The sequence below is a fragment of the Gopherus evgoodei genome, chromosome 14 (genome assembly GCF_007399415.2).
Source record: "Gopherus evgoodei ecotype Sinaloan lineage chromosome 14, rGopEvg1_v1.p, whole genome shotgun sequence".
NCBI classification, from domain to species: domain Eukaryota; kingdom Metazoa; phylum Chordata; order Testudines; family Testudinidae; genus Gopherus; species Gopherus evgoodei.
Genome location: NC_044335.1, coordinates 3058170 through 3126599, shown reverse-complemented (window position 1 = coordinate 3126599; position 68430 = coordinate 3058170). Strand labels below are relative to the sequence as shown.

General features: G+C 54.8%; 4 protein-coding genes across 8 annotated transcripts in view; 2 read left to right on the top strand and 2 right to left on the bottom strand.

Moving 5' to 3' along the window:
* Nucleotides 1-626, bottom strand: part of NRSN2 (neurensin 2) — a 5977-nt gene extending 5351 nt beyond the window's left edge. The window contains exon 1 of the mRNA XM_030533377.1: nt 196-626. The gene's annotated coding sequence lies outside the window, so the exon portion shown is untranslated. The remainder of the gene's footprint in view (nt 1-195) is intronic.
* A 13025-nt stretch (nt 627-13651) lies between these two features.
* Nucleotides 13652-15296, bottom strand: SOX12 (SRY-box transcription factor 12). The gene has a single exon (XM_030533817.1). It carries the CDS (start codon nt 15193-15195, stop codon nt 14197-14199), a length of 999 nt encoding a protein of 332 aa, XP_030389677.1. The 5' UTR covers nt 15196-15296; the 3' UTR covers nt 13652-14196.
* A 26777-nt stretch (nt 15297-42073) lies between these two features.
* C14H20orf96 (chromosome 14 C20orf96 homolog) lies at nt 42074-54021 on the top strand. Of its 5 annotated transcripts, none has more exons than XM_030533665.1 (11): nt 42074-42143; nt 43066-43139; nt 43539-43665; nt 44652-44782; nt 45257-45415; nt 46059-46158; nt 47438-47595; nt 47723-47824; nt 48978-49064; nt 49394-49512; nt 53012-54021. In XM_030533665.1, exons 2-11 carry the CDS (start codon nt 43080-43082, stop codon nt 53070-53072), a joined length of 1104 nt encoding a protein of 367 aa, XP_030389525.1. In that variant the 5' UTR covers nt 42074-42143; nt 43066-43079; the 3' UTR covers nt 53073-54021. The 5 variants fall into 5 exon arrangements, with proteins under 5 accessions (XP_030389525.1, XP_030389522.1, XP_030389523.1 ...); XM_030533662.1 differs by having other exon boundaries at nt 42087-42153; XM_030533663.1 differs by having other exon boundaries at nt 42087-42153; nt 52245-54021.
* Nucleotides 54022-56718: 2697 nt separating this feature from the next.
* Nucleotides 56719-68065, top strand: REM1 (RRAD and GEM like GTPase 1). The gene is made up of 5 exons (XM_030533696.1): nt 56719-56805; nt 58013-58355; nt 59265-59347; nt 66889-67099; nt 67579-68065. The coding sequence occupies exons 2-5, from the start codon at nt 58016-58018 to the stop codon at nt 67854-67856; spliced, it is 912 nt and encodes a 303-aa protein (XP_030389556.1). The 5' UTR covers nt 56719-56805; nt 58013-58015; the 3' UTR covers nt 67857-68065.
* Nucleotides 68066-68430: the final 365 nt, after the last annotated feature.

Genomic DNA, 68430 nt, shown 5'->3' with positions numbered 1-68430 from the left:
ACACCCTCCTCCCCGCAGATCGCTCCCCCCCCCTTCCTTCCTGCAATTCCATACATGTCCAGGATTTTAGCACATCGATTTCCCCTTGTGCGCTGCTTGGCCCTGAGGCAGAGCCAGAGGCCCTGAGCCATGCCAAGTCGCCTCCCCCATGGTGTGACCTGCAGCAGTTCATGGAGCTGCACCCGCTGCCCTTACCGCTGGCTGAGCTCCTAGCGCATCCTTTCCCCTCTGGGTTCTGCCTCTGGGGATGGCCCCTTTGCTTGCGGGACGCCCTCCAGACCAAGACCCGTAGCAGGACGACAGATCTTGCTCCAACGGTATCCGAACTGGAACGGGCACCTCTTCTCTCTGGCTGGCTGGGACACAGAGGGTGCCGGCTCGTGCCGGGGTTTGGCTGCCGGCGGGAGCTGGAGTTACTTTTCTTCTCCAAAGGGCTTAGCAGCACCCGCTGAATTGGAGGGTGTGAAATGGGACGGAGCAGGGCTGCGGGGGGCAGGCAGGGCAGCGAGGAGGGGGCAATGGAGAGAGAGCTGTTTACCTGTTGCAATGGCCAGCTAGCCCAGCATCTGCCTGGCGTTTCCCAGCCAGCAGAAGCTTGTGAGAGGCTGGCTCTGCACAAGCGTGGAGCTGAGCAGTGTCTGAGTCAGAGGAAGAGAGAGGATGCGTGGCTGTGTGTGTCAGCGGGTCTGAGGAGATGGGAACATGTGGAGGAGCCGTCAGCCACAGCGCTGGGGAGTGTGGTGTGCTGGGGCTGCCAGGCAGAGCATGACCCCAGCCTGGCGGTTCAGTAAGGGCCCATCTTGGCTGGCAGAGCAGAGCGGAGAGCCGCTGTCTCCTGCGGTTCATGGGCAGGGCAGGCCTGCAGCATCAGACTCTGCCCCCTCGGAGACACTGGTGTAAACCCAGGCTTGGGCCCCTGAGAGGAGAATCCAGCTCCAGGCCTCTGGGCGTGATGGCTGGTCCAGCCTCCAGGCCATCCGGCAGCCCCCTTGCTGGGCTTCCCAGGGCCAGTTCTCTCCGGAGAGCCCAGCCAGGCTGGCAGGGATGAGAATCTCCCTTGGCCGTGGAGTTTCACTGACAGCTTGTAGCTTCACGGGCACATCCGCAGCTTCCTGTTGTGCCGTCAAATCAAAGGCAGCTCCCTCAAAATCCATCGCCTTCCCCTGGAGCTTGCCTGGTGACCCAGCAGTTACTGACCAAGCACAGCCTCTCCATAGGAACCACATTGCAAAGGGCAGAGCTGGGAATAGAACCCACAGTCCTCCTTCCCCTCCAACTGCTAGGCAACGCTCCCCTCCCTGAGCTCAGACTAGAACCAGGAGTCCTGCCTGCAGCCCCGTGCTCTAGCTCGCTAGCTCTCCAGGCCTCCCTTAGAAGCAATGTTCTAGCATAACCAGGGCAGGCCGCAGGGTTGCTGGCTGTACTGGGCTGCGTTTTGGCCTGATTTGGTGCTGGTAGCACCTTCCCCGGCTCCCTGCCCTTGAATGGCACATGATGCTCATTGCTCCTGAAGCCTGCACAGGGACAGATGGCCCCAGCATAGCGAGGTGACAGCAGGGCCTGGCCCCAAGTTTGGAGCCGCAGAGAGCCTTTTTGATCCCAATGGCTTTCTCTCTTGAAGGCCTCGTCTCTGCGTTTCTCCACCCCCTTCTCTCTCCTCAGTCCTTCTCTTCTGTTCTCCCTATGCTTCTGCGCTGCCTTTCCAGCCTGCCAGCCTTCTCTTTCAGCTGCCCTCCTGCACCTCCTTTCCTGCCAGCCCCCCTGCCCCCCATATTCCTGCCTGGTGACTGAGTGCCCTGCAAAGAGGAGTGATCTGCAGCTACTTTCCCTGTGCTCTGATCGTCTGGGGCAGGGCCAGTGCTGCACAGAGATGGTGCAGTGAAGGAGCACCAGTTGGGCGTGATGCAGCGGTCCATCGAAGGAGCTGTGAGCATGCAGCACATGACCTCTCAAAGACTCCATTGCTGGGGCAGAATTCTGATCCTGCATTCAGCTGATCACAGCGGTTGCTAAAGCAACATCCCTAAGGTGGGCTTGGAAACTTTCTGTTGCTAACAAACCTGGAGGAAACTGAGCAGCTGCTAGGATGCTCAGGTGAACCCAGGGGTGCGGACGGCACACACAGGAGTCTACCTCCCATTGCTCTGAGGCTGAGCAATCCTGGATACTGGGCTGTATGTGACCATGGCAGCTGGGACCGAGCACGAGGCTGGGCACCCCGGAGACACTGATGCCCACTGGGGAAGTGGGCACATCATAGGCACAGAGATGTGGCATAGCATTCATGGGGCAGTGAGCAGAGGAGGGATTTAGTCATGGTGGCTGCTACACTGAGAGTAACCCAGTGCCCTTTGGGGCTGAAAACCAGGCCCAAAGCCTGCTGCTCGGTCACCATGCAAAGCTGCCCGGCCACGCTGCTCCGGGAACCTGCTGTCATAGTACAATCGGCTCTGGCTGTAGGTCCTGCTGTGTCTGCCTGCGTGCCCCCTCCCTGCACACCTGGAGCTGGGGGGATGTCAGGAGGGGATCCAGGGAGCTGCTGCTCCTGTCACTGTCTCCCCACTTTACCAACTCCCTGCCCGTTTCCCTGCCTTGCTTACAGCATCCAGCCCACTTGCTTGTTTGTAGCACTTCCAGAAGCAGGGGGGGCCGTGCCCAGCCCTCTACACCTGAGGCTGGTGACTGATAGCTGGGCCATCTCTCTCCACTCAAAGGCAATCACAGAGTTTTAATGTGAGCTGTTACGCTGAGACTGGATGTCTCTAAAAGACATGTCCAGCTCAGCCAGCAATGAGGGGCTGGGTGCAGGAATCCCTAGGGGAGAGTCTCAGGCCTGTGCTTTTCAGGAGCTCAGGTGAGATGATCCTAATGGGCCCTTCTGGCTGGCAGATCTCTGCAGCTAATCATGGCACAAAAGCTTTTTCAAACTGACCGGACGGGATCACTTGGGCCTCAGTTTTCAGTCGTTGCCCAACATCCAGCACACTAGGAGTTCAGAGCAGAGACGTGCCTTATGCTTTGTCATGGTGCGGATCAGCTCTAAAATGTAGGTTGGACCTAACTAGCACCCTTCCACATTTATCAGAGGGGTAGCCATGTTAGTCTGGATCTGTAAAAGCAGCAAAGAGTCCTGTTAGTCTATAAGGTGCCACAGGACTCTTTGCTGCTTACAAATTTAGGGGCAAGTTCTGCTTTTGGTTGGAATGGTGTAATCTGGAGTCACTCTGGATTTAATCCAGTGTGAGATCAGAAATTGAGCCATCGAGAGGCTAACTCACAGGGCTCAACTGGGCTTTGTGGAGAGCATGGTGAGTGGAAGTTGGAGAGATGGTTGATTTAATTCCAAGTATCTAAAGACCCGTTTCTCTTCTTTCTCCCAGAAGGAATTGATGATGGGAAAGGATCTGTGTGAAGTCCAGGGGAGATGCAAGGCACATGAGGAGAAAGGAATAACTGAGGGGCTAGAAATATAAAAGGAAGAGGAAATAACTGAATTGGGGAGACTACAGAAAAAAACAGAACTTTGGGTTGGCTTATTATAACATGGAGCAGGATGCAACATTTGGAATCTACCCTTTTTCCCTCCAAAAAAATGAAGTTTTGGAGTATTCAGATGCTGGAGGCTTGATCTGGATCCAAGCTCCCTCAAAATATAGCGGGGATGTGGTTTGGACCTATCCCTAGCAAACGTTAGATCCAACCAAGCAGGGACCCTTATCCCCCTGGTTACATGTTTGGTCCTGCTGTCACCTTGGTAACAGCTGCTTGGAGAGCAGAGGAGAAGATGAAAACAAGAAAGTTGGGTGTTAATTCCTTCGGGCGCCTTGGAGACAAGGCTTCCGGGGCAGAGGGGTGTATTTGGATCTCGAGTCTCTCGTTGTTGTTGTTGTGCTCAGATTTATTTACTATGTAAATGCAGTGGGATTAGGGGACGTGGCTCAGAGGCGTGAGCTGCCCTGCAGTTCACCCAATCCTGTAATTCCCCAGCTGGTGTAATAACTTTCTAATACTGGATACAGACAAGAGACCAGCTGCCCGGCCTAATCCAGCCATGAATTTCGGAGCAGTTCTAAAGGGATTTGAATGGCTCTATTATTTCCACATGGGTTTTATCTGCAGCAGGGGCGAGTTTTTCAATTCTTCCTGGAGCCTCTCGGCAGTTGGCTCAGGGGACGGCTCGTTTACCATGAGTCATAGGCCGGCGCCACCACCCTGTTGCCATGGAGACAACTTTCACTGGATGCTGAAGTTGACATTCATAGGCCGTTGGTTCTGGAAGGTGGAGCTGGGAGGCCCTTGCCACCCCAACGATAATGGATTTAGGGGTGTCCTGAGCCCCTCTGGAAGGATGAACATGCAAGGAGCTGCTCAAGCCATCGGGTCTGGTCTGCCGATGCTTCGGAGGAGAGCAAATAACCCCATTAAACCTACGGCGCCTTCCCCTCATGGGTCTCAGAGCTCTTTGGGGACATTAAACATGAAGAGTTTACTGCTGGGGGTTAGCTGACTTGCCCCCACCCAGGTGTCATGAATCCCAGTCCCAGACCTGTACCACAGCCAGGTGTGCCGGGCTACCCCCATCCTGATCTGCTGATACCCTGACCAGTCGAGTCAGACGTCCCCATAGAAGGATCACAGCGGTTGAAGTTCTCAGTGAAGTGCTTAGCCCAGAAGGCACAACAACGCTGCCCTACTAGCTAGCCAAGAAAGGGGAGTGTGGTACTCAGTGGCTTGGGGTGAAGTCCTGGCCCCACTGCAGTCAATGGGAAGGAACTTTGCTATAGATTTCAGTTTAGCCAGGATCTCAGCCATGGCCTCCACGAGGTCGATGCTAGTCCAAGCTCCAGTGGTGTGATCGTGGGTAAGTCTCTTACCCTCCCCATCTGCTGCTTTTTGAGAGAGTGGCTGCATGCTGCAGGAGACACTGAGAACCGGGGAAGCAGGACAGCTGGGCCCTCCCCACAGCCCAGTCCATCCAGACCTCTCTGCCAGCGAGAACGAACCGCAGGGGTGGGTTTTGGGGGGTGGACTGAGAACACCGGCTGGTAGACGGGTGCCCGATGGCAACATAAGCGACCTCCAATCCATGCTGTCACGGGGCTGATTTCAGTCGGCACCCAGGGAAAGGCTCCAACCCCTCTGCCTCTGGGCTGCCTGTTTCCCTGGACTGCTCTCCCAGCTGCCTGGTATGTCCAACGTGTCTCCTGGGTCCCTCAAGCCCCTTTGTGATGCAGCCTGCCACCAGGAGGCTGAGGTTAACTCACTGCCCTTGGCACTACACAGCCTGCTCTAACCTGGTTGCCCTGGCAAACCCAGCTCCCAGCCTTGGCGTCTCTCCACGGCTCTAGGTGCTGGAACCTCTCTTGTGTACCAGGTGAGGGGGGCTGGGCTGGTGTCTAGTACTCAGGGGTCACTGACGACAGCTGGGCTGGGGTTTGACACGGACGTTTAAAGGGGGGTGAGTTTTAGGCCTCAAATTGTTACAACAGGGCAGGGGAAGTCCAGCAGAGTCTAAACGTTTGGGGTGTGTGTAAAATCTACCCTCGTCCCTTTCCATGATTAAGCTCTTTCTTTTTCTTTCCAAAAAGGTTTATATTTGTCGGACCCACAATAACTAAGGTATTGTGCCCTCTGCTGGCTCTCTGCCAGCTGCTAACTAACCAATGTTAGACCCAGACCCCAGTGACACTGAGGCCCAAAGGATGCTTTGGCAGGGCACCATGCTTTATTCAAGGGACTGATTTGATAAAATCATCTGTGTTCATTTCAGCTTCGAGCAAGACCTGGTGACTGAGGTCCTGTTTGCCACGCACACAGTCCTGCCAGCCGCCTGTGCATACCCGGCGCACAGAGGACACCGCGCAGACTGTACGCACCTTTAAAGGTAACTCACACTTTATTCTTCTCTCAGTTCCCCCGCAAAGCATGGGAGAAGCAAATCCCATACATTGTCTCAGGGGGAGAATGAGCTTTTTCACTATATTCAAAATGGGGCGTGTCCCGGAGTTCTGGCACAGTTAAGAGTGGAGGGACTTTGGGGCCAGGGGGTTGAGTTTTAAGTGATTCTTTTGGGTGGCAGCGCCGTCAGAGCCTCTGGGACATAAAGGGCCCTGTGACCTGCTTCAGGATCTAGTTTCCTCTTCACTCCCCCCTTTCCTTGGGTGGAGGGTTGTTACCGTCCCCCAAGATACCGGCCTGTCCTGTCAGTAGCTGCTGCCCTCGCTGGCCAGCAGATGTCTCCGTGAACCATACAGCAGCAGCCTCGTTTCCTGTCTGTTGATCTCCTAGAAGCCTGGGGGGACCCTGCCCTGGGCTGCTGTGATGCTCAGGCAGGTCTCGGGGATGGTGCCAGAGAAAGAGGAGAGGAGACTAGAGGCAGCTGGGTCCCTGTACAGTCTGGCTCCTTTGAGACACTTGTAACGCACCCTCTGCCCCATAGGAAGGAGGCTGGTGGTGGGTGCAATGCAAAGGCTCATCAGAGACTTTGAAAACCAAGGTCCCGTCTGCTCTGTGTGGGCATGAAAGAATTCCCAGCACTGTTCCAATGGTTTCCTTGAGCAAAACTCCCCCCCAACCCTGGCTGAATGCCAGTTCTCTGTCTGTCTGCTGCCCTATACCCCAGAGGTGGCTGCATTTCCATCATGCTGCACACAGTGGTATGAAATACTGTTGGATGAAATGCACTATATGCACGTGAAAGGGAAACTCACTTTCCCTGCCTGTAAAAGGGGAGGATACTAATTCCTACCTGCCTTTGGAAAGTGCTTTGAGATGCCGGGATGAAAACGCTGTGGAAGCACAAAGCATTATTGAACCTAGTTAGGGGACTGTGCTGCAAGCAGGGGCTGGGGCTGGGAATGTGGCTCTCTGCTCTCTTGCTCCGGCATGGAGATCTTGTGAGCAGGGGCATATTACAGCTGTAATGGGGACAGTCAGGGATAAGACAGGAACAGAACATTTAGCTCTACTGAACTACTGTGAACAGCTCCAGGGAGGGAATGAATGGGGACTGGAGACGGTCGGCATGGAGAACGGGGAGGAAATTTTCCACAAAAAGGGAATTTTGTCCCAGAATCCAGTGAAATTCATGAAAACATTTCTGCGAGATTTGTAATGTATTTTGGGGCAGGGCAGGAGGGATTTCTGTTCTCCCAGATTTCCAGGTGTGTCTGTGGAGGGTGCGGCTCCTGGTTCTAGGCACTGCTGCAGGACTCAGAGCCTGGTGTTTGCCCCTTCTACATTGGAAGTATCTGTGCAGCGGAACTACAGTGAGAGTCGCCCTTTTCGGCGGCAGCGGTAGTAGAGAGGGGTTCCTTGTGCTGAGCAGAGCTGGGCTTGGCTGGTGTTTGGATGGGGGATCGCCAAGGAAAATCTAGCCACTGCAGTTGGTGGCAGTTCCCTAGGTGGTGCTTTTCCCTCCAGTCAGTAGCAAATCAACGCAGGAGTCGCTGGGCCCTGCATTTAACCCTGGAGTCTCTTAGAATGGGTAGTGAGTCCCGTTCATACTGTTAGCCATGCTAGTAGCCGTGATGACGTCTCGGAGCATGCCTAGCATGAACGAGACGTTTCCCAGCACCTGGGCTTGCCGAGCGCTCTTGTGGTTAGTAAAAAGGGCTGGCCATCAGCCTTCTGAGTGTGTTACAACAGTGATTTCAACGAGAGGTCTTCCGGGGGTACATCAACTCATCTAGAGATTTGCCTAGTTTTACAACAGGCTACAGGGAAAGCGTTAGCGAAGTCAGAACAAACTCAAATTTGAGGCAATGACTTGTTTACACAGCTCTGTTATTCACTGAAATGTAAGTACAGTATGTATATTCCAATTGATTTATTTTATAACCCTATGGTAACAATGAGAACGTCGGCAATTTTCAGTAATAGTGTGCTGCTGTGACCCGTCTGTGTTTTTATGCCTGATTTTGTAAGCAAGTAACTTAATGAAACTTGGGTGTACATCACTGCGTTTCAGTATCCCAGCCAAAGTCCAAGTCAGGCCATTACATGCTGCTTCCTTACAATTCTCCATTGTGCTTTCAGATGGATAGTTTTCTTCTTCACTCCCTGCCCTACACTGTGCAAAGAGAGGGGGAACTGATTCTGCTCTCACAGCAGTGTAAATCAGGAGTAACTCGGTTGTAACCAGTGCTGTAACACTAGTGTCAGGCTGCCAGTGTAGGTGAGCTGAGTCAGAAACAGAGACACAAACCGAGTGAGAAGAGCACCTGAGGCAGACCAAGAATACACTTTATTCCATAGTTACAACAATCAGTATAACCATTAGCTGAGCTTTCACATAACCAGTCCGGGACATTTTACACACACTGTTTGGATGTACCAAGTGCTGTTATTCCCCTCATCTAAAAGCCTATTTCTTCAAGACAACAGATACAGGAACCTCGTCACTAACACAACAATACAAAAGAAAACCCAGAGCGCTTGTAGCACCGTTTGCAGGCTGGAGTTTTTCTCCATCGACACCTGCTGACAACTGTAAAGCGTTGGGAGGAGGTTTGGGAAAAGGGATGGGGGTCGCATCCCCAGAGCCCTGCTGGCCACAATCCGTGGAGTTTGTTCCTGAGACAAGTTTTTATTTATCTATATTGATGACTCGAATGTGTCACACACACACACACGCGCGCACACGGCAGCAAATTACAGGCAGCAGGGACGCGGGGAAAGGATAGTCACAGCAGAAACTAGCCAAGCAATAGAATGAGAGAGAAGTCAAAACGCGGGGGCGTCTCTAAAGCACTAAAACCACATGTCACAGCAGTTCACCATGGTTCACAACTCTTTCTCCTCTGACAAAGGAAAACAAGAAAAGCCGACAGGAAGGGGCAGCGGAGAGAAAGCAAATGCTCTCTGTGCTTAAAGTCAGGAGGAAGGAGGCTGAAGAGTAGCATTTCCCCCTCCCCACTGTCCCGCTTCCTCCTTCCGGGCCCTAGCTCTGCAGCTGTGATCAGGCCCCTCTAGAGAGGATCCTACCTAGGGCCTGCTCCTGAGGAGGGTTCAGCCTGATGGTTTGTAAAGTGACTGGAACTGGAGCCTGCTTTTTCCAGGGAGATCTCTCAGGCCAGGCCAGGCACAGCCCAGCATCCCCACCCCCCCTAGTCTCCTGTGTGCCCCAAGGGGCAGAGGGAACCTGCTCCATCAGATACATATGCAGGGGTGGACAGGGCACATTTTGGCCTACAGCTCTGGGGGCAGCCCCTGAGAGGAAGAGGACAGCCTGGCCCAGGACAGGCTGTGCTCTGTGTTTTGCAGTAATCCTTCTGGAGCGGAGTTCCCTCTACCTGAGCCCTTCCCCATCCCACCCCCCCCACTGAGTAGAGGGAGGACTCTGCAGTTCCCAAGAGGGCATGCGCAGGGACCCAGCAGGGTGGCTTCCTACCATGCCTTGGAGCTGTGGGGATAGGGGAGGGGAAAACAGCTGGCCAGTGAAACCCACCTCTTCCTACAAGCAAGAGGGGTGAGGATGCAGCCCCCACGCCCTGTCCATTCTCCTCTCCCCTTCCCGACAGGCCTTCTGAGCCATGGGGCTGACAGAAGATGCCCTTGGTGAGGCGGAACGTGTATCACGCACTCTCCCCAGCACCCACATGCCCAGCCAAGCCACCTCAGCCCATGCACCCTAGGGTGGCACTGGTTGAGTCTCTGTTACTGCCCCCTGCAGTGCTCGTCCCTAGTCGGGGCTGATCTGCTCCTAACCCTGGCTCCTGTTACTGGCTGAAATGTCTTCGACAGATGCAGCCCATCAGCCCCAGTTCACCTGGTTGTTCTGCCCTCCCTCCGCTCTGAGCCCACTGGCACAGACCTGGGGGCTATAAGAAAACATGAGATCCATGGGTTGGCTGCGAGGTGGATGCTGTGTGTTCGCTGGTTGCACCGCACCTGCTGTCTGTCCTACAAACTGCTGCCGCCAGCTGATGTCACCTGCTAGCATCTGCCCAATTCCTGCAAATACCCCTTACTGTGGAACGGGGGGCCCAGCACACCCCCAGAGCCCCTCTGTGTACAGCCCTTCTGGCCACACTTGTCTCCAAGCGTGTTGCCTGCCTTGTGACCTGTGACTCAAACCCCTGAGACCAGGTGGGGCCCCACGACTGCACCAGAACGGCGTGCTGGTGACAGTTACTGCATGCACCTGCCAGTGGGACATTCAGAACGCCAAGGCTCCAACCCTGCAAGCTGCTCTGCAAGAGAAAACCCCCATGCAGTGGGGCTCTGAACGGATATGGGGACCTGCCTGTATGGAAAGCCTGCAGGCTGGGGGTCTCAGAGGACAGCACTGGTCATGGGCAGTGGTGGTGCTGGCAGCAAGGACAGTTCACAGCAGAGCCTGGGGTTTGTGGGCGGATTCCTGAACAGTCAATGCTCATTTTAAAAGTTGCCCTCTGGGCCACTGCCATGGTTCTAGGGACTGGTGCATGGGAAGTGCCTGATCCCTACAAGCTAAGAGAGCCCGTGGGCCATGCTCTGGGGAGTGAAACACCCACAACCTGCATCCCACCTGCTCTAAAAAAAGTGGTGCACTTTCCTGGGTTGCAGGAAGGCCCTCCCCAGGAGCACTGTACTGGCAACCCTGCAGTCCCTGCCACGAGAATGCGTTGGGAGCTGAAAGCACCCAATCGCTGTGAATATCAGCCAACACTTCCTCCTTCCAAATAGCCAAGTTTGAACCTGTTCCCACTGAAGGTCGGGGCCTCCCTGGGACAGGGCCAGCCCCAGCACCGGCTGGGTTCAGGGGATATGCTACTTTCTCAAGTTGCTGAGTTTCTTTCCTCACCTTGGGAGGGCTGATGCCAGGGCAGCCAGGCTGCAGATTCTGGTGACATCTGGAAGCAGGATGGCAGAACCAGCACCATAAAGGTCCATTTACAGCACTGGGTAAACACCCGACTGCCTCTGACTCAGCCCAGCATAGGGCCCTGCAGACAGCAGGGCGCGCCCGGGGGCTGCCACTCCTGGGCAGAGGAGTCACCACCAAGGTTGTCTCGTGCCTTGCTTGGATGCAGTGCAAGAAAAGAGACAAATTCCAAAAAGGCACCTAGATCCTAAAGGGCTCTGGGTGTCCTGGAAAGCGCTGGAGGGGACACACCCTCCTGCAGCCAGCATGTGCGGAGGGCACTTCAGCAGCTGGATTCCTGAGGATCAGAAGTGATGGGACAGCCAGTCCCCCCAGGTCCTTTAAAGGCAGGCCCTCCTCTGCGTGGGTATAAAACCCTTTGGGATCATTGACCTGCCAGGTGCCCTGCTGGGAAGGGAAGGGGGTGGGGTTTTCATTACAATGGTCCTGTCTGGCCTCTGCGGGGGGGGGCAGGGAAGGAAGCTGCGAGGGAAGAGCTCTGCATTAGAGGCTGAGTGACGCAGATGGGCTGTAGTTCCCTGCCTCATGCCACTCCAGGTGAATGGGCTGCCTTGAGCAGGGGATCTCGGGCACCATCTGTAATTCATGTGGCTTTCCATGGGTTTATTTGGTTTGCTGAGGTCTGTTCACAGCATTGTATTTTAACGGCTTGCAGCCTTGGTGCGGGAGAAGGAAAAGTGAGGCTGATATGGGAAACATTTGTTCTGCCCAGTAAGGATCCCTTGCTTTTTGCATATTTGCAGTATGGTCTCAGTGCTCTTTAAACCTAGTTTATAAATTTGAATCCATATCTACACACACACATATCTATAATATTTCTCAAACGTATCCCGAGAGCTCAGCTGATCAGCTGGGGAATAGGGGGTTGGAATGTCCTTGGGAAAGGACTTCCTGAACACGCCCACTTGTCCCCGTTCAAAGTCTAACATCTGGGTCATTTAAACTAAAGCCACTTAGATGGCGGTTTGGGATTGCGGTTTGACTCAAAAGCCAACAGTGATCTACATGAGGCCCTGCACAGGACCTGATTTTCAGAGGCACCACTCACCCATAGCTCTCAGCGGAGGTGGTAGGTGCTTGGCATCTCTGAAGATCATGCCGGCGTTAAGAGCCTGGACTTTTTGAATCACGTTGTTTCATACGGCTAGACAGTTTCCTAGTGAAGGAGATCCCATTCATACCCGAGCAACTCCAGACTCTGAGCTTTGACCGAGTCTGAATGGAAATCTTTCCAGCTGTGGGAACTGGGGAATTCTCACTTAAGAGTCAAGCGGCCACCTGAGAAACAGCCCTAGGAGCCCAGGACAGGTGAGGCAGAGCCGCTGAAAAACAAGGGGACAAGCCCTGCCCCGATTTCTGCAGCAACACGGCACCCCAGCATGGCTGCGTTCAGGGTGCTTCCCTTCCTGAGAGATGTCCGAGGGGCTGCCTCACTAGGGGGTGGGATCCAGGGCAGAGGAGACCTCAGAATCTGCATAAAGCAAGAGTTCCCTGGTGAGCCGAAGGCAGATAGCAGTGGTGTGTCTTCAGGGCTAAGTCACATCCCAAGCCATCAACAGGACAGTGTGATCTGAGACCTGCCCCGCCCCCTCACCCTTTCCAGCCAACTGGGATTTCATCTTGCTCGGGGACCCGCTTCCTGCAGCCGCACCCCCCAATCTCAGGTTGTGGCCAGGAAGCACCTCGTGTCCTTTCTAGGGCCACCGAACAAAGCACATTCATACCTGGGCAGAAAGGTCCCTTCCTTCTGCAGCATTGTGCCGTGCCTTTAAATCCGAGCCTGCCATTGCGGCCATATGTTTCCAGGCAGCAGCAGGAGGAGGCGGTTTTACTGCAGGAAGGAGACATTAGCAAAGGCAAGGAAAAACCGAACCAAAGAGCCCTTCAGCCGGGGCATTCCCTGCCAGGAAGCCCCAGGTCACTAGTCTGCAGGGAAACCTGCCCTAAGGCCCAGCTCCACAAAAGGATGCAGGCACGATGAATTGTGAAGCGTCCCCATGCAGCATACAGGACTGTTTTATTCGACCTTCAGTTACAGACCCGGCTCAGCCAAGCATCGGGCTCTGCTGTTGTTGTTGGTCCCTTTTGGGTGGTCGCTTAAGGCAGATTTCCCTGTGGCTTCCCCTCCCCAGCAAGCTCTGGATCAGCACACTGCCCGCAAAGCCGCCTCACCCTGGGCAAGTCATCAGAATGGGGCATGGGCGAGACCAGCACCGCTGGCCAAGACCAGACAGGAGCTGGAGCCTGAGTCTTGAGCAGCGCCGGGCTGGTGTGAGCGAATTGCCAGCAATGCCAGGGCTAAGGGCTCAGCCAGTCGGTGCTAAAATCAGGGTGCGGTGCAGAAGGAAGCAACATGTGCCCACTTTCCCTGCCTTTGGCTCACCTCTTGTATTAACAGGGAGCAGGGTCCTTCCTCGGAACGGGCTCCCCACACGGCGTAGTTGCCTGCACGAGCGTCTGGAGAGAGGAACAGCCTCTCGGATCCACGTGCAAATCACGTGCGTGCAACTTCGCTCTTTCCCAAAGTGAGTTCCGGGGAGCATGGGTGCGCCGTTGCAACTAGGCAGGGACGGAGGCTTGTCCCGCCGGAGCCCCAATAAAACTGGGTATCAGAAGGGTAAGAGAGCATGAGCCGTACGTGCTCCCTGGCATCCCTATAAACCCGGGGATGGGCGGACCCGGCTGGGCTCTCTTCCCAAGGGCTGTTCGAAGGAAAAGGAGAAAAACGAAGGCAGGTTTGACAATGCACTGAAATAAAAGCAAAGGAAACTGCTGATTCCCAGACATGCAAAGGAGCAGGGAAGGAGGAAAGGGGCATGAAAATTCATTGGGAGGGGGCAGGTGGCCTCTGCTAGCAAGAGAGGGCAGGAGGGAAAAATCTGGGGTAGAAGCGAGATGGAGTGGGAGGAGTGTCTCTCAGCAGTGGAGGGATGGATGGCGGCAGAGCTGAGCAGCAGCTGGAAGCAGGGGTGGGGGAAGGGGAGACGGGAGAAGAGAGGTTCACAATGAAAACCTGATTAGAAAGTCACATTTCATGGCAAAATAAAGGCCGTGTCAAGCCCCGTCCTCCCCAAGGCTTCAGGAATGAAAGGTGATGGCCCAGCCCAGCCACCGAGCTGCAGCCCCCGTGGCTCTGGACCGGAGCAGGGCGACTGTGCTAGTGCTGGGAGAAGTGGGTGTGTGCAGTGGGGGATGGGGTGATCGGGAGTGTCTGCCTTTGAATGTGTTCAAGGCAAAATACCTGATTCCTGCATGTAAACAGCTGGTTTTTCTTCCTGTTTTTTGATACAACCTGATTGTGGAAAAGAGTTACCTGCCGAATGCGGGACTCAGTACGTAAAGACCAAGTCCGAGATGCTGGACATCAGCCAGTCCCCAGCAATCATCTCCGTCACCTCCGGAGTGCAATAGTCCGGGAACTCAAAGTGAGAGGTGACTCCCAAGGGGAAAAGGTCGAGGTCTTTGTCAAAGACTGACCAGTCCAGGGCTCCGCAGGCTGCGCTCGGCTGGGCTTTCCCAGGCAGGACACCCAAGAGCTCTTCCTCCAGCTCTTCGTCAGAGGAGAAGGAGGCGGGCGGGGATGCGGTTGACATCGAGGAGGGGGATCCGCTCTCTGGGGAGCTCACCTGCTCCGGGAAAGGCTGCGCAGTGGGTTCTGGGTCCTTCGGCTGGTGGGACTCAATGAGGTCATCCCTCTTGTTCCTTTTCTCCCCAGCCGCCCGCGCGGCAGGGACCATGTGCCAGAACTCCTTGCCGGGTGCCTTCGGGCAGTCCTCAGAGGGCGTCTCTGACAGCCGCACCTCTAGGAGGTCCTCTTCCATCTTGAGTGTGGACTCTCCCATCTGGCAGCTGGAGTTGTGCTTGGACAGCTGCCTTCTGCTGGAGGTGACCCGGCTGAGGACAGATGGTTTTATCTTCACAGGGAGCCTTGGGCGGGACTTGCTGGCCCCAATTTTGCCCTTTTTCCTAGGCCGGTACTTATAGTCTGGGTAGTCAGCCATGTGCTTAAGTCGCAGGCGCTCTGCCTCCTTGACGAAGGGGATTTTCTCCGAGTCCTGGAGGAGCTGCCACCTCCTGCCCAAGCGCTTGGAGATCTCGGCATTATGCATGTCCGGCCACTGGTCCATGATCTTCCGCCTCTCGTTCTGCGACCACACCATGAAGGCATTCATGGGCCGTTTGATGTGGCCACTCGGTGTCTTGCACCAGGCAGGCTCGCCCTTGGTGCCAGCTTCCTTCAGGAGCAGGGAGTCTTTGGTGGTTAGCTGGGGACACACCTCCCTCTTGGACTCCATCGCACGGCTCCTCATGTTCCTCTGCTGGACCATGCTGCTGCTGCTGCTGCTGCTGCTGCTGAAGAATTGCTCCCAGATGCTAAACGCCAGTCAGGGTTATTTTCATTGTCCGGAAGAAGAGGAGGAGGAAGAATCTTCTGCTTGCTTAGGGCTGGGGAAGGTTCTTCAGCCCGTCCGCCCCCTTTTAACTCAGTCCGTCAAAGCAGCAGGCGAGGAAATTGATGGAAGCGGCTTGGCACCTTTACAAAAAACTGCCCTGCCTCCCTGAGATGTTTCACTCCGCCGGCCGGCCGGCCGGGAAGAGGCCTTTGCAAAAGGCAGGCTGGCTCCTGAATCAATGGACTGTGAGATTAACTCTCCTTGTGCTACACACCGGCTTGGCACTGCACCGGAGCGATGCAGGGGTCCCAGCAGCCTGCAGCACACGAGCCCCCCAGGGCAGGGGGAAGGGAATCAATACGAAATGAATTGCTAAAAAGAATCCTGGCTCTTTCCTCCTACTCTTTCCCAGCCAGTTACCTCCCTGTGCCTGCTCCTTGTCTCGCTGCACCCTAGCGCCTGCCTTGCTCGCCAGCTGGAGCCAAAGCCTTGCACTGCATGCTGTCTGCACGCCCTCCCCGCCTCTCTCTGGTGCCTTCTCATACAACTCTGCCGAGCTGTCAGCCAGCGCTGGCTCCCCCAGACGCTCTCCGCCCCTCGTGTGCAGTCTGGGGGCTGCACCCGCAGACGCCTCTGGTGTAAACACCCAGGTGCTTATTCTGTCAATGGGAGGCTCCGCCCAGGCCGGCGCGTCATTGGTTGCAGGGCAGGAATGAAGGATTTGCATCCCCCAATAGGCTTTCCCCGAGGAAGGGGTTGCTAGAGAGAATGTCAAACTTTCTTCTGATTCCCCTCCTCCCCGCTCCCCACATCACTTACCTGGGATCTGAACCAGAGCTGGGCTGACGTGGCCGCAGGCCTGGGGGACTCAGAGCCCCAAATCCATGGTGCAGCCTGGCGGGCAATGCCCAAGCCTCTGCTTATACAGCGCTGTGCCCCGGGACCCTGCTCTGGGGGAAGGGAACAGGTGAGAGAGGAAAGCAGGTAAATTGTCCTTGTCATCGCTGGCATCCCCTCCTTGCGACTTGCCGCCTCCTCCTCCTAACGTAGCGTGGCTCTTTCCTGAGATCAGAAACCTGCCCGGTCCCTGCCCACCACCGCAAGTTGGGTTCTGCTGGCAAAGCACTGACCCTTCCTGGGGCCTGGGGCCTGGGGCCTGGGGCAGAGGTGGACGTCCCGGAAGAGGAGGGCGCTGGCAGGGAGCAAGGTGAAAAGAGCGGGGTTTCATAGGGCCTGGGATACCGACGTCATCCTGGTCTCTTGTAAGTCTCATGGTGTGAGTGAAGCAGCGCTTGGCACAATCAAAGCAGCGGGCACTCAGCCCCGACAGGCACTCATAGCACTCGCTGCTTCCCGTGTGCTGAAGATCTCAGAGCACTTCACAAACCATGCCACAGGCAGGCCCACCCCACCCCTCTGGGGGAGGTCTTACTGGGACACACACACGCTGGGGTAATGTCACTGCAGCCAATGAGTTACACCACGGCTGAACTTGGCCTGCCATCATTTTACAGATGGGAAAACTGAGGCGCGGAACAAGGCAATGACTTGCCCAAGGTCACACTGTGAGTCTCTGGCAGAGTGAGGACCTAAGGCCGTGCAGCAGGCTATCGAGGGCCACAGCAGGAAGAGATGCTCTCCCCCAGCCCTGGACCTGCTGCAGCCAGGGAGAGGCACCTCTCCCCCTCAGCCCAGGTGCTGCTGCAAGGAGAGAGGGATGGGGGGGTCCTCTCTCCCCACCATGGCCCCAGGGCAGCCTACACCCCAAACCCATCATCCCTGGCCCCACCCCTGAGCCCACACCCCCACCTGGAGCCTTCACCCCCCTGCACCCCAACCCTCTGCCCCAGCCCTGAGCTCCCTCCCACACCCTGAACCCCTCATCCCTGGCTGCACCCCAGAGCTTGCACCCCTAGGCAGAGCCCTCACCCCCTCCCGCACCCCAACCCTCTGCCCTAGCCCTGAGCCCCCTCCTGCACTCCAAACCCCTCAGCTCCACCTCTGCCACACATCACGTCCATATTGCTGCACATAACAAAATTTGTTCCGCACATGGATGGGAAGAATTTGAGGGAACATTGGTGAGGACTGGAATCCAGAACACCTGACTCCCGACCTAGTGTTGTAACCACCACACACGATGCTCTTGCTTCTAGCCCACCAGCAGAGGCGGCTCTATGTATTTTGCCACCCCAAACACTGCAGGCAGGCAGCTTTCAGTGGCGCGCCTGCAGGAGGCCTGCTGGTAACGCAGAGTCAGCGGCACACCTGCGGGAGGTCTGCTGGGAACGCGGATTCGGCGGCGCATCTGCGGGAGGTCCGCTGAGAACTGGCAAGCCTCCCCCAGCGGCTTGCCGCCCCAGGCACGGGCTTGGAGCGCTGGTGCCTGGAGCCGCCCCTTCCCACCATTCATTTTTGTTCCCTGCTGTAAGGATTCATCTCCTTGGTGTCTGTTTGATCCCCTCTGGAGGAGTCAGCTGCCCCGGGCATGGCTCGGTTTCACTGTTGCACTCCCCCAGCCAGCTAGAGGCTGAGGTTGTAACTGCATGGAAAGAATCCAGTTGTCTCCTGTTCTTGAGCCTCCACTGCAGGCTTGTTATTTACAAAGAGGCCGACGCTGCAGAGTCCAGATCCGATCTGAACTCTCTGAGTGCTTCAGGAAGCTTGGATCCAGGGTTTGGGCAGCCCTGGCCCAGCCCTGATGTGACCAGGCTTGCATCGGTAGTAGTGGTGATCAGACCTGGCTGCCGAAAGCCGCTTGCAGCCCTGGCCGCCCTCCTTCGTCCAGGGATGGACCCAGGCACAGCGTGCAGATGTTGGATGTCATCTGCAGGCACTGCCCAGCCCATGCCCAGCCCAGCCCCAAGGTTTGGCCTTTACCTGTAGGAGCCCTAAGAACGTCTTGTTTTTAGGCATCGTGTTGAGAAACGAGCTCAGTCCATATTGAGGATTTAGGCATCTGGAGTTTTAGGGGCATAAAATGGGTGTAACCAGCATTGCCAGCCCCAGCTATTCCAAAATCATGAGTCAGAACTCAAGGTCACCAGACTGGCTTAACAACCATAAGCATTCAAAGTGACTTAGCGTTAGGTTCTTTGGCTTTGCCTCTGAGGTTCTGGGCCTTTGGGGTTCGTGTGGTCAAGCTTTCCTCTGACACCGCAAAAGAGTAGAAACTGACTTTTTAAAAATAATGACAGCTGAGAGTCTCATGTAATCACCTGACTCCAGGAGCTGTGTCTTTCAGGAAAACACCCGCTGTCATGAGACATGCAAAAAATCACTAATGTTGGCCCCACTGTGGAACCATCTGGAAACCCAGCCCACAGAGTGAGTGTCGCAAGGGTTGAGACGTGGGAACACAGTGGACCAACAGCCATGTCTTCAAATGTGGGTTCAACAAGTGTGCCTGAAAATCACACATGCAACCATTTGGCTAAATCCATGCACAGTGTAACACCACAGCTTCAGTGCAGTTATGCCACGGATGAATTTGGCCCATTGCTTTTAGTAAAAAATGTTGCATTTGTTTCCACTGCCTCCCGGTTACACATGCAAATTGGGTAACTTTGGGTGCAACAGAACTATTTTATTGCAGCTTGACCCGTGTAGCTCCCTGGATGTTAGGATGATAGCCCCGGTGTTGCAATTGAGCATTTAGGAACATATCCCCCCTGCCTTGCATTTTATGCAACAATGTATCAGCAACATGCTTTGTTTATGGGCAAAGCTTCACGGGGAGCAGGGACAGGGCCCACCTGTCTGAAGGCCCCGTGGCTCGTTGATTGCCCTCCTTGGGCTTTAAACCCTTCCTTAAAGCACTGTTTGGTGACCCATCCACTCTGTGAGCTCCAAGAATAGGACTGAGCTCCTGACAGAGGCTCAGTTTGGGCACTGCTCCCTCCTGATCTTTGAAGAAGTCTTAGCACCACATTTTCAAGCAAGTTGAACATACAGTTTAGCATGCAAATGTGTGTGCAATTGTGCCCCCTGATTGCATGCTCAATGAGGGCTGTTACACTTGCAGATTGGAAACGTGCTCCTGCACTTGGACAGTTTCCTTCATTTCCATGGGAAGTAACCAGATTTGCACGTGCATAATATGCTCACAATTACACACACATTCCACAAGGCAATTGTGCACTGATAATCATTTGCAAATCTGGCCTGTATTGGCTAATGTTGTGTGGGTTTAGGTGCTAGAGGGATCGATGGGGGGTTGCGTTAAGGAGTTTTTCAGTCGCTGCTTGCATTCTGTGATTGCACCTCAGCCTAAGCGCTCAGGTGGGAGGATGTCTGATACATATTTATTACCATTCCCATTTGCATATGGCAATGCTGGTCGGCTTGCAAAGGCAGGCTTTGTGCAGGCAGCATGGCTGCCCCATTGCAGCCTCCTTTGGCACCATCTCCCCCCACCCTCCGAGTGTATGTAGCCGAGGTGCAAACGCTGTGTGCACAAGTCCAGGTGCACGCTGGGCTGTGGGGAGGACTCTGGCTGCCAGCAAGCTCTTAACCCATCAGCTGCAGAGCCCCCATCCTCCAGCGGAGAGCCTTCAGCACAGGCTCCCGGCTGTAATTGCAGCTTTTTATGGATCTGGGAGCGTGACTGGGGTATAATGAGACGTTGGCTCCCCCTCCCCCGCCTGAGAGAGGCTAGTCAGTGATTCCAGAATTCCTTGCTCTGCGCCACATGGAGACCAGAGGAAAGGGGCCCAGTTCTCTGAAAAAAAGGTTCTGCCAGTGCCGTGTTCTGCTGCACAGTTCCCCAGGAGCTGTAGGCACGTGGGGGCTAATTCGCAGGAACGGAGGAGCATTTGCTTATTGTGGGTCTCCGATCTGGGGCTTGGGGACTTGTGACTGTGCTGCCGGGGAGAAGGCCGTGTGTGCACAAATAAGGTGCTGCTCTACAGCTTAAACAGTGGAGTGGGGATCAGACACCTGCTTCTTTCCCAACTGTGCCACTGACTCAAGATGTGACCATGAGTGAGCCTCTTAGCCTGCTTCTGCCTCAGTTTCTCCATCTGAAAAATGGGGATAATACAAATGCCTCAGTCAAGCAAAGGGCTTTGAGAGCCTTGGATGAGGCTGTTAAGTATGTGCACAATGTTTGTAATATTTATCATGACTAAGGCTACATTTTAGTCATTGGTCTTTTTAGTAAAAGTCATGGACAGGTCATGGGCAGTAAAAAATTCATGGCCTGTGACCTGTCCATGACTTGTACTATCTACCCCTAACTAAAACTTGGGTCGGGAGGCTTTCGGTGCTCTGAGGGGGCAGTCAGGGGGTGCTGCGGGTGCTAAGGGGGGGATGGGTGGCAGTGTGCGGCCCGGGACCCCTGCTGGTGCTGGGTGGGGAGGGTTGGCAGGGCTGGCAGGCTTCTTACCTGTCTCCATGTGCCTCTGCAGCATCTGGCCGCGGGGGCTCCATGTGCTGCTCCCACCAGGAGCCCAGCTTCGCAGCTCCCATTGGCCAGGAAGCACAGCCAATGAAAGCTGTGGGGGCAGCGCCTGTGGGCGGGGGCAGCGCGCAAAGACCCCTAGTCCCTCTGCCTAGGAGCTGCAGGGACATGCCAGCCGCTTTGGGGGAGGCCCCCCCTGAGGTAACCGCCATCCTTCACCCCAACCCCTGCCCCAGCCCTGAGCCCCCTCCCACAACTGAACAGCCCCAGCAGCGGCCGATGCAGCTGGCCCAGGGGCTGCCTTAGCTACTCAGGCAGCCCCAGAGTCAGTCACACCGGCCTCTGCAGAAGTTTCAGAGGTCACGGAAAGTCATGGAATCCGTGACTTCTGTGACAGATACACAGCCTTAATCATGACAAAGCTCCCACCTCGGGAATGTGCTGGGGCTGAAAGGAAAACGGGGATGTTCCCAAGGCACCTGCCTATTGCAGGAGACTTTCCTGCCTTGTGGAAATCACTGGACCTTGCCCCCAAAGCCCTGGCATTGGCTACAGCTACAGCTACTGTCTGCTTCTCGGGGTGTCTGAACTTCTCACTCCACTACAGCATGAGCCACCCTCCCTGCCCACCCCCAGCCGGGATGAGTGTCCCCTAGCTGGGACGGGTGTGCAGGACAGCTAGGCTGTCACGTCTGTGTCATCTTCCACGGAATATCGTTGTGAGCTGGCACATACTTGCCCGGCAAACGCACCATGTGAGCCTGCCACCTCCACAACTAGCCAGCGTGCCTGCAGAGCCAGCCAGCCCCTTCTGCCACAGCCCGACACACAGGCGCTCACACGAGCGTCTCACTGCCACAAGCTATGGTGCGCAAAGTCCGTGCCAGGGCAAGCCTGCCCCAGCCACAAGGAAGGCCTGCACTATGGTCTAGCACGTGATCTATCACACAAGCCCCCTGAGCACGTTGGCCTAGCCATGGGGAATTTCACACAGTCAGAGCGGGGCTCTAGAGAAGGCGTATCTTGGGGAAGAAGCAGGTCCCTTTGGGAACAGTCCCGGCTGTCGATCCTGCTGCACAATCAGGGCAAGCCAGCCACCCCTCTGCCCTGCCTCGCCCCACTCCAGCAGAAAGCACGAGAGAGCACTTCTCCCAAACACAGGCGTGAGGACCTGGTGGGGTTAGCTCTGCTCAGTCCCACAGACAAAGAGAGCCGGGGGCTGCTGTGGTCAGGGATGAGTTTTTGCACGGATGTGCTCGTGGTTGGGGGCAGGGGGGTATGGCAGACGGATCTCTGGGGCAGGGAAGGAAGGTAGTGAAAGCTCCATTGGTCAGGTGATGGGCATGGGGCCAGCTGTGAGTGTGCCCAGGATGTGGGAGGACGGTGCAGCAGGGGCCTCCTGCCAGGCCAGGGCAGTGAAATGTGCCATGGTATCTGCCAGGCCCTGAAGGCTCACCAGTGCCCGGCTCCATGGTGGCAGGGGAGAAGGGTGAAAGGCAAACGTTGAGAGGGCAGGGCTGGGGTCGGGCTTTCTGAGCACAATGTCTGCCAGTGCCGATGGCGGCAGGACAGACGCAGCAACAGACGCCAACCAGCATCCAGAGTTTCCGGGAGCTGCTGAGCCATTTCAATGAGGAGGCAAGCCATGCATGAGGGTGGGGGATGGGTAGGGGGGCAGAGAGGGGAGTGTGGCTCTTAAAGGCACAGGAGCCTGCTTATGGTGGTTACTGCAGGGGGTGACTAGACAGCAGGCAGGAGGGAGGCTGAGACCTTGACCTTGACCTTGTTCCACCCTGGTCAGCGCCTGCCTGGGAGGGTCCTCAGCACTCTTTATCCAGCTGTGGGAATTCACTGCATGAAGGGAAGGAAGTGGGGTGGATGGAGGTTGCATGAATGGTAGTAATCTAATCCAGACTATGATACCCTGGCCAGACACCAATCTCTGCTGTATTTGGGATAGTCTGGCATCGCTCCACGGATTTCCAGAGCGACTCTAGATTTACGCCCAGGAAACTGGAGTGGAATCTGGCCCCGCATGTCTGGTACAGACACATTTACATGGTACATTCTCAAGCCAATGTGTTTCCACCACTTTGCACGTTCACTAGGCATGGGCAGAAGCAGACATTTACACACACACACACACACCCATTTGCACGTGCAAGATCACAGGCCTAGTTTTTCAGGCTATGTTTGGAAGCTTAGCCTGTGATGCTCAAAGGGAAACTGGAAGCATAATCAGCTTTGAAAAATGCCCTGACTCTCCTTGCTAGCGTTTAGAACGTTACGATCACCTTGCTCGCTTTTACCCTGTGCTTTGGTGCTGTGTGAGTTAAAAACCCCGCACCACACAAAGGCCAGGAGAACCTGCCTCCTGGAAGCAGTGAAAGTGTGCCCCAAGTGCTGTCAAATGCACAAAGTAAACACGGTGAGAGGGGGAGAACAGAGCAGAAAGATATTTGTCACTAATCTTTTTCAGTTATAGCAATCTCAAGTGTCTCTTACAGCAATAATAGGTAAACAATTTTCAGAAGGAAATGTGATTTATGAATTGACCGTGTCCCTTTAATATTTCATAAGCTAACAATAGAGCTTCTGTGTGGGAAACGGAGAGCTTCTAACGTATGGGCCATCTCCAGAGCTCACTGAAATCGATGGAAACCTTCCTATTGACTTCAGTTGGCCCTGGGATCAGGCCCTGAGGTTGGAAAACAGAGCGATCTGATGTTAAGCAGACAGGAGCAGGATGTGGTTCAGGAAATGCAGACCCAAAATAAAACTGTAATCCCAGCCCTTGAGGACCAGTTTTTCTCTACGCTCTTGGTATCCTGGAATCCTTTCCCTTGTGCTTTGTAACCACCCTGAGTACCAGAGCACTGGTGTTATATCAGAATCAAACAGAATTTTATAGTGTGACGTGTGACACTAACACTGGAACATGTAAACCCCAAAGATCTTTGAAATGTGCAAACACCTTGGAGGATGCCAGGAATATGGTAATAAGATTCCTCTAACTAATTTAAAATTCTCATGAAAAGATACCATCTATTGACAATTGTTTCTTTACCTGTAAAATTGATTTTCCAGGATCCCAGGGCAAGTGATGGTAAAATATCACTTTAACCATTTTTTATTGTGTATTTTATTAAACTTAGAACATATAGTGCCTTTCATCAAGGGACATCAAACTCAAGCACTTTGGAGGAAGGATGGTCTAGTGGCTGCACTCAAGACTTCTGGGCTGTATTTCCTGGCTCTGACACATAACATATGACCTTGAGCAAATATGTACCTCAGTTTCCCTATCTGAAAAACAGGGCTAACTACACCAGCTGCCTCACGGGTGTGTTGTGAGGCTTAAATCAGCCACATCTGTAAAGCCTCTTGAAATTCTTGAACTGGAAGTGCCACAGAAGCGCTAAGCATTACTGCTCACAAACCACATCAGACACAGACTACTGGAGACTGTTATGCCAGCCAGAGTGACCACGGTTGGTGGCATTGCACCAGGCATCGTGTAGTGATGTTCCCAGGTCTGGCTCAATCTTGCAGATCCACAAATCTCTGGTGCAACCCCGCAGGCAGGGTCAGGATGTGCACCCCTTCGCCCATTGGTGGAGAGTTTGAGAGCGCGGTATTCTGGGGTCCTCGAAGGGCAGTCAATGCTGCATTTATTGCTGTCTCCTTTCACAAATGCAGAAACAGGCTCATGGGTACGCAGAGCCAGGGGTAGAAGCCAGGAGTCCTGACTCCCAGTCCTCTGCTGTAACCACTTGGTCCACATGACCCCCATGTAATGAGTGCACCTGTTCTCAAGCACTCAGTCAGTACTGAGCAGAAGGCCAAGGGGTCGCTTCAGACAATGCTCAAGCTGGGGAATTGCTCACCTGTCTGACTGACCTAACCTACATGTGCAGTGGGCACTGCGGGAGAGGGCACAGCACCCTCAGGAGGAGAGCTGGCAACCTTGCTGGGGGTGGAGAGATGATGGTGTGCACCCAGGAAAGGACATTGGCCCATTGTGTGGAAGATGGCAGTGTGGTTAAGGGACATGGTGTGAATGGTCACAGAACCAAGGTATGCTGGGTGTCCACCCCAGACAAGGGCTGAGCAGGTTAGAAAGGGCCAATTAACCCTATAGGCTTCACCTGGAGGAGAGCCAGGGCCTGCTAAAGTCTAACTGAAGATAAAGCCCAGCTGGGCAGAGACAGGCACAGGTGCAGGCTCAGGCTGGGCTTGTACAAAGCCAGGAAGTTGAGAGCCAGAGAGGGCTGCAGGAGGAGCTCTGCAGTCATTCTCTAGAGAGAAAGGGAGGTGGCTAGGGACAAGGAGGAGTTCTAGGTAGCAAGTAACCCCTGGGATCCTGCCCTGGGTTGTAGAGTCCAGGGGGAGTAGCCATTAGAGAGGAGGAAGCTTGGGCTGGTGGACCCAGAGATGGGCCTGCAGATGGGGAAGTGAGGTAGGAGGGAGCCTGGGGAAACAGCAATAGGGTCTGAGACTGAGCTGAGCATGGTTGCCCGCTACCCCCTGGGCTGGAACCCGGGGTAGCGGGCAGGCCTGGGTGGCCTACCAAACACTGGGAAAGTGAAACAACCTGGACTTGATGACTGCCTGACATGGCATACATACAGGCAGCCTGTATGGGCACCCCGTCTGGGCACCCCAGAAGGGGAGGACTGAATAGTGACCTGGCCAGAGGGCTGAGTCCCAAGAAGGGAGCACCTGAGTCCCAGAAAGAGAGAGAGAGCCCATGGTGCTAGGGAGGGTTATGGCAGCCCGGGCGAGGAGGGGTTGCCAGGGAGGGGAAGGGAGTTACCACCACTGCTGGGGCACGGGGAGCAGGAGGCTGGATGTGTCTCCAAAGGTCTGTCACAAGGAGAGATGCATTACAAATATGTGGCCCGACTCTTTTCTTGATGTTCCCTCCGGAATGGAGACCCTTTGCCTCCTCAGGGCTGCCCTGCGTTGCCCCCATAGGGCCCCGGGGGCTGCAGGTGGGATAGAAACATTCAGGCATTTTTCAGGGAGAGAAGTTCTGTATAAAGAATGAGGTGGACTTTGCCAAGAAACGGCATTCTCCAAAAGAAGGGCACAGCCCTGCCCCCTCCCCAATGCCCCCATTTCTGTACAGTCTGGGATGGGGGAATTTCCCTGCAGTATGCTTCGCTGTTTGCCTGGCTCCCTGGGGCATGCAGTGCTGGGGGCACAGGCACAGTCGTTTTGCCTAGGGTGTATTTCTCTGTGGGTCATAGTGTCACGGAGTCACCGGGCGATGCTCTGGAACTGCTCCCCACAAAGCCAGTCAGGACTTTGGGGAGCCTCCTGTCCCTTGGAGCAGACTTGTTCAGGGCAAGAAGCTCACACGTCTTCACCTCCTGGGTCTCTCCTTGGAGCATTCAGCATCCTCTGCCCCTCCGTGCGCTTCCCACAGCGAGTCCACCCCAGCGGGGTCCTGGGGAAGCCACCGGGTTCTGCACCCCCACTTTGCAGTCAGACGTGACTCTCAGCCAGCCAGTAAAACAGAGGTTTATTCGATGACAGGAACAGGGTCTAAAACAAAGCTTGTAGGTACAGCGAACCGGACCCCTCGGCTGGGTCCATTCTGGGGGGCAGTGAGCCAGACCCTCAGGTCTGCCCTCCACCCTCGACCCCAGCCAGCTCCAGACTAACAACCCCTCCCAGCCCCTCTTCTCTCCTCAGCCCCTTTCCCGGGCCAGGAGGTCACCTGATCCCTTTGTCTCCAACACCTTCAGCTGGCACCTTTGCAGGGGAGGGGCCCAGGCCATCAGTTGCTAGGAGACAGAGTGTCAGGCATTTAGGTGCACTGGCCCTTGGCTCTTCAGCAATCACACACCCTTATCCCACCACCTAGATATTAAGAACTGCCAAGGGGACACTGAGGCACCAACACAGTACTCAGAGGACACATCAGGAACATTCCCAGTTCGTCACACACAGGCCCCACATCCCTCTAACAGGAGTCTTCCACACTGGGGCCCATGCTCTCAGCCCAGAGCCAGTCCCTGCCCGGGGCAGTTCAGCAGGCAGGGCATGGGAAGGGTTAAGAGAGGTGCGGGGAGGCATAGAAACAGCAGGTTTGAACCCAATTCCTTTCCTGGCGCGCGCTTGGCAGGGAGACGCCAGCAGGAGCTTACGGTGCCGCACAGACAGGGCAGCCAGATGTCGGCACTGAGCACCCCCACCTTGGGCTTTGGTGCACTGGTGCAGGACGTGCCCGCGGGTTGCCTCAGTGACCGAGGGCTTCCCTGGGCAGGTGAAGTGCCCATTGGTTGCCCGAGCGCCTGAGAGGATCGGGGAGCACAGCTGACGCCCATTGGCTGCCTCGGTGACTGACAGGTTAGCAGAGCATGGAAGCCCAGGCAGCTAGTTGCCGTAGCAACAACAGTTGTAAAGGAAAACACGGGGCCTGGTGCCCTCCCTGCACAGGCAGCAGCAGACCTGCCAACAGTCCCGGGTTTCGTGGGATTGTCCCCACGACCTCCCTGTCCTGATTAAACTGACCATTTCCCCCAGGCAGGGCTGCCCAGATGGGGCGGAGCAGTTTGCCCCAGTCACCCCATTTGAGAGGGCCCCCAAACTGGATGGCATGGTGCATAGGGTCGCAGCGCCAGTCGGGTTAGGCCAGGCCACCCCGCTGTCTCCATCTATGGAGGGGACAGGCCAGAGCCATGTGGTGCTGTGTCCTGCCTTAGCCCCTGGGAATGCTGGGAGATCTGGGGAGTTCCTTGGTGGCCTTGCCCAGACACCTGCTCTCGCAGGGCGGCGGGTGTACAGCAGCCTGGAGCAGCTGGTGCCACAGGCTCTCAAGCAGCGTGTGGCATGGTCATGTCCCCCAGACTCAGAGGCAGAAAGACCCAGATGCAGGTGATACTGGTTAGATAAGCCAGGTGGTGCGAGAGGGGGGCATTGCAGAGACACCACCTGGAACTGGGGGCAGGGAGCAGAGCCAGAGTGGGGCACAGGCTGGGTCCTGGAAATCTGGGGCATCTGCTGCTATACTCCAGCTCTCTGGAGCTCATCCCGCACAGGCAGATTAGGCCAGAGCAGGAGCCACCTCTGCCCTGCTAGCACAACCAATTCCAAGGTCATGTGATAGGGCTAATTGATATATTTGGCATTATTTTAATTAACTTGCTAATTAGCATTTCTAAACCTTGCACATAGAGCTGGGTGCAAAGTCGTCCCTTATAAGAGTAAATAACCCAGCACATGGACAGCTGGGCTTTACTGGGTGATGGCTCTGAGCAGGTGCCTTGCAGACTGCCCCCAGCTGGCATTCTGGAATAAGCTGTGTAAACACAAGCTCTCCCCTGGCACCTCCTTGATGCCCACCAGGGCAAAGTCCAGTTTTAAAAATAAGAGGGCTTCTGATGGAGGTGGCAGCAGCTCACTGCTACCTCGTTCCTCCCCCAGACTGCAGGCAACAAGGGAGCTACAGAGATGGAGCTGTCACACAGAGCCAACTGGCAAGTCCTGCTCCTGGGACTGCAGAGCTGGAGCCATTGTTCTGGATTGTGCAGGAGTCCTGCTCTCTGGACTGGGGGGAACCGGAGCTGGGGCCAGCATTCCGGTGCACACTAGGGAAATGAACCTCGTTCCTTGGACTGCAGGAGCAGGAGCAGGAGCTGTTAGACCAGAGCCTTCGGGGGATCCTTCACTCAGGTGCCTGGAGCTGCATGGCAGGGATGATGCTGTCATGCTCTGGGATTCTCGCTCTCCAAACCTGCAGCATGCAGGAACTTTTCAGCAAAGGTGAAGGGGCTCAGTCCTGCGATTTGGTGATGTAGACGCCTGCCTGCTAAGAACCAGACCAGGGACCTACAACTCAAACAGCCTTCAGGTAACTGCCAGCTGATCCGGACCGACAGTGGAGTTGATCAGGTGGCCTGGTGATGAAAATACCACCGCTCATTAACAGCCCCTGTGCCCTTCCCCTCGTTTACAACCCCTTTTTAACCTCTCCCGGAAGCCAGCCTGCAGAGAGCTGCTCTGACACCGGACTAGCTCCGTTGCTGTTCAGAGCCAGTCCCTGCAAGCAAGCAGGTTCTCCGAGAAGGCACATCCCCTCCAAGGTGAGGAAGGGAGCAGCCTCTAAACTAGAGATAAAGTGGCAGTGGGCTGGCGTGAGCCTACCTCGAGATGCCCAAGGGCAGCTCTGAAACCCTCTCCTCTGATTTCCTGTGCTTTTGGGATCTGCTTTCCATCAGCTGGGCCGCGGGCACCTTGAACCAGCTTCTCCCTGATGCTGAGCCCAGACCCTACTGGCATAGAGGGGACCCCCATGTCAAGAGTGGGTGCCAGTCATGCCACACAAAGCTGGTGCAGACACCACACCTAGTTGGACTGAACACTCAGCCACATCCCTGGGCCTAGTTAGGTTAGCTGGGAGGCTGCACCTGCTTGGGGTGTGAGGAAGGATTTCTAGAAACCATAAACCAGATGGGAAGGATTCCCTTGGTTCCTGGGGAAGGTCCTGGCAGCTCAGAAGTGGGTTGGGTCAGAACCCTAGTCCAGGAGAGAGGGAGGGGATTGGCATCATCAGGAGAGGGGGGCAGTGCTTTCCCTGGAGGAGGCTGGCACCTGGGAGGGGGAGACAGGTCACAGTGCTCCTTGGAGAGCTCAAGAGCAACCTGCAGCCGAGGAGTCTAGAACCCACAGGGTTTATTCAGACCAGTGGAGCTGCCACCATATCTGTGTGAATGCGCCAGACCCTGCTGCTGCTGGCACAGGTGGATGGGGACTGGATGTGATGCAACCCCGCTGAGTGTCTGGGAACAGGTTGCCAGGGATGCTGGGTGGTGCCTTGTCCCAAGATAAACCTGTGCAGTGGGGGGTAACCCTGGGAGACACCTGCTCACCAGGCTTTCGAACCCAGGACACAATTGCAATGATCTGATTGGCTGTCGTGGTGTCACCCAGCAGCCGATGGGTATCCAGGCCCTGCCCTCGCCTCCCCTCCACCACCCGCTCCTCAGGGAGGCGCCTTAAAGAGACAATTACACTCAGAAAAATGACTGCAAAAACAACCGCCTCTTATTCTGGGCACTATGTAAATCAGCCCAATGGAACGGATCCTCCCCCTCCCCCCCAGGTAGCTGCTCCCTTCCTTTGCCCTGAGTCCTGATGGCTTAACTTACTGGCACAGCTGCAGTTTAACCCCTGGCATCACCACTGGGCTGATCCAGGCAGAAAGGAGCAGGCCTGGTTCTCTTTTACCTTGTGCCTCATAAACAAAATGACCAGCCGAGACCTGCTCTGCTGGCCTGTAGTGGGGTGGCTGGTGCGTCTGTACAAAGAGCTGCTAGTGGTGCTGCTAGTGGGGAGAGATCTTGCTTCGCCCTGACCGCCCTGCTAGCAAGTGACCCTCCGGCAGCCCGCTGGCTTGTTTACAAAGCCCTGTAATCCTCAGGGCCTCTGAGAACCTTCTCTCCCAGCATCTCACAACCAGTAATTGACCCTTTGGGAGCTGGGTCCATGCTCTAGATGGAGACACCAACAGACAGAGCGACTCTCTTCAAGGATCATGCGGTGAACGCAGGGCAGACCGGGGAATGGAACCCAGGAGTCCTGCTTCCACACCCTGTAAAGTCACTTGCCTATTAGCCTTGTTCCATAGAGCCATGCGTGGCCCAGTCACACCACGTGGCCACATGCTTTGGACCCAAAGAAATCGCTCATTCATGGGGGGCAGGGCCCATTCCCTCCTGCTCCGCCTCTGAAGCTGCCCCAACCGTGCACCCATAGCCTCCCCTGGCTGCTCCACCTCCCTCTAGACGGAGCCCAGTTTCAGGGCCACCTTCTGCAGGGCACACCCCTCACCCATCTGACAACAGATCACTAGCAGCTGGGGGTCTGGCACACATCCCCACCTGGGACTGTACCTGTAGGGGCATCAGACAGCCTGGGGAGGGCCCTCTGGGCCAGGGATGCACGGTACCTGGCTCTCTGAAGAGCAGTTTTTCTAAGCCTTGACTCTAACTGGGGTTCCCTTGGTCTGCCTGTCTCCTGGGGCTTGGGGTGTGCCCATTAATGCACCCCCGGCAGTCCAGAGAGAGCATTGCATGCATTGTACAGAAAGGGAAGCTGGAGGCACAGGCTCGGGGGTTCAGGTGCCCAATTCCAGTGAACGAGTGGGAACAGAGTATCCAACCTCCCTATGCAGCTCCAGAAAACCTCTGCTCCAAGGAAGCCGCAGCTGCACCGTGACTCCGTGACAGGGTAAGGGACTCCAGCCACCCAAAGCATCTCTCCCACCAAGGGCCAGCGGGAGGATCACAACCAGCCTTTCAGCTCATGGGGCGAAGGGCTCAGCACAAGCCATGTCGGCCTCACAGGTATTCCGTGGGCCCACCCTCTGCCCCCCTGCGCCTTCCTGAGCGATGCCAGGAGGGGGGCCTTACCATCCCTGAGAACCAACAGTTCTTGAGCCACTCTAGGGCAGGGCAGAGCCGAGTTGCTACCAGGCGGAAACTGGTGTGGGCGGCGGGGGGGACCCTAAACCAGGCCCTGAGGGCACAGAGAGACCCATCTTCCAAGGCCCAGCAGAGGGGAAGCTTGCAGGCTGGCCACCAAGGGGTTAAATGTGATTGGAAGCTGATAGCCAGCCAGCTGCAGCCTCCCCTCACTAGGGCCAAGCGCAACCATCTTGCTGTGCTGGGAGGCTGACAACAGGAAGCTCCTCCCTGCCGGGAGAGTCTAGCAGCCTGACCCCAATTGCAGGCCGGCTGCGCGGCAGGGGTCCCTCCTGCATTGCAAGCGTGGGGACCTCAAGCAGCCGTATCCTAATGCAGCCTGGCAGCAGCGAGCTCCTTCCTTGCACTTCGCTGCGAAGGCCCCGCGACAAAACTTTTCGAGGCAGCAGCCGAGAACCTCAATCTGTCACTGTGCCTTACGCGCCCACTGCCATTGATTGACTGGCCTTCCAAAGAGAGCGGGGGCCTGGCCCCAGGCCCACCCCCAGACAAGCCACTTGGCCAGGGGACCGCAGGGAGAACTGGTGGGGTTTCCTCCCTAGTTTGTTCAATGCCACTCAGAGGAGGGAGACCAAACGCCAATGCTGAGCATCCAAATGGTGCCCCCCCTCCCTCCCAGCAGGCGAGGGCCATCAGCTGGCCCGGTTCCTTGCCCCTGGGGTCCCTGGCTGTGAACCCAGCCAGCAGCAGTGTGTGCGTGCACATGGTGCCTTCCTGAAATTTCACCCACAGCCCTGAACCAGTTGGCTCCTTCTGCTAATATGGTCAGCTAGGAAACAGCCAGTGCTGTCATTAAGCTTCCTAGTTACCATCCTGGGAGCGGCTCACTCTCCTGCCCCTAACAGTCTGAGCCTGTCCCCAGCGTAAGGCCAGCCGTGTGATTCCACCTGCCTGCAGACTTGGGCACCCAGCACCACACCAGGTCCTGCTCACACCATTTGCATTGCTACCATCAGGGCCTTGATTCCGAGGCAGGGAAGTGCTGGCATGGCTCAGCCGAGAATGCCAGCTCCTCCCAGCCCTGGAGAGGTCATTCTGCGGTCTCCTGGGATCCTGGCTGCCTTACCCTGCTCCCCAACACGCCCCCAGCTCCACCAAGGAGGGGAAGCATGGCCTGGGGCACTTGCATTTCCAGACACTGTGTCCTTGGCCGGCTCTTGGGAGTCTGTGCCTCCCCCATCCCGCATTTGCTCCCCTTGACTGAGACACTCTGTCCTGACCTCTCTCTTCATCCCATCCCAGCTGGATCTCCCCCGCCCCCATTCCGCCCTGGAAACAGGCTCCTCCAGCCACTGCACCCCCTCCTGCGCCCCATCACCCTGTTGTTCAGCCCTCACATCTTCAACTGCTATCCTCACCTCCAGGACCCAGCCCCAAGTTCCCCTTCACTGCTCCCTGCATCCACTTCTGCTGGATTCTCCTGCCTCCCCCCTGGGGTTGGTCCTACTCCATGCTTCCACCACTGCTGGGGAAGGGGAGTGACTGGAGTGAGGTGGCAGGCTGGGGACAGGGGAGAGGGGCAGTGAGTTGGGAGAAAGCAGGGCAGACTGGGGCAGTGGGGAAGAGCAGTGTTGGGAGAATGGTGGTTCATTTCAGGGAGTGCCATTGCAGCATCACAAGCAGGAGATATGCGCCAAGCCCCAAAGCTCAGGGCCGGATCTGAATGTAACCAGCTGTCTGGACCTGGGGGTTGGCTTTGAGGCTGCAGCCCGCTGCAGGGTTCAGCCCTGGGTCGCTTGGGGGCTATGGGGCTTGGCTTGTGCCATCTCCAGGGTAAGCCCTTGCCAGCAGCAGGAGGGAGCCGGCAGAGGAGCTGCGCTGCCACGGGAATACAGCCGGGTAGAGGAGCGCCGGTCTCTGTCTCCCAGCGCTGTGTGAACTCCCCAGGGCCAAAGGGAAGGAGGAAAGGCAGGTGCCCACATTGAGTCAGGAGGGGCTGGTTTGACACACGGGCTTTGCAGCCCTTATGCATCTTGGCAGGCCCAGAGGTGGGGAACTGGAGCCCTCTGCTGACTTCTCCCATTTGACACCCGTCACCAGGAGCCGAGCTGGTTGCATGGTGCCCTCTGCTGACTTGTCCTCGTTTTACACCTCGAGAGAAAGGGGGGACCAGGGCTGTGAGCGGGGTGAGGGGGCTGCAGAGAGGTCACTGCCCTGAAGCTTGTGCCAGCAGCTCCGAGATGAAGCCTTGCTACACTGCCAGCATCAGACCTGGCCCTCCCACTTCACCCTCACTCCTAGCTCATGGAGTTTTACCTGCCTGGGGCTGGAGCAAGGACTTGGGAGGTTGGCCCAGAGAGAGGGGTGAGCAGTCACAGGCCTAGAAACCGCAAAGTCTTGCTTTCTTCCCTGGCCTGTGGTGCTAGTCTGGGGCCAGGTGCCCAGAGCTGCCTTTCCCAAAGCGGCCCCCAGGTCTGGCAGCCCTGGATTTTGGAGGCCCATCTGCAGCCCCCATGAGCTGTTTTGCCGGGGGGCCAAGCTCCTGCTGCTCCTCTTTCCTACACTGACCATTGTGGGGGCTCAGCAGTTGGCCAGACAGACCTTGGGAGCAGATTCTTCACCCGTCTGACAGAGAAATTCTCCCAATCTGGAGGGAGAGTGAGTGAGAGCACACACCTAGATCTCAGGATGGGAGACCCAGATTCTCTGCTAATGAATTATTAACTGGTCCCAGGGCTGTGTCAGGGACACTGACATCCTCCACCTGTGGAAAACACAAACCTTCTTTTCAAGATTTTTCTGACCAACTCAGACCTGACACGCAGCAAGGCTCGCTCCACCCAGTTATGCAGGGTGCCTATTACCTGGCTGGATAAATTTATCCTTCAGGGCCAGGCCAGCCCTTTGCAGGCATCCGCAGGAAGGGAACTGATGGTGGTAAATTTGACCAGAGCTGGATAGGCGGCAGAAAAGTGCAATTGGTGCATTGTTTGCCCTCTGACTTTGGAGTGCATGGCCCTCCGCAGTGACACCAGAGACCCGAAAAGTAGCTCCGCGCTTCGGCTAGCACTGCGGGGAGAGTCCGACACATCCAGGGCGAGAAGCGAGGATCCTCACACAGGGCGTGCCACCATCGTTAGGAGTGAGGATGGTCACCGAAACTTTTCCCTGCAGTCTCTGGACAGAGTGGAGCCCAGAGAACATCTCTGCCGCACCACTGAGACCAAGACTGCCCACCCAGATTGGTCCTATGAAGTCTCATCAGGACACGGTTGAAAGAAGCAGTTTCCCGTCTCCTGGGCACGCCCTCCCCTAGGACCACATGTTCCGCTCCGGGGCCTCTCTCCCAAGGAGGACACAGCAGGAGTAGAGCTGGACAGAGGAGTGAAAGCTCCAGGAGTGAGATTTCATGCTGAGCCTGGAAGAGTTGCAGCACAGAAATCACAGGCCGGGGCGGAGGGAGGGCAGGAGAGGGAGCAGGGTGGAACGGGGCTTTAAGCCACCTTTGCACCCTCCTGATGCTGGGCTGCCCTAGTGGAAGTTAGCCCTGGGGCCTCTCTAAGTTACACTTGGCTGCCCTGGACCACCGCCTACATGCTGCCTGCAGCCCTGCTCCTGACATACCCCAGTGCACCCCCAGCCTGCTCCGGGGGCATCTTCCCCCAGCAAGATATGAGGCTTTTAGGCCCTTCTCACCACCTTCTTACTCAGCGTAAAGGGCCTGGAGCAGGAGTGAGGGTCTCCCCTAGAACTCCCTTGGTTACAGAGGAGATAGCGAGACGCAGTCACACTGGGGACTGTTCCTGAGAAGATCAGTGGGGTCTCAGGTTCAGCCCAGCTAGAACTCATGAACAAGGGGCAGTCGAGGGAAACCGTGTATCAGCCGAGCCCAAGAAACCCTCTATCCCAAGGCACCGGCTCCAGGACGAGTGTCAAACTGCTGTCATGATAAGATCAACCTCTAGCCCCGGAACAGCCAGGTTAGCAGCCGAACAAGGTGGCATAAGACAGACGGCACCTGAGGATGCAGCAGGCAGCTAGAGAGCATGGCTGATGGTGGCAGTGCTTGGGAACGACTGGAGACCTGTTTCTCCACAGACCAGGAACATCATCGGCAGCAGCTGAGCCTGGCCTTTCCCTCACCAGGCCACCTCATTAACGTGCTTCAGCCCTGAGCTGGAGAGACCTTCTGAAGGGCCAGGACGGCACTTGGGCCTCCACGTCTCATTCGGATCTTTGGCCTCTGCTGACTTCTGACCCAGCGAAACAGCTGGCTGGAAGGCCAGGTGAGAGCAATGAGAAGATGGATGAAAATCAGGCCAGCACCAACCAGCCGCCTGGGAGCGCCTGGAGCAGCCAGAGACAGAGGAGAAGAGAGTGGCTTTCTTACAAAGAGAACAAAATCCTCCTGCTTTTAGCCCTCTCTGTGTCTCTTTCCCGCAACACTCCCCAGACCCGAGGAGACCCCGCCAAGCCAAGGATGCAGGACAATGGGAAAGTGCCTGCTGCCTGGCACGAAAACCGGACAAGGATAAAGTTGGTGCCACTGAGTGAGCAAGTGCAGAGGAATGAGAGTCTCCTCGTATCGTGCTGGGGAAGAGGCTGTGTCAGGGAGCTCGCTGCTTTGGAGAGCTGCCTGGGTTTGTATGGAGACGGCTTGTGGAGGAGCATTTCAGGCTATTCTATGTGAGGAGCTGCTAGCAGCCCCTTGGCATGGGTTACCTGCACTCTGCTGCTTTAGTGAAGGGTGCAGGGGCTGGCAGACGCAGGTGGCAGCGAGGCGAGAAGTGAGGTGCCCCGGCACAGTAGCTAGTCCGATGTCACTTGGACAGACGGCATTTTTGCCTGGGTGTCAGTGAGGGCAGAACTGCACCGTTCACTCTGCACCATTGTGAACAAGGGCAGGTTCAAACCATCTTCTTCTAACCTGTGTGGCTCAAGAGTTGAGAGCAGGGCGCCCGTCTGCCCAGATACTCCTTGGGCCCATCCTTCTCCACAATGAGAACCTGGGCTGCTCCTTTCTGTTTTCTCTGATTACATGAAAAACCCTGGGCTGGATTCTGCTCCGAGTGACACTGACTGACCTGGGGGATCTCTGCAATGCCTGGATATCAGAATCCGGCTCATTCTAGCTCCAGGAGTGAGGAAGGCCCAGTTGGCGTGTCCTTTATCACACTGCAGCACAGTTCAGAGCTGCAGAGTCACAGCCTTCTCCATAGCAAGATGAGATCTTGGCGGAAGTCTGCGGGCCTGCAGTCTCACTGATTACTGATCACAGCATGCCTTCTGGGCCCACCCTCGTGTCCTTTCCATATCCCAGTGTTTGTTGCAGCCCTGCTTGTTGGGGATTGGTGCCTGGTTTCTACAGTAAATCAGAGTCTGACCTTGAAAACATGTCACTGTTAGCAAGGATTCTGGTTGCATCCAGTCCAGTCTTTGTGTCAATTTGCAGGTCGTTACAGCAACAGATGCCCCACGCTGATGAGCTCAGGAAGGGGGAAGTGCCCCTTGTCCCCTTCACCTGATGACTGATCCTGATCATCATCATCTTCACTTGGAAGTCAGGGAAAGGACCAGACTGCTGAGTGTGGCGTAAACACCTGCATAGGAAGACTCTAGCATTCTGCCATTTCCTACCCTGGGAGAGACACTCACCACAAAGAGGCCAAAGAATTGGCAGCCACATTGCAAATGAGAGGAGAGAGAAAAAGAACCAAATCCAATCCTGGCAGGCAAAGGGGTAGGGTGAAAATCCCTTTCCCAGCCCCAGCTCCCGGCACTCCCCCTCCCACCGCAATATAATAAAGTCCCGATTAACGCGAAGTAGGAAACACCAGCGCACCCAAACAGCTGCTTACGGGCTCGCCCCCTCTCTTCTTCCTGACTAACCTGACAGTAAGTGACAGGCCAGGGAACAAAGGAGCCATTCAGCTCAGCTCTGCAATCCCCTCCCCCACCCCATCCTACAAAGGATTTTTTTTAATGTGTAAAAAAAGCCAAGAAACAAAGACAGCGCTGAACGGATGGGGGAAGACCCCCTTCCCCCCCTCTGCCCTGCAGCACCCAGGGCTGTCTCAGACTGGAGGCTTCCTGGATCCCAGGCTGTGTCATGCCCCAAAAAGTCATTCATCAACTTCTGAGAAGAAACAAGCTCTTGCTAAGAGGCATGTGGGGCTGCTGGGGGCTGAGGTGGGGCCAACTGCCCTGCTTTGATAAAGCAGAACCTGGAGCTCAACTCATCACCAGCTTGGCCCAGGGCATCTGGGCCTGAGAGTGTGAAAGCTCCTCCCACCTGCTAGACAAAGGCCCAGAGAGGGTTAATGATCTCTCCTGCCCTGGGGCTGGGCCGGGGGGGGTGAGTGGCAAGGCACCTGAAGATCCCTGCCCTGCTGTAAACGGACACTAACAGTGTCCCCGGGGTCCCTGGGCATTGGCCTGGGGGGACTGGGCTTTGCAGAGCCTGCCCTGGGCAAATCTGCCTTGAATCATAGAATCATAGAATATCAGGGTTGGAAGGGACCTCAGGAGGTCATCTAGTCCCACCTCCTGCCCAAAGCAGCCTGCTGCTCCTGTGACGGGAGAATCTCTGCACGGGGTGGGGGGGTGGGGGCAGTCTCTGTACCATGCCTGCATGGGAGGGGGTGGGCACGGGTCAAGCCTTGCTGCTTGAGACCCCGAGAATGGTAGGGAGCGGTAGGAGATGCCCAGCTGGGTCCAGGCATGGAGCTGGATGGAACCGGGCAGGTCTCTGTGTCTCTTGGGTAAGTATTTGATCAGAGGGGATGAGTACAGAGAACAGCTCAGAGTGGGAGAGGAGGGGGGTCTGGGGCGTTGGGTTGATGGACAAGTTGGAGAGTGGAAGTGGATCAGCCTAGGATGCTCATCTCCCTTTGCCAGCTGTTAGGCAGGTTTTCCTCCGGGACCCTGGCCACAGGCAGACTTCTCAGCAGCACCTGACTTCTCTCCTCTCAGCCACAGTGTCTGCTTGAAAGGGCTTTGCGGCCTCCAGCCCCTCTCACATGTCCTGTCTGTGGACAAGAGCCAGCGCCAGCCTCACGCGGGGTATCAGGCACAGACAGTGCCGTGGTGCTGGGCAGGAAAAAGACTCCTAGCGGCAAACGCAGCCCTGGTGGAAGCAGGTGAAATTGCTGAGACTTGCACTTGGCTCCTCTGGGCTGACTTTGGCCTGCAGGGCATGGCCTTCGCAAACATACGGGCTGCCTGGCATCGTGCGGTGACTCTGTGGGGCGGTCGACACGGAGCTCGGTTAGGAGGTTGTGACCTAGCAGGCCAAGTCGAGGCTCTGCAGTCAAACAGAAGAGGCCATGGGTTGTAGCCTGAGGTGGGAATATCCCTGCGAGGAGCCCTGATGGCACAAGGGGGCTAATCCCCAGCTTTCTTTCCTTCCCTCAGGTCACTTTCCCAATCTGAGTATTGAAGCTCCTGGGCATGGAGATTCTTATTGTCACCAATGCAGCCGGGGCCTTGGCAGAGAGTTTCAGCACTGGAGATCTCATGATTATCCTAGACCACATCAACCTGCTGGACTTCTCTGGACAGAACCCGCTGCTGGGGCCCAGTGATGAGAGGTAATGCCAGTGGCTCTGCCAGTCCCAGCCTCCTCTCCCTGGCTGGCGATCATGCCCCAGCTCACGCCTCATCAAAAGCATGTTACTTGGCATGGCATGGTGGTTACCTGTAGAACACTCACTGCTCCCATCCAGCGGTCTGCCCTACCTGCAAATTGGCATGCACAAGCAATTCGGAGACCAAGCCATTCAAGGAGCTGAGGTGGGATGTGTGGAATGCAGATCCTTCCTGTCCAAGGACACCACCCAGAGTCCATCCCAGTCGGTCAGCAAAATCCAGGCCAGGTTCTTCTCCATAGGTCTGTCCTGGTGACTGTTCCTGATGGATAGAGCACTGGATTGGGACTCAGGAGACCTGGGTTTTATTCCTGGCTCCACCACAGGCCTGCTGGGTGACCTTGGGCAAGTCACTTCCCCTTTCTGTACCTCGGTTTCCCCATCTGTAAAATGGGGTGATGATACTGACCTCCTTTGTAAAGCGCCAGGGATCTATGGATGCGATGCTATAGAAGAGCGTAGTGTCCATAGTATAGTCCAACAGGTAAAGGGCTTTCTGACTCTCATTAGTTTCTGTTCCTTGGCTCAGCTGCAAATCCCACTGCATCCATCAGGCAAGCAAAAGCAAACTGTTCTCGTTTCGCCTCCCTGCCTTCCTCAGATTCGGGCCCCATTTCCCAGCACTCTCTAGTCCCTGTGGCAAGGAGTCCCGAGCCCTGGCTCAGGGGATCTCGGAGAGCCTCGGCTACTCGTCGTTTGTCAAGGAAGGTGTGTAGTGCCTGGTGGGGGGCCCCAACTTCGAATCTGTCGCCGAGGCCAGGGTGCGGCACATGCTGGGGGCAGATGCTGTTGGTAAGGAACCCCCGTGGAGCCTGAAGTGAGCCAAATTCTGGTTCACTCTGTAACGCTGAGCTGCCAGCCCCTGCTACTTTCCTATCGGGCAGTGATAGGTAGTGTCTGCCTGTCAATGGTGCAAGGCGGAGGAGTGCGCAGTGGGGCCCTTGCACTGCTGTGACATCTCTGCGCTCAGCGTGGTCCTTTGAGCAGTGGCAGCAGCTCCCACTAAAATCCAGCTGCATCCGGCCCAAGGACAGACCAGATTCCCTGCAGCTCTCTTGGCAGTGCTCTGTGTGCACAGAGAGAATGACTGGAGCAAACAAATCCAACCATCGGCCACAGCCTGGGCTTCAGAAGATGGTTCAGCCAGGTTAAAAATCCCAGCAGGGCTCACCTGGTGGAGTTGTGACCCCCTAAACCCAGACCCTGCCTGCTCTTGATGTACATTATTAAACACCCCACCACACTGTTTGTAGGAGCCAGGGTCTGCCCAGGGGTCCTCAGACACAGTTCCCTTTGCCCCCAATTCATAGAATGTCAGGGGCTGGAAGGAACCTTTGGGGAATCATCTGTTCCAACCCCCCCCCCCCTGCTGAAAGCAGGGTCAATCCCCAGACAGATTTTTACCCTAGTTCCCTAAATGGCCCCACCCCCAAAGGATTGAACTCACCACCCTGGGTTTAGCAGGCCAATGTTTAAACCACTGTGCTATCCCTCAGGCAGAGTGCTTGGTGTGCTGGCTGCATTCGCCTGCTGGACAGACTGACTCTGCTAGTGAAAGAACTAGATGCTCCAGGAGAGCCCCATAAAACTCAGTTCCTATCACAACACAGAAACACAGATTGCCTTGGTAATCAGGAATGCGCACTGCTCCCATGATGCTCCTTGCAAAGTATTGGGGACTTCAAGTCTTTGGCATGCAGTTTTGTTAGGCCTGTGAACAAAGTAGCACCAGCTTAATGACAGGTGTGACTTTAAACCGATTTAGTTAAACTGGTGCCATTTGTGTGCAGATGTTCTTCAATCGTTTTAAATCTTTAAAACTTGTAAATGTGGGGCTTGCCTACACACAACCTGACCTGGCACCAAATGAAGTAAATGGGTTACAAGTCACACTGTTAATAATTTCAGTGGAAGGCTGTGTGTGGACACACTCATTATGGAGTAAGAGCACCAGTCCTATTTCAATATTAGTAAAATGTAGATTTGAACTGAAATAACTCAGGTATGAATTACAACTCATGTTGTTATTTCAGTGCCATTTATCACATAGACAAGCCTTTACAGGGGCAAGCTAATCCATTATAACCTGTTTTAATCTGATGTAAAGGTGTCCACACTGGGATATGTACTGGTTTAACTAAACGGAGGCAAGTTTGTGTGTAGAAAGCTCCCAGGTAATGAAGTATTGGGTGAAGTTCCCTGGCCTGTCTTATATAAGAGGGCAAACTAGATAATCATAATCCTTTCTGGCCTTCAAAATCTATGAATCCTCCAGTCGTACACAAACCAGATACTCAGGAAAGGTTTGGGATTCTAATGATGCTCTAACATTTAATTACTCATAAATCCAACTGTGTAGAAATGAATGGCTTTGTAACTAAAGTTATTCACATGATCCAATAAATATGGTAACACGTGGTGTCAAGTATCAGGAAGGAGCCGTGTTAGTCTGTATCAACAAAAACAACAAGGAGTCTGGTGGTAAAAAACGATGCATCTGAAGAAGTGAGTATTTTTACCCACAAAAGCTTATGCCCAAATAAATCTGCTAGTCTTTAAGGCGCCACTGGACTCCTTGTTGTTTTTGTGGTAACACAGACACACTATGGATTTGGAGTCAAGTATCAGAGGGTAGCCGTGTTAGTCTGGATCTGTAAAAGTAGTCTATAAGGTGCCACAGGATTCTTTGCTACTTTTATGGATTTGGACACAGTCTGTGTCCGATGCCCACAAATCACACATGGCCTGTGGTTTTCTAAAGCACATTTCTGTTACCCTTTCCTGGGAGGGGGCACAGCCTCTGAAGACACTGCACTCAGCCCAGGGCTGCAGGGGGCTGAGCAGAAGGTTCCCTGCATTGCTGCTTGATTGGATCTTTTCCTAACTTTGGCGCTTGACTCTGCAAGCTCGAGGTTTCTGTAGGGTGACCCGGCAGCAATTGTGACAAATCAGGACTGGGGGTGGTGGTGGTGAATAAGCGCCTATATAAGAAAAAGACCCAAACATTGGGGCTGTCCCTATAAAATCGGGACATCTGGTCACTCTAGGTTCCTGTAACCAGTCCTAGGCCATGTCCACATCAGGACAGAAACCCCAGCGAGCTCCACGGGCGTAACACGTGCGGGCTCAGTCATAGCGCCCCCTGCAGGGCACACGCTGCAGCAGTGACCGGGTGGGCGAGACGGGGGCGCTCTGCCGACTGGGATCGCCAGGGGGCGCTGCAGAGCCATGGCCCGGCCCCACCTCCGCCCGGCCAGGCGGCGCGCCGAGCACAGCGCCGGGGGGCGGGACTAGGGAGCCACGCCCCCTCCCCAGCCGGGTTCCGTACGCAGGCTCCGTCCCGTCCCCATGGAGACCCGCCGCTCGGCGGCGCGGAAGCCCAGGAGAGGAGCCAGCCGGGAGGCGAGAACAGGCACGGAGGGGGCGGGGCGGGGCGCCCCCAGGGGGGCGTTAGGGGGACCCCACGTTGGTCCCCAGATGGGCTCTGGCTCCTGGGCGGGTGCTGGGGGGACCCCAGGATGGGCTCTGGCGCTCCCAGGGGGGCGTTGGGGGGCCCCACGTTGGCCCCCAGATGGGCTCTGGCTCCTGGGCGGGTGCTGGGGGGACCCCAGGATGGGCTCTGGCGCCCCAGGGGGGCGTTGGGGGGCCCCACGTTGGCCCCCAGATGGGCTCTGGCTCCTGGGCAGGTGCTGGGGGGACCCCAGGATGGGCTCTGGTGCCCCCAGCGGGGCGTTGGGTGATCCCACGTTCGCCCCCAGATGGGCTCTGGCTCCTGGGCAGGTGCTGGGGGGACCCCAGGATGGGCTCTGGCGCCCCCAGGGGGGCGTTGGGGGGCCCCACGTTGGTCCCCCAGATGGGCTCTGGCTCCTGGGCAGGTGCTGGGGGGACCCCAGGATGGGCTCTGGCGCCCCCAGGGGGGCGTTGGGGGGCCCCACGTTGGTCCCCAGATGGGCTCTGGCTCCTGGGCGGGTGCTGGGGGGACCCCAGGATGCTGTCTAGTTCACTTGTCTGCATGGCTATATGGCACGTCACTGCCCACCCACCAGTGTCCCCTCTTGCCATCCCAACAGTGCTTCCTAGTGGGAGGGCTTGAGCCCGGAGGACCTGAGAGTTTCCCCAAAGCCAGTATAGCTTCACCATTCTTTGCAGTGACTCCTGCTGGGAAAGCCTGAGAATAAATATGCTGGGACTGGAGACCTGTGAGCTGCTTACATTCTGTGCTCTTATACAGTTTCTTGAAGTTACTTGCCCAAGGTCTTCAGTAATTATTATAAAGTCACCTTTGGGTTAGCCACCTGGTTAGCGTCTCCTGCTTTTCTTCCAGAGCCGCCCCCAGAGATGGCTGCAAAGGCCCTGAACACCCTGGCACAAAACATAACTAATAAATACGGGACAATAGTAAGTTACCCTGATGGCACTTTAACTGGACTCCCCTGGGGGCTGGAGCCAGGACACCATGCTGATGGGGGCTTTAAAAGTGCATGAATAGACCCTGTACAGTGCCTCTCCCCATGCCTCTTGTGGTGAAGGAAGGGTTGGGGGCTGGAGGTGGATGGCTGCCATTTGAATGTAAGCACATGTTCAACTGGCCCTATCGGATATGCTAGCAAACTATCACTGATAGAAGGCTTGAACGGAGTGTTGCCCAAATGGTGCACAGCCCTCTCCCACAGTGGAGAGGTTCCTTCCCAGACTCCCTTCAGGAACAGGATGGGGAAGTTCAAATTGTAGTAAAGAGCACCCATAAACCTCCCATGACACTGTAAGCATCTTGTTTGTGCCTTCTGCCGAGTTTAGGATTACAGCAAGTGGCAGAGGGTAGAAGCAAAAAAAAAGAAACCAGCTTTGCCACCTATCGCATCACCAAGTGAGGACAAGAAAAGTGAAGGGCGCTCCACTGGCTGCCAGAAAGACAAGCGGTCAGGTTGGCAGAGATTCTATTTCTGTACCATATGGCATGGCACTGCCCACCAGTGTCCCCTCTTGCAGTCCCAACAGTGCTACCTGCTGCGAGGGCTTCAGCCCAGAGGAGCTGAGAGTTTCACCAAAGCCAGTATAGCTTCACCATTCTCTGCAGTGACTCCTGCTGGGAAAGGCTGAGAAAAAATTCTGGGACTGGAGACATGTGAGCTGCTTACATTCAGTGCTCCTATACCATTGCTTGAAGTTACTTCCCCTGGGTCTGCAGGAATTAGAAACTCCCTGTGGCTGGCATTCCTAAACGTTATAGAATCATAGAATATCAGGGTTGGAAGGGATCTCAGGAGGTATCTAGTCCAACCCCCTGCTCAAAGCAGGGCCAATCCCCAATAATATCATCCCGGCCAGGGCTCTGTCAAGCCTGACCTTAAAAACCTCTAAGGAAGGAGATTCCACCACCTCCCTAGGGAACCCATTCCAGTGCTTCACCACCATCCCAGTGAAAAAGTTTTTCCTAATAAAAACCTCCCCCACTGCAAATTGAGCCCATTACTCCTTGTTCTGTCATCTGCTCCCACTGACAACAGTCTGGATCCATCCTCTCTGGAACCTCCTTTCAGGTAATTGAAAGCAGCTATCAAATCTCCCCTCATTCTCCTCTTCTGCAGACTAAACAATCCCAGTTCCCTCAGCCTCTCCTCAGAAGTCATGTGCTCCAGCCCCCTAATCATTTTTGTTGCCCTCCGCTGGACTCTTTCCAATTTTTCCACATCCTCCTTTTAGTGTGGGGGCCAAAATTGGACACAGTACTCCAGATGAGGCCTCACCAGTGGTGCTGAATAGAGGGGAATGATTATGTCCCTCGATCTGCTGGCAATGCCCCTACTTATACAGCATATCCCTCAGCTACACATAGCAAGTGTATTCAATTCGTGTCATGTGTTAAAACTGGACAGTTTAATAAGTGCAGAGCATTTTCTGTTTTACCAGTTTTATTCAGTCCCAGTTCATCCTTGCCTTCAAAGACAGCATCCTCTCTGAATCCCAGATTTGCTCAGCAGAAAACCTCAGCAAAGGAGACTGATGTAACTAAAAGCTTGGAGAACATCAAAATTATTAAGGTGTGTGAAGCGAATGTCCAGTGCTGTGATTTATTTATAGGGAGGCTGGTGCAGACCATTCAAGTTATTCAGGGTTGTCCCAAGAGAAGGAAAAAACTAGTGGCCTGATTATCTCATTTACACTCATGCAAAGTGGATGTCAAAGACTGCTATTCTGATTTGGACACATGGACCAATTTGACACTCCCGTTGTGCTCATGCAGATGACTCCACAAGGTGCTGAGCAATGGAGAATCAGGCCCTAGGTGCTGGGAGGAGCTAGAGGAAGAATGTAGTGATAGAGCAGCTGGCCAATGAAGAAGGTGGGTGTTGGGGGAATTGGTGTGATGTGATTTAGCAAAAAGATTGAGTTTTATTGGGTGGTTTTGTGGTGCCAAAGTAAATCAAGGGCGATATCATTATTAATTAACAGGAATGTCACTGGGATGGCAGGTGGAACACATTTGTAAATCTTTCATTCATAAATTCTTTCAGAAACTGACGAAGTCAAAGAGAAAGTCCCTAAATGAGCTGAAGCATCACAGCACCACCCTTGTAGAGACCAACAGGAGACTGGCCCAGGACATTCAGCAGACAGATGCCAGTACTGCCAAGCATGCCAGAGACCTGCTGCAGCAGTATGAGATGTTTGGGGTGAGGCTGAGGTGTGGCCAGTGAAGTCAGATGAGCAGAATCCCAACATAATCCCAGCTCCTTCTAATCCCACCTGAGCAGGTTCAAGCTCTTGTGTGGTGATTACACAGCCCGTCGCTAGTGGTAAGGGGGGACAGTCCTGTGCCCTGAAGCTCCTCTGCAGCATTCTGTTTTACACAGTTTATATACTACTGGGCTCTGCCCCCCAGCAGCCAAAGATGCTCCAGCTACCTGCATCATGCTGCCTCCTCTTAAGCATCCCTTCTAATGCAGATACAGCCCTGGAGTGTGCGCAGCAGCTGCTTTGCCAATCCCAAAGGCAATGCTGCTGCAAGATTTTCTGATGAGGAAGCAACAGTGTAGTAAGTGACAACTTTCACCCTCTCCTAGTACCTTGAACACGTCCCCTCCGTGATGTGCTTGACCTTGACTGGCTCATGAGGTGAAAGCACAAAGTCACTCCCAAGAGCAGATCTCCTGTGCTTGCAGCTGTGCTGCCTGGCACCATGCAGTTCACTCCATCATGCTAGTAGTGGGATCAATAAATACCACGGTGAGAGGTGCATTAGGAAGCCTGCAGCTAGACACTTCATAGTCTGTCAGTAGCATACAGCAATCAGTGACTAGATTTCTCTCTCTATAGACAGTCATCTCGACCCTTCGGGACTCCAATCAGAATCAAGTTGGCATAGCAAGAGCAGAACTCCAAGAAACAGAAAAAATGGTGGAAAAGAACCTGAGGAGTAAGAATGGATAGTTTACATTAAGCTAATATCAATATAGCACATGCAACCCTATTGTCCAGTACTCGTCATTTCATTGATTATAAATGCCAGATTGGTGTTGTGAACATCAAATGGCTAGGTTTCCTAAAGATAATCAATTAGTTTTGGTATATGGGGACTGTCACAGTTTCAGGGCAACTGCATCTGTATTCCCCCTCTGTGGTCCACTCGAGGAGTTCCCAGCCAGGTCTCAGGACTTCAGCTGTTACCTGTCTCTGGGTAGGGACCTTTGTCTCACTCCCTTCTAACTGGAGTTTTAAAGTTGCGCAGCTCCTTGCCTTACTCGGTGATATCCCCAGCAGGCTAGTGTGCCTGATGGTCAGCATCTGTGTGTTGCTTTCTCTCCATGGGCTGTGAGGCTGTGAACAGTGTACTGCCAGCAGTTACAGGTTACTACACAGCTCCTCATAAGCAAGCACATTTATTCTTAAAGTAAAAGCATGTATAGAGTAAACATCATTCAATCAATCACTAGAGTTGAACTCACCTAAAACATTCCAGGAGTCCCCCATTAGTCTTATGGTGCCCTTGTAGGCCAAAGTCTTTTCCTGAGTCAGTTTAAGCTGTCTTTTCATGCCAAAAGCCCTTTCTTTGTCTGTTGGTCTCTGGAAAATCCAGTTTGAACCAGTATGGACAAGCTTCCTCATTTGGTACTTCTCTGGAGGTGTTAACAACCTGAGTGATTCACCTTAATCATTCTCCCCCCTCCCCCTTAATTTCTGGCAGAGCTAAAAGTAACCTTTCCCTGCTGGAGTTGCATTCAATTCCTGGCCACAGTGATACACAAACTAATCATACACTTAATACAACATGGGGTAGTGCATGCAGTTGCAATACCTGTCACAGGACATTCCCTCTTAGTCAACTCCTGTAAAAAATGTTTGGAAGGGATATAAACCTTACAACAGCAGAACTAACCACTAACTGTTGGGGTTAGAAAGAGACTTCCGCTATAGGCAAATTATTCCATATTCTTGCACCTTCTTTGAAAACATCTGGTACTGGCCACTGTCAGAGACAGGATAGTGGATTAGATGGGCCACTGGTCTGATTCACTCTGGCAGTTCCTGTGTTTCTAGTCACAGCTACTAGGCTAACGTAATATTTAACCATCGTAAAGAGAAGGTTCTATTTCAGAAGAACAAAAGTTTCCTTGGCTCCACTGAACAGGAGACTTGGTAGAGAGGGGGTTTAGGAGTCTCTGTGGCTTAACTTTCTATCTTGGCCTTTTAATCAGAACTAAAACATCAGGTGGATCACATGAACACTAAGGTGCAAATGCTCCAGGAAGAGCTCAATGTTTTACGAACATACATGGACAAGGAGTACCCGGTGAAAGCTGTCCAGATAGCCTTTATGCGTCGCAACATCCGAAACCTGAAGGAAGAACAGCAGGTAAAGAGACCTCTCCTAACCTCTGTTATCGCTGTGTGTAAAGAGAAGGGATGGGACCAAGGCAATCAGATGTTCACTTGTTTAATAATCCTGTTGTTTCCCTGCCACCCATCCCTGTAATTCTCAGGACGAAATGGAAGATATAGAAGATCTGGCCAAAACAGTAATACAGCAACTGGAAAAGAAGGTGCAAGATGAGAAGGAACGGATATTACAGGCTGTTGCAAAGGTTAGTGGATTGCATGTGTCTTTGCATGCTTGAAAGTCAGTGAGAAAGATAATGGACTACCTTGCCAAATAGACTGCTACTGGGAGCAGCCATATAGGGCTAGGGGGTTCCAGATTTGGCCCACCAGTGACACTGTGGTACAGAGGACATGCAAGGGTGTAACAGTGAACTTCTTCCTCCAGCTTAGTTGATACCTGGAGCTTTTCTTTAGAGTAGCAGGGAGCTGTAGATACAGAGCTGGATTTCGCAATTGCCATTGCAGGCTTGCATATTGCAGTATTTTCAGAATCATGCATGGGTATTTGCACACACAATTAGAGGGAATGAATTACATTGAACTGATGCTATTTAGATGTTTAACTAGTCACTTGTGTGCACAGTTACCGAGATTGCGCACACATTTGCAGTAATTGCATGAGCATATTAAGCACACAAATACATGCAGTACTGAAAATATGAGACTTTATTGTCCCTTCAGAAGATATAGGAAACTTCTATTGCACAATTGCTGTTTATGTAGTAGTACTTAAGACTTCTGTGCAAACAGAAAGGAACCCTCACCACAGCCTGGTGAGGGGGAAAAATATCAGTATTCTCATTTCACAGATGAAACTGTAAGCAAGGGTGGTGTGACTTGCCCAAGGCCATATAGCTAGTCTGTGCGTGCACCTGGAATTAGAACACCAGTGTTACTGACTCCTAGTCCTATATTCAGCACAGTGTGATCTCTTTGGGTATTGAGGAGATGATGGCCTGAGAATTTGTCCCAGCATGCATTTCTTAAAGGAGGAGTTCAACAGTTATTATAGACATGGCAAATACGACTGGATCATCCCTAGGGTCTGCAAGTGGCAGGGCTTCATGCCTGTCATTGTGGGTTGCATTGTAGAAATAAATTATACCCAGTCAGCTCTAAAGTACACGTTTTTGAACAACCAAAACCCTGAGAGACCACATCCCTTTTTCCTCCCACTGAAGCTGTGAAAGCCGTTCTTCTGAGCCTGTTAGCTCAAGAGAGCCATGGACAGGAGTCATGTTTGTGATTGCTGCAGCCCTCCCCAGCTATTTCCTGCTTCTCTTCTGGCCCAGACGCGTATTGGGATTTACTGTCTGGTCTTTTGCTTCAGCTGGTGTATTTGTTCTATCTGTGCAGGACAAGGCGTTTCTCTATCAGGAGGGGCTGAAGCAGATGGCTGTCAACAATCGGATACTCAGGAATGAAGTCCAAATGCAAAAGAAGGTGAGCAGGTTTGGGAGGAAATAGCCTGGAGCAGCAGGGGGGGTTGCCCTAGTGAATATTAACCCCTTTGTTGCTGGGCCTCAGTACAGTGGCTGTGCCATTCAGTTTCCAGTGGAACCAGTGGACTATTAGGGCCCACCTAGGATGTTGAGGCGCACAGCAGGGATTTCCCTGGCACACTGGAGAGTGTATGGTGGGGAATGCTCTGGCCCTGGCTTTGTGAGAATGGACTGATGCCCTGGCAAGTCTACTCTAGCTTCTCTGGCACCTTTGTGCTCTCCTCATCTAGGGGTTTTTAAAGAGAAGTCTCACAGGTTTAATTCTTTCAGGTCATTCACATGCTGTTGGAAGAAATCACAGAGCTCCGAAAGAGCATTGTGACACTTCGCTGGAGCGTGAGAGACCCAAGAGAGGTGATCTTCGCCGACGTCCTGCTCCGCAGGCCCAAGTAGGTCCCTGCGTTTATTTCCTAAGCAGTAGAGTTTATTGAACAACACGCCACAGGCCCTTCTGACACCAGCTTCAACGTGAGTATTCATAGGTCGCCCTCTGCTTGGTGCACTGGGAGTAAATCTCTACTCAGAATGCCTTTGCAGCCTGTGTTAAGAAACACAAGCCAGCTATTTGTACAGTCTTCAAAGGTAAACGATGCACCTCACCATAAAATGTAAACCTAATTATAATATTGGATCATAGAATCTCAGGGTTGGAAGGGATCTCAGGAGGTCATCTAGTCCAACCCCTGCTCAAAGCAGAACCAATCCCCAACTAAATCATCCCAGCCAGGGCTTTGTCAAGCCGGGCCTTAAAAACCTCTAAGGATGGAGACTCTACCACCTCCCTAGGGAACCCATTCCAGTGCTTCACCACCCTCCTAGGGAAACTTTTTTTTCTAATATCCAACCTAAACCTCCCCCACTGCAGCTTGAGATCCAGCTGGGGAAGGGAAGTGCATGGCCCAATGGCCTGAGCATGGGAGTAGGAACTAGGAAGGGCTCGCCCTAGCACTGATACTGATTTGTTGTCAACCTTGGGTAAGTCACTTCCTGTTTCTGTGCCTCAGTTTCCCCACTAGGGGATTGTGAGGATTAATAAAGCTTTACAAGCCTCCTGTGATGCACAATAAGGAAGTACTCTGTTCTCATTTTACAGTTGGGAAAACTAAGGCTCCGAGGCACCCACAGGCCTTCCCAAAAGACTCATTGTATGTAGTGTATTCATAGCCATGTCAGTCCCAAAAGACTAGTTGTCAGAGAATGCACTGGTTATCTAAAGTCACTTTTCGAACAGCCACAGTAAATTCGCCCCCAAAACACTGGGTGAAAAAAGATAAGTCAGCCATTTTCCTACTATGTTAAAGAAGTTTCAAAGGCAGTTGAGAGCTGCAAAAAGCCAAATCTCATTTCTCCTCTTTATCCCTCCCCGTTCCCAGTTCACTGGTGGCTGATTGCTTTCAGCATTGAGTTTCTGTGCATCAATGTGCAGGATGCCCTGCCAGCTCATTCACAGATATCCTGGCTTCCAACTTCCAGGAACAATGGAAAAGGTTGGCTAAGATTGTGGGCTCAAGACATAAAACAGAGAGAGATGCACTAACCCGCCCTGAAACTACTCCCACAAATACCTACTGGGGTGCAGTTGATACAAAGAGCAATTTTGATAACACCTCAGATTGTGATCGACTGCACACCAAATACACACAGATCCACAGTATCTAAAGGAAATGTAATGCCGTTTAAAATAGAAACTTGATTAATGAGTGCCAAGTGACATTACAAATGGCCATTGGTTTTGATTGATTATTGACTTCAGTTAGGGTGTAAGCCAGGGTAACGTTTGGCCCAAAGAGGTTAAGGTCTTGAGTGTCAGCCAGTCTAAACTTGTAGGTGTGCAAAATGCATGTGAAATTGTTTGCTGTTTGCTGGTGCATTTATTGCAGTTGTGTGTGCAAAATGAGTGTGTGTACAAACTGTGAATCATACTAATTTTTCACCTCTAGCTTCCCCATTTTTGCAAATAAAGTAATTTTATAGGCAGATTAGTCCTGCAGTTTCCCCCATTTCGCATACACAGATTATTCACATCAACTATATGAAAGCCAGGTCCTCTGTGATTTCCAGAAACCCGGTCATAAGTCTGTGACCGAGCCAATAATAGGGCCAGATTCCCTGACTCCAAGTCCTGTGTTTTAAGCAGAAGACTGTCCTTCAGCCTGGTCTAACTGCAGAAGTTTGGAGGCCTGGTGTGAAGCAGAAGGAAAGCCTGCAACATGTCAGGAAGTTGGGGAGAGTTGAACGGCCTTGTAGTATATTAGTGTAACTTAATTTCTTCCAGATAAAAGCAGGATAAAATGGAGAATTAATTAGTCCTGACAGATTACAGAGCTGGGGTGACTGTGTGACTGGGAAAGGTTTAAAAATAGAAGAAAGGCCAAGTGGGAAAGTTTCTGCAGCATCAGAAGTCAGGCATTTGGTGATTACACAGCCCTGCCAGCCTGGGTGCCTTGCCAGAGCTCTCACCACGATTTCCTCCACAGACATTTCCCACTGACTCCCTTACACTTTTCACATGACTTTGCAATGGGCTGGTTTTCTTAGATTAGCCCATTGGTTTCCCTGAGATGCTGAAGGAGCAAAGTTATGTTTAGCCCACAAAAAGCTGGGAGAGTTGGGGAAAGTGCGGTGCAGAGGCTGTCTCTCCCCCTGCTACCAGCAGGAGAGCAGAAACTGATCATAGGCAGTGTTGGATTTTTAGTAACATGCCTATAGTATCACAGGACACGAGATCTGGGAGGAGACTGGAGGGGATCCCTCCCTTTTCACACTCATTTTTGTTATGGAAAACCACGTTACTTCTTTCCCCTCGCCCTCCGTTCCCTGCCTCTGCTTTGCCGAAATACAGCTGAACAAGTCCACCTTTTGTGCACAATCAGTATTGCAGCCTAGTCAGCAAGGAAGATGAGAGATGGCTGGGAGTCAGAAGATTTGGGAAGCTGTTCCTGGCTCTGCCACGGACTCATTGTATGACATTTGGCAAGTCATGTGGGGCCTGATTTCTCAGTGCAGGAAGTGCACGGGCATTGTAGGTGTTCAGATATTCTGGAAATCAGGCTATTTACCCTTCTGGGCTTCAGTACCTCCTGTGAGTGCCATGGGGTGTCATTCATTGAACTTTTCCTAGCTGTCACAGAAGCCTGGATTGAAGGTGTCACGAAACAGAACCAGAATTAATAAGGATGTTAATACACAAACTAGTGGTCACGTTTCATCTTACTGCGTTTCTCCCACTGTGTGCTGGAAAGTGGATGTAACTGACAAGGCCCTGCTGCTGTGAAGCTTTTCCCTCTGCGTTTGTCTGTTGGGCTTGAAGGAGAGTCGCAGCTAAATACATTGTTCTGTTTTCATAAACCCACTGCCGCCATCTGACTAGGGCTTGGTTATCCTGTGCATGCTATCCAGGAAATAGCTATGCAGCAGGGCTCAGGCTTCGATTTACAATGTGTAATCCTCCCATCGGAAGAGAGGAGATGGCCAGTCTGGTTAATGCCACAATGGGCTCTGCAGGGTGAGTCAGAGCTAACGTCTAGCACGGCTGCTGTGGGCTGGGTCGCTGCTCTGGGCTCTGGCTCACGCACGAGAACCCAATATAGCTTTAAAGGGCTGCTGTCCTCTGAGCAAGTCTGGGGTTCTGGTCCTACCCCTCCTCTCACCCTCTAATAGCAAATGGTGTCTGAGTAGTGGACAAGGGATGTCCAGGCCCTTGAGTTACCATTTTGCTGTACAGCATGTCTGAGAAGTGTCATGTGTTTCTGGCCCTGATTGCACCAGGATTTCTCTTCCCCACCACCTCACTCCCAAAGACTCACTTGATCTGAATTGAGGCAAAGTTCTTGTTTCCTTGGCTATGGTTTGACTTTCTCCTTATTGCTCTCTCCTCTCTCTGCTCAGATGCCTGCCAGATACAGAGATTGTTCTCAATATCCCCTTAGAGGAGAAGGTTTTCATTTAGTCCCAGAAACTTTGGACCTGAAGTGGAAAGGTGGGTGGATGGGCCAGGCCTTGCCCACAGAGCTATGTCATCATAGAACCAGCTGGGCCAAGAACAGGATGGGGAGCTGTACAACAAATCGCCCCCTCGTCATAGACAAGTTCTCCCAACCATCCCAGTTCTCAGGAAGTTCTGCTCTGCGCCGCTTTTGTTTTGTCAGGACAAGTTCCATCACAGAACAATATGCAGGACTTATTGTGTCATCATCATGCCAGATCCAAGCTGGGTAAAAGCCAGAAAACTGCCATCTCTCTAGAAGGTGCAAAATTCTATTAAAGCAGCCAGGTGTGATCCAAAACAGGGATTCGTTGATGAAGGTCACTATTGTCAACAGCCCTTCCCCAGTCTCACATTCTTACAGAGCTACCACGTGTCATTGGTGTCAGCCAGCTACCGGTAAAACATCACAGTTCCACTTGGTCAGGTAATTCTGGGTGTAATTCTCCTGAAGCCCGGGGGAGTTCCAGCAGAACCAGTTTGGCCTTTTTATCCTTCCCAGTGAAACTACTTTGTACAAGATGTTTTATCGATATTTTGATTTCTGATGAGCTGAAGCCCAGACCCAGGATGAGGTCTTTAATAATGGAACAATGAGGAACTGTCACTAAGTGCCCTCCAGCAGCTGCCTGTCAGAACAATTGTATCTGCTATACCAGATGTCAGTTCAGGGGGACAGAATGGTGACACAGGATCAGGATCTTCCACTTCCAGTGTTCCGTACAAATGCTTGCAGTTCCTTGCGGCAGGCGTGACAGTAGACCATCCCATCTCAGCTGCGTCTTGCTTATGGTTGAATGGTTCTGACAGTATTCAGTCGGGGAAGTCTACCAGTTGATGGAGAACTGTGTAGCATGTTTTAACCTGCAACTTTCAATCTACATTTTGAAATAAAAATTAAGTGGGTCTTTAATTTGTAACTGAAGTTTCATCCTGTCAGAATAAATCTCCAGACACCTTTTATTATTTGTCAAAAATACAAGCACTTTTCACTTCAGTAATATGTATCAAGCAGGGATCTCAAAGTGCTTTACAGGCTACAGCCACTCACAGCCTTGACGACACAGAGCTATAGGAACTGGGTACTCCGTATTCCTCACGCCCCATCCCTGTAAGCTGTGAGCCTGCCTCACTTCCCATGATGATATTTCACAGGCACCTCTAAAAGGCTTACTGCTGGAGGTGTAGGGGTGAGGTTAGGGCAGTGAAACTTCCCTGTTCCCCTCAAGTGCTCTGGGATTGGTGGAGGAAAAGTGCTATAAAAGTGCAAAGTGATATTACGCTGAGTTCCACTCCTTACTTGGTGAAATAGCCATAGCGTCTGTCGTTATTCAGTCTGCCACTAGATGGAGAGTGGCAGCCGCTCAGCAGATAGATACATCAGATATGAATATCTTGTAAGATTTTGGGGGAGGGCTGGTCAAGTGATTAATAGAAAACTCAGAGTGCCAAAGTGCTGGGGGAAAGGGTTTCCCTGCTGCCTAGCAGCAAATGAGGAGCCCTGGAGAGCAGGCCTGCTCTGCGAAGCAAGGGCTCCTGCTCCGTGGGCTGTCTCACCCGTGGAAGGTGGAAAGTGCCACTTGATAGGGGATGGATTTTCAAACACGGGAGGAGAATCTCCTCCAAGGGTGGCTTAGGCTAAAGAAGAATCCTGCTGAGTCGTTGCTGCTCCATTTTTTCACGCCTGGAGAAAGCTCCACTGTAAGGAATCTGAAAGCCCTGCGGCTTGGAATGGGGCTGCAGCCTGAACCAGACACACAGTAGGAGTTGGCTACCCAACACCAGCCCCTAGTGCACCCAAAGTGTGGCCTTTACACACGGATTCTTCCCTGGGGGCCTGATCCAGCTCTGCTGAAGTGAGAGCCCTTGGCTGGGGCCCCGCCATAGCGGGGACCAGACAGGAATCACGGTGTGTGTTGACAGTGCAGTGTTGGGCTGGGAATGTGAATTGAGTAGCGACTGGAAATGAAAGACTGAAGGTGCTTAGAGTGGTAGCAGCCAAGGTGGCAGGAGGGCTTCTGGGGTGTTAAAGCGCGAGTTGTGCAGTATCCTGTCAAATCTACAGACCCATGTTACACAGCAGCAGGATCATGGATACGACCACCCAGCCCCGGGGATCACAGTGCAAGGAGCACCGAGGGGACTGGCACACACTGGGCTGGGGAAGCAGCTCAGGCAGCCTTCCTGTCTGGCCACTTCGTTTCCTGGCTCTCTCTTTGCCCACTGCTGGGGTGCGGAGGTTACCCCAGTCCTAGGGATGGTATGAATTGCCTGGGGCAACAGGTTCTAGAGGAGGGATAATCAGGGCTCTGCTGTGTGCTGGAGGTATGGCCTTAGATCATGTCGTGGTGGGGTGTCTAGAACGATGCCCTGAGATTATCAGGCGTGAAGGGGCAGGTCCCTGTGGCAGGGGCTGTGGATGCTGCAGTGGGGGTGGATGCCCTGGTGTGGAAGTCAGGGCGTGTGACGCAGCAGGGAGCAGGGTGGATTGACCTGGGAATGTCGTTTAGTTTTACTGGGGCTGTCTGCATGGGGGATGGGAGAGCAGGGGGTGACTTTAGGTGAGGGACAGGACCAGAGCGAGGAAGAGGGGTAGGGTGAGTCAACACCTTTGCAGGAAACTGGACAAAGGGAGAGGGGGAGAGAAGGATGGGGGAGCCTGCTGGAAGGGTATTTGGTTTCAGTTTTGGGTGGGCTGGGAAGAGGCAGGGAACCCCAAGTCTGGGGTCTACGATCTTTGCCCCCCAGAGGGACCTGGCTGAGGGGTCCTGGCTGTACCTACAAGCCCTGCTTGGGGCTGTGTTCCTGTCGTCTAATAAACCTGTTTTACTGGCTGGCTGAGTCCTGGTGAATCGCAGGAAGAGGGGTGCAGGGCCCTGACTGCCCCACACTCCGTGACAGGGGGCTCAGGCTGGGGTGGGAGGGCATATACCAGTGGGTGTTGGGGGAGGGTATGGGCATTGGATTCAGCCTGGGGCAGAAACCAGGAGGAGTCCGATGACACTTTAAAGACTAACAGCTGTATTTGGCTATAAGCTTTTGTGGGTAAAAACCCACGTCTTCAGGTGCAAGATGCAAATTGCAGCTGATAAAGTGGGATATTTACCCAGGACAGTTTATGGCCCAAATAAATGTTAGTCTTTAAGGTGCCACCAGCCTCCTGTTGTTTTTGTGGATACAGACTAACAGGGCTCCGCCTCTGGAGCCTGGGGCAGGGTGTTCAGGTGCTGGAGAACGTGATCCCCAATGCTGGCCTTGGGCTGAGGGGTGTGTGCTCCTGGACACTGGGCTAAGACAGCTGATCCCGGCCCGTGCTCAGACCCCTGGCACCGGGGGCTGGAGCCTGTGGGCAATAGACTTGGGCTGGGCCAGTGACTCCCTTGGCGGAGTTCGGGGCGGACCCTGGAGGCGCTAGGTTCGGGGAGTGGATTCCAGCTCCGCCCGCTCTGAGCGGCACCCACCGGCCGGAGGGGTTGGGGAGGGTCCCCGCCAGGGGGTGGGTCCCGGGACCGGGCGAGGGGGGCTCCACCTCCCAGGGTTTAAAGCCTTGCGCTCGGCGGCCGAGGCGCTACGCGATGAGATAGGGGCGCGCCAGCTGCCGGGCGTTGGGTTCCACGGGCTGCGGGCAGTCGGGGGCCCCCGGACAGCGGCTCCGGTGAGCCGGGGAGCGCGGAGCAGGAGCGGGGCCGGCGCCGAGGTGAGCTGAGTTCTGCGAAGAAACTTTCCGCTGCGGGGGTTGCGAGCTGGGGCGCACGGAGGCGCAGCGAACCCGTCTCCACCCCGGGCGCCCTGGTCCCCGCTCGGCTGCCTGGCCCGGCTCTCCTGCCCCAGCGCCCTCTGCGCTCCGCTCTTTCCCCGGCAGGACCGGGCCCCGCTCCCAGCGCCGGAGCGGGACGCGTGCAAGGAGCCTCCGAGCCCTGGAATTCGGCTGGGGCCAGACCCCGCGGGGGAGCCTCGAACCCTGGGCCAGGGGCGCTTGGCGCTGCCCGGCCCCAGCGCCCTGGCTGGAGTGGGAGGACGCTGTGTGTGTCGGGATCGCCCCTGCGCTGCTCCCCTGCAACCCGAGCCTGCCCCGGGCTGGCACATTGGGGCCTGTACCATGTCGTGGAGGTTGGCACCGCTGTCCCTATGGCATCGGGACTCGTGGGGTTTTGGTGCCAGGCTGAAATTCAGCGGGGGGAACCAGGCCGGGAAAGCGCACGGGGCAGCACGTTACCCGACACAGAGGGGCCAGGGCCTTCAATGGGCCGGTGCCAAGCTGGCAGCTCTGGGTACCACCTTAGACCCAGCCCCTTTGCAGCAGGTGAGATCGGAGAGGGGAACATTTCCAATCCCTCTCCTACATGGATCAGCCCTCTTGGTCTTTAGCCTCTCCCTTATTCCTTCCATCTGGCCCGAATAAAACCCTTCCCGAGCTGCTGGGACCCTACCTGTGCAGCAGACAGTGTCCCAATCCCAGCTGGGTGAAAGGGCGCTGGGTGAGGGCAGCAATCAGACCCTCCCCCCCCCAAACACTTTTGCCTTCCTTGCTCTGGAGCTGAAGCAGAGAAGGGCTAACACCCAGGATCCACCGGGCTTTGAAGAGTCTTTGGCTCCAGATTTTTTTTTCCAGTTTAAAAGTTGTTTGGCTGAGACAGTGCAGGGCTGCTGGGGCGGCGTTGGGAGACCGGGGGTGATTTATGTTTGTTTCTTCCGGGCCTGCCTCCAGTCTGGAGATAACAGAAGTGGAACTGAAAATGATCCCCTCTGTACCTAAGGTGAAGGTAATCGAACTCCGAAGGCAGCCGGGGTGGGGCAGGCTCTGGAGAATCCCAGCCAGAGCAGAGTGGGGAAAAGCACCCAGGGACCCCCAGCCTCCAGACTTCCTCCCACAAGCCAGTCGCTTGGCCTTTTCTGTTTTGCAGAAGATGACTCTGAACACGCAGCAAGGGGGCAAGGGCCCTGTGCACAGACGGGCCAGCACCCCGGTCCCCCTCTTCCACCGGTCCAGGCCAGGGATCCGTGAGCTGAGGCCTAACCCCACTGAGCCGCATCACCCTCCGCTTGGCTACTCTTTGTCCTTCGAGCCTGGAGACAAAGCTCCCGTCGCGCCGTGCAGCAGCTGGTCATCGGACTCGGCCGACTCCGACAGCTCCGGGGAATCCTTGTATCGCGTGGTGCTGCTGGGAGACCCTGGTGTGGGCAAGACCAGCTTGGTGAATCTCTTTGCCGGGATCCAAGAGCGGGACCTGCCGGAGCAGCCGGGAGGTAGGGGCCCTGCCCTGCCCTGGGGGAAATGCAGCATGGGGCTGCCCCAGCTCTTCCTGGGGCTCTGCAGAATGAAATGCTCTCGAAGTCCATGCGGTGCAACGGTCGGGGTATGGGCAGTGGGTCACAGCATGCAGAAGCCCTGTGAAACCCAAGCCAAAGGGCACAGTGGAGAGGCTGCGCTGACTGCTTGGGAGCAGGGCAGGGCCACATCTTAGCAGAGAGGAGCCTGCTGCCGACCATGAGCAACGTGCCCCCAGTGCCGTTAACCATCTCTGTGGCTGGGCAGGGGGAAGTTAGCAAGGCACAGCCGTTCCCAAAAGCCAGCTGAGAGCCACCGGAGGCTCAGTTCTGATGTACCTACTGTAGGTAACACTGTGCACCCCCTTGAAAACTGGGGGGTCCTTAGCTGTGGGATTCAGTGGGAGGGATATTGTCCTGACACGCATCAGGGGTCAGCCGCCTGGGTCCAGTTAATGCCAGTTGTCCAGCTGCCTGCTGGAGCCTCGGTGCCTTTCAGCCTCCCCACCAGCCAAAAAATAACCTGGCAAGGAGGGTGATTGAGTCCTGAATCTGGGAAGAGCCATGAGATACCCCAGCACCCTCCCCCTCCTTCCAAGCACTAAGGCAGGAGAGTAGTCTGGCTTCTGCCAGGGCATCACCCTGGACCTCACCACTCTCCCACATCCTTCCATGGTGCTGGCTGCTTTGTAGCTTTAGTTCCTTGCCTAGAGGATCAGTTGCTTTTTCCATGCCCTGCGTTTAACCCAGCACCTTGGGGTGCTGCCTCCTCCCAGCCTGAGCAGCCAGCAGAATCTCCCTCTGGAGCTCAGCAGCACTGAGCCTGGGCTGGAGGCACTGCTGGGCATGTGGAGTCCAGCTGACCTGGATGCATCTGGCTTGTTTCAGAGGACGCCTACGAACGCACCCTGTCGGTGGATGGGGAGGAGACCACGCTGCTGGTGATGGACACCTGGGAAACAGAGAGGCGGGTAGGGGAGCATGCATGGGGTGTGGCAATCCCAAGGGTTGTCTGCGGGCTGTGTGTGGGGGGGGTCTCCTTTTCAATGAAGTGGGTTCTGTTGCTAGACTGGAGCTATTTATTATAGGGTCTGTTGCTATTATAAATGCCACAGTGAACTTGTATGAACATAAGAGCGGCCAGACTGGGTCAGACCAAAGGTCCATCTAGCCCAGTGTCCTGTCCGCCAACAGTGGCCAATGCCGGGTGCCCCAGAGGAAATGAACAGAACAGGGAATCATCAAGTGACCCATTCCCTGTTGCCCGTTCCTAGCCTCAGTTTGCCAGAGGCTAGGGACACCATCCTGCCAAGCCTGGCTAATACCCATTGATGGACCTATGCTCCATGAATTATTCTAGTTCTTTTTTGAACCCTGTTATGGTCTTGGCCTTCACAACATCCTCTGGCAAGGAGTTCCACAGGTTGACTGCGTGTTGTGTGAAGAAATACTTCCTTTTGTTTGTTTTAAACCTGCTGCCTATTAATTTCATTTGGTGACCCCTAGTTCACGTGTTATGAGAAGGAGTAAATAACACTTCCTTATTACTTTCTCCACACCAGTCATGATTTTATAGACCTCTATCATATCGCCCCTCAGAGCCGCCCAGAGGATTCTGGGGGCCTGGGGCCGTCGGCGGCAGGCGGCTCTGGTGGACCTCCCGCAGGCATGCCTGCGGAGGGTCCGCTGGTCCCGCGGTTCCGGTGGAGCATCCGCAGGCATGCCTGCGGGAAGTCCACCGGAGGCGCAGGACCGGCAAGCGGCAGGGCACCCCCCGTGCAGTGAAATTTCTAGAGCCGGCCCTGTTCGGTGGCGGGGGGCCCTTCTGTTCCAGGACCCACCGCCGAAGTGCCTCGAAGACCCGTGGCGGGGACCCTCCGCCGGCGAATTACCGCCGAAGTGGGACCCGCCGCCGAAGTGCAGCCCGCTCTTCGGCGGTAATTCAGTGGCGGGGAACCCCTGCCACGGGTCTTTGGGGCACTTCGGCGGCTGGTCCCGGAACGGAAGGGCCCCCCACCGCTGAACTACCGCCGAAGACTGGGTTGCACTTTGGCGGCAGATCCCACTTCAGCGGTAATTTGCTGGTGGGGGGTCCTTCCCCCCGGAGCTGAAGGTCCCCCCCGCCGGCAAAGACCGGGAGCGGAAGAAGCTCTGGGGCCCGGCTCCACAAGAGTTTTCCTGGCCCCCTGGAGCAAGTGAAGGACCTCGCTCCAGGGCCCCCAAAAAACTCTCGTGGGGGCCCCTGCGGAGCCCGGGGCCTGGGGCAAATTGCCCCTCTTGCCCCCCCCCGGGCGGCCCTGTTGCCCCTTAATCATCTCTTTTCCAAGCTGAAAAGTCCCAGGCTTATTAATCTCTCCTCGTACAGCAGCCGTTCTATGCCTGTAATTATTTTTGTTGCCCTTTTCTGAACCTTTTCCCATTCCAATATGTCTTTTTCGAGATGGGGCAACCACATCTGCACACAGTATTCAAGATGTGATTGTACCATGGATTTGTATAGAGGCAACTTGATATTTTCTGTCCTGTTATCTATGGCCGGCTGTGTTTCCGTGCCCACCTGCTCATGACACAAGGCTGCAGGGACAGACCCTCCTGCTGGACCCTACGTCCACCAGGCCCCACTTTAGCTTTCTGAAGAGCTTCTCTTGCCATTGTGTGACATCCACAGCAGACTGTGGTTGCTGCTCCCATGGTCTGCAGCTGGAGATGGGAGGCTGCAGCTGGGTCAGGGTCAGCCGCTAGTAAGGGGAGGAGGGTGACTTCCCCAGTGAATAGCTGACTGGCTCATCAGATGTCCAAGGGAGGAGCTAACACCCCCGGGAGCTGGAAGGAATCCCCCCCACCCAGGCTTGGAGTTAATTGCTGTGGGAAGAAGCAAGGACAATTTTAAACTCTGTGGGGGTGACTCCGGACAGACCCACCTCCCAGTCCCCACAGCTCCTCCACAGAGCGGATGCTCCAAGCTAGGCACTTGGGGCTGATTCTCCCACCTTCCCTCCGTCATAGCTCCTGATGCACCTGCGAAGGGGATGCAGGCTGCTGCCAGGTCAGAACAGCTGTGCTGGCGTCAGCGCAGACACGAGGTGCCAGGCAGCGGGAGCTGGGCCCGAGATGTCACCGAGGAAGGTGGAGAGAAGGAGGGAAACGTGCCAGATCCCCAGTGCTGAGTGTGCTGGGAGGTGCTGGTGGTGCTGTCTCCTAGCTGTGCAGGAGCTGACTGGGCGAACGACGGGTGAGGAAATGCAGCCTTTAAAGGGAATGCGTTAGTAGGCAGCAGTCGTGGTGCCCAGCAGCATCTCTGCCCCTCCGCCCCTGCTTGTGGGTGACTGGAGATTGACAGGAGCAAGATTCCCCCTCTTCCAGCCCCACCCCGGTCTTTGCTTTCAATGCACAACTGGGGGCGATGCTCGCTGGTAACAGCAAGAGGGTCCTGAGCATCACTGAAATGGCCTCTCTGTTGCTGGTCTGGGACCCACCTGCACTCTTCCACTTCACCAGTTGCATCTTCAGGAAAGTCAGTGGGGGCCATCCAGTCCCCAGCATCTCTTGGAGCCCCTGCTCCCTCTGGCCAAGGACTCTGATGGGATCTGGGAAGGGATGGACTCACTGGGCTAATGGCCACGCTCCCCACCTGACGTGGTATGAGCAGGGAACTCTGCTCCTCTTTTCCTGTCCGCTCTGTCCAGAGCACTGGGCGCAGATACCCCTTAGCGTCCTGCCCTCAAAATCCAGGAGGGGGCTCAGGGAATGGCTCCTACAGGAAACACAGCACGTAACTGAGTGGGGATGAGAGCATTGGCATGGAGTGTGAGTCAGTGGTACCCACTGAGCCCTGAATGATCCGTAGGAAGAGGGAGGATGAGAGAGCCTGACCCAGATGAGGGGGGGTAGGGGCAGCTGGGCCTGCTTGCAGTGATTATGGCCAGGCTTTTCCTAGTGGGTCAGTATGTTACTTGGAGTACAATAAGAAATGCAATTCTTTATCACTTTGTTTCCAGTGGACAAACAAAGGGTTAATTCCATGTCATTCCTGTGAACCCTGCTTTGCACCTCTGGCCAGCTGCCGCCTGCATTAGTTCTCTCTGCATCAGAGCTGTGCCAGGCATGGGCGGTGAGTCGCGGGAGGGTTGGGCCAGCCCTTTTTGCTTCTGCTTCATATGGGCTTGGCCTCCTGCTGCATGAAGCTTCCTAAATCCAAAGGCAAACTCTCCCCAAGGTACTAAGTCTTTGGGTCCAAACCTTGCCAAAGCTTTCCAGAGCTCCCACCGAACCCCTACAGCTGCCTCGCTTTGGCTGGGGTCTCTGGTTTGTAGAGATGAGCTCCATCCTGGCAGGCTTGGGTCAGGATCTGGCTGTCACCAGAACTCTGCGCTGGTTGGAGCTGAGATTTTGCTGCAGGCTCATGGGTCCTGCTTTGCAAGCAACCCCGAGAAGAGTTGCCCAATTTGGGGGGTTGCTTTGGGGGTCTGTCTCAGCAGGGCTCTGGCACGTGCAGCTTGTCCAGAAGCAATGGCATGACCACTCGCTGGAAAAGCCGTAGTGTCCTGTCAGAAACACCTGTGTCTTCTGCACTACCTCTAAAGCAGCAGATTGACTGTAAATTGGCATTACTGGTTCTAAGGCCCCAAGTCCTGGCAACCTTTGCTGACCAGTATCTCTGCAGCTTGAGGTTTGCTCCCTTGTGGGTGGAGCTGGCTTCTCTTCCCAGCACTAGAACAGGAGGCTGGTTTGTCACAGAATGTAGGACCACAACTGCCTGCAGAATGGGGGTGGATTAGCACGCCCAATCTGTGCATCTAATCACGGTAACTGCGTGCAAATTAGATGCACCCTTTGCACACGCAGTTGTACATCTAAACAGTCTGAAAATCTGGTCCTAAAGCTTTAAAGACTTGAATTTCTTTCCACTATCCCTGAAGTGCATTTTCCTACCAAGGGCTATTTCCCCGCGTGAGACGATACCGAGTGTCAAATTAATTTGTTTAGGAACACAGTGAACAACCTGGAACCCAATGCCCTTTAAATCCACCCCACCCCCTATCCTTCCCATTTTAAAAACCCGCATTAAAAGCTGGTGTTTCCTCCCAGGGGCTCTGGCCTGATGACATTATCTCGCTCTTATGTGGTGTTTTTCATCAGAAGATCTCAAACCACATCACCCTTGTTAATGTATTTATCTTCCCCTCTCTGCCCCCGATGAGGCGCTCTTAACCCCAGCGTACAGGTGGATGCAGAGGTGGTAAGTGACTTGCCCACGGTCACACAGGAAGTCTGTGGCACAGCAGGGAATTAGCCAGGCCTAACCACTGGACCATCCTTCAGCCCCTTCCCTTCCAGGCCTCCATTCCCTTGTAAATGGGCCCCCCTGCTCTTGCTGGCTGTTCACAAATGGAAAGGGGCTCGTATTCCAGCCTGAGCCCAGATCTCTGAGCACTCTGTCCAGCGTCTGGGGCTGTACAAATACCCTGCTGATGAGTTATTGGCTTACAAGGGTGTCGCTGGCTGGCTGTGTTCCCCAGAGGGTGCTGCAGCCCGTGGTTCAGTTGTGAACCCTTCAAAGCCCTCTTCCTTCTCCGGCGTGAGAGGGCGAGCCCCCCTGAGCCCCAAGAGCCCATTGGTGTTTGCAGGCCCTGGGCTGCCACAGATGCATGGCTGGGCAGCCTGCGTGTTTGGGAGCGGAGCCCTGGGGCTGTAATTTGCAGCTGACACAGATTGAGGAGGAGACTGTGTCAAATGCCCCCCAAAGCCAGAAGCTTTTAATCTGCATGTTATTGACTGAGCCACATGTCTGCTGGGTGGCCAGAGGCTGTGGGAGCCTGGGCTGCTGTCTGATGGGGACAGGCTGACGGCAGAGGGGGCTGCGCCCCACCTGCACTGGGGCTGGGATGCTGAATTGCTTCCCCCTCCGTGCCTTGGCCACAGCCTGGAGACTTGCACCATCTATGGGGACTCGTTCCTTCCATGTGCTCAGACTAGCCCCAGCTGGCAGGGAACAGCCTGAGGGCAGGCCTCATCCATCAGTAAACCTCGAGCCCGCTCCCTGTTCCCCACTGATTGATGGGGCTGTTCAGCTGAGCCGTTACCCTGCCTGCTGGTTTGTCTTCTCTCCCCCACTCTTGGCCCCAGCCCATAGGCTCAGCCCCAGGGAGCAGAGAAGACTCTTCTGTTCGTCCTGGGGGACAGCATTGCTGCTGAGTACAGACTGTTATGATGCAGATACGGGGGTGCCTTGTCTTGCACTCAACGACCCCGGTGGCTGGCATCCTTGGTAGCCATCCAGGCCACCTGGAAGCTGGGAAGGGCACTTATTATACACATTCCCGCCTCCTGTCCCATTAAGGCAAGAGGGAAATGCTTGTTTGCACCCAGTGCTGCCAACTGCAGCAAAGATACGGCTCTTCCCATGCCAAGTCACTAGCCCACTGACTCCATGGAGTCCCCTTCCTCATGGCTTTGCCAGGAGCCCCTAAGCGCTAGCTGGCCCAGCGCATGGGAGCTGGGAGCAGCTGCGGGGTGGATGGGGAAATGCACAGGTGTGGGTTGCGTGAAGGCTGAGGGGAGAGGGTGGATCTCAGTGAGGCTAATGAACCATCACAGAAAGCAGGGTCCTGCGCTTCCGCCAGCGAGATTTGCCCATAGTGAGCGGTGAGCAGAAATCCTGGCGGGGGGGAGGCTGGAATCGCTGTCAGGCTGAGATGGGGAGGGACTGGGGTCCAGCGGTTCTGGCTGGTACTAACTTACTCTCACCACCTGAATTAACGCTTGTAGAGGAATCATGGAAGTGAGCACCAGCCTTGGCCTCCGCCTGAATGTCAGACACCTGCAGAAAAGGGAAATGAGCGAATCCCTGTAACGATCCCCCTGGGGAACATGGGGATGTGTGTTTTTCTAGGGCCAGATCCTCAGCTGGTGTAAATCACCCCAGTGCCCCTGAGGTCCCAGGACATCCTTCCATATGTGCCCAAATCAGTGAAGGCGGGAAGGGTTTCACAGGCTGAGAAAACCCCTGAACGTAAGGGCAGGTTATAGATTTACAGCTCACAGTCCCCAGCAGGAGGGGAGCTCGGGGGTCAGCGAGGTAAGATGCAGTGACGGCGAAGCAGGCGGCGTGCTGCCCAGGCACAGGTGTGGAGGGCTTCCCAAGGTGAACAGGAGCGTGCAGTATGGTGTATCGGGCCCATGGGAACAGCAGGAGAGCCTTGCTAGTCTCCTGTGCCAGGGGCATGAGAGTGTGAATGAAAAACCAGCCCTGATGCCATCCTGCCAGAGATGCGGGAGGCAATGGGCTGGCAGGCTGTGGATGGGCAGAGCTCTAAAACCAATGGGCTGTGGTTCGAGGAAACAAAACCAAAGTCTTCAAGAGGCCTGGGGGGAAGGGAATGGTCCCACAGAATACAGCCTGGGCTGACACGCAGGCCTGGAGTGACAAGAGCAAGGGGTGTTGTGTCTCGGGCATCCCAGTCACGGCTGAATCCGAGTGGAGTGATTCCAAGTACAGCGAGGAAGGAAGCAGCTGGTAAAGCCACTGGGCGCGGCAGAGTAAACGTTTGTCAGCAGTGCATTGTGGGCAAGTGAAAGGGGTGCATCCCGCATTGCTCCCGGGCTGCAGGCCCCTAGTCACTACACCTGTGTAAAATGCTAGCAAACGTGAGCGGCAGCGTTTCCCATGCACTGGGGGAGCCGCCTATGCCCAGCGCCAGGTGGGAAAGCCTCGGGCTCAGGCGTTTGGGAAGAATCGCTCTCAGAGCCCCCGCCACGCTGGGTGTCTGGAAGAGCCTGTGGCTGGGAGGCCAGGTGCTCTGTTCCGCAAGCAGCACTCTCATTCCCCACTCCCTGGGCCTATAGCTGAGTCGAAGCTTGCGGGACATACCACCCCTTCCCCCCCAATATGTCCCACCAGCCTGGGCGGGGTCAGGTACAGGGGCTTGCCGCCCTCACACCCAGAGCCTACTTACTGCCTCTGAATTTGGCTGCTGGAGTCTAGGGGGGTGTCCACCCCACAATCCGTAGTGTGACTGCAGCTCAGCTAGACGTGCCTGCACTAGCATCACCCGTGCTAGCGTGACTAAAAATAACAGCACAGGCTTAAATGCTGATTAGCAATCCTAGAAGGGCAGGACAGGAAGGGACCTCGAGAGGTCAGAGCTTGGATCCCCGATGCACGTGTATGGGCCATTGTGTCTACACGGCTCTTTTCAGCACAGATCTGGCCACGCGGGTTGCGAGCCCAGCTTGGTGCAGTTCAAACGTACCCTAAACTGACCTGCGTAATTCCCAGCCCAGGGCTGGAAGAGCAGGGTTTAGTAAGGAAGGCCACCAGCCAGGCAGAAGGCACAAGTTAAAGTCCTCGACTTCACTTGACGCTCCTCCCAGTTCCTCAGCATGTAGGTTACCGTGGCGCTGGGAAGCACGTGGGGAGCTGGCCGCAGCATCGCTGAGTCTGGCCGCCGTCGGAGAGTGTGTGTGTGGACGATGGCTGTGTGCCTCAGTAACACCGTCTTTCCCTGTGCAGCCCCAGGATGAGGAGAACCGGTTCCACAATTACTGCATGCAGGTGGGGAATGCCTATGTCATTGTCTACTCCGTCACCGACAGGGTGAGTTTCGAGAGCGCCTCTGAGCTGAGAATCCAGCTGCGCCGGACCCGGCAAGCAGAGAACATCCCCATTATCCTGGTGGGGAACAAGACGGACCTGGTGCGGTGCCGAGAGGTCTCGGTGGAAGGTGAGCAAGCAGGGCCTGTTGTCCCCACCCTGCTGGGACCTGAGGGGTGGGGGAGGGGGAGGCTTCTTGCCTAGTGTCTCCTTCTGCTGCTCCTCAGACCTAGCTGAGATGGCCAGCGAGAGATTGCTATGGGACCCGCTCCTCTGCTGAGTGTCCATCCAGGAGTGCCACTCTCTGTCCATCTGCCAGTCATCTCTCCAGCCATGAAACCACCCATCCTGCTTTCTTTTAGAAGCCCATCCTGTCACCTCTATCTCTACCCTCCCCTGTAGTCTGCCATCAATCCAGCCTTTCCGCCAGCGTCTCTCCCTGCAGCCATGAGCTACTGCCCTGAGCATGTACCTCCTCTGGCATAACTCACTGTTCGCCGCTTCCCCTGTCCCGTGCCCTGTGCAGAAAGCGCCGCCTGGCTCTGCCTGGAGAGAGCTCTTTGTCCTGGCGGCCAGCTCAGGTGGGGCTGGAACCCATTCTCTTCCCAGAGGGCCGGGCCTGCGCCGTGGTCTTCGATTGCAAGTTCATCGAGACGTCTGCTGCTCTCCAGCACAACGTGACGGAGCTCTTTGAGGGGGTGGTGCGCCAGATCCGCTTACGCCAGGACAGCAAGGAGGCCAACGAGAGGCGCAAGTCCATCTACAAGCGCAAAGAGAGCCTCACCAAGCAGGCCCGGCGCTTCCTGGACAGGCTGGTCGCCAGGAACAACAAGAAGGTGGCTCTGAAAGTTCGCTCCAAGTCTTGCCATGACCTGTCTGTGCTCTGAGACCTCTCACAGAACAGGACACTTCTTTCTCATGCCTAAAGGGACCTCCCAAGCGGCTTTCTGCCATGTACCTAGGGGTGTGTGAACTTTCTTCTCTTGTCTTGGCATGTGGACAGGACCTTTCAGGGCAGAGACGAGACTCACCTGGAGCAATAACCAAGGAGACGGCGCCGACTTCCTAACCAGACCCTCAGAACCAAAGTGACACCAGCAACCAGAAAACACCCATGGGGAAGGAGTCCTTGCATTGACTGAATGTCCTCATCCCCGATAGTGCCTCCTGCCAGCCCTGCCACTTGCCTGGAGCCCTGTAAGAGGAGGTGGGCAGGGAGAAGCTAGGGCAGGTCTCCAGGGTGCTAGCAGGTGCCAGGAAATGTTCTAGTGTTTGCCCATGGAAGGGAGAGGGGGAGGAAGCTGCCCGCCCCCAGAGGGAGGGATGGGGACTCTGGGAGAGAAGGTGGGGTGTTCCCTGGTGCCTAGAGATAATGCAAGTCTGACTTTGCCAACACCAGGGATGGGTTTGAGCAGGACACTCGGATCATGCAGCAGGGGCAGTACTGCCACCAGCTCTGCT

What these genes read in the sequence shown, in the direction of transcription:
- REM1 (XM_030533696.1), top strand. Translation starts at nt 58,016, where the DNA reads ATGACTCTGAACACGCAGCAAGGGGGCAAGGGCCCTGTGCACAGACGG. An exon ending in CCTGCCGGAGCAGCCGGGAG is followed by an intron (nt 58,356 to 59,264) that starts GTAGGGGCCCTG and finishes GGCTTGTTTCAG; the next exon opens with AGGACGCCTACGAACGCACC. An exon ending in CCGAGAGGTCTCGGTGGAAG is followed by an intron (nt 67,100 to 67,578) that starts GTGAGCAAGCAG and finishes TTCTCTTCCCAG; the next exon opens with AGGGCCGGGCCTGCGCCGTG.
- C14H20orf96 (XM_030533662.1), top strand. Translation starts at nt 42,090, where the DNA reads ATGGAGACCCGCCGCTCGGCGGCGCGGAAGCCCAGGAGAGGAGCCAGC. An exon ending in CTAATAAATACGGGACAATA is followed by an intron (nt 43,140 to 43,538) that starts GTAAGTTACCCT and finishes TGCCGAGTTTAG; the next exon opens with GATTACAGCAAGTGGCAGAG. An exon ending in CCAGAAAGACAAGCGGTCAG is followed by an intron (nt 43,666 to 44,651) that starts GTTGGCAGAGAT and finishes CTGTTTTACCAG; the next exon opens with TTTTATTCAGTCCCAGTTCA.
- SOX12 (XM_030533817.1), bottom strand. Translation starts at nt 15,195, where the DNA reads ATGGTCCAGCAGAGGAACATGAGGAGCCGTGCGATGGAGTCCAAGAGG.